Source organism: Strix uralensis, chromosome 28, assembly GCF_047716275.1.
Source record: "Strix uralensis isolate ZFMK-TIS-50842 chromosome 28, bStrUra1, whole genome shotgun sequence".
NCBI lineage: Eukaryota > Metazoa > Chordata > Aves > Strigiformes > Strigidae > Strix > Strix uralensis.
In genome coordinates this window covers 2,400,051-2,469,186 of record NC_133999.1, presented here as the reverse complement: position 1 = coordinate 2,469,186, position 69,136 = coordinate 2,400,051, and the positions used below count along the sequence as shown (strand labels likewise).

The window sequence follows — 69,136 nt, the reverse complement described above, 5'->3', positions numbered from 1 at the left end:
AGGCGAGGTGGGAGCCTCCAGCCTCCTCCCTGGCTTAGCCCCGCTAATCTCTGCTTGTCAGCGCCGCCGAGGCTCTGTCAGCTGCCGGCGAGCGGGGCTGAAATCTGCCTGCTAAATCCGACAGGATAATTAAAATCAGGTAAGGAGATGGCTATCAGCTCATTTTTGTGATGCCCTTCCCTCTCCCCACCTCCCAGTTCATTTGCTGTCCCTCCCTGGCAGTCCCTGTCTCCTCCTCCTCCTCTGAGGAAGCAGACGGGCTCACCGAGGATGCTACAGGTCTTGGGGGTCTCCCTGTGCCCCCCATCCCCTCCTCGTGCAGCGCAGGGACCCTTCTGGCCATCTCCGAGGCTCCTCTCCAGCCCTGCCAGGCTGTAGGAGCAAATCCTCCAGGGGAAGAGCAACATTGCAATCAATTAGAGCCATAAAAAAAGATAATTTTATCAATGGTGAGATCCGAGGCAGGGAGGTGGGATTTTTCTGTTCTGGGTAATGGGAGCATCATGTCTCCAATTAAAGTTTGGAGGATTCATCTCGGAGCCGGGGCCCGTCAGAAGCCGACATTTATTAGGCTGTCAAAGTCAATCTCTTTCACGAGCTGCTTCCCCAAGCACATCGGATTATGTATCATTTATGCCTTTTCTATTGGGACACCCAGTTTTGGGCGGGTTTTTTGGTTTAACGTCTTGTCTTTTTTCCCCTAACAGGAAAGAAACCCAGTGGCACAAACCGATCCCATTTCATGAAAGCTCTTTCTGATTAATTCTCGTTATTGCCAAGCGCGGGAACCTGGAGCAAAGATTTGGGTTTCCTCACACTTGGTGCAGACACAAGCAGCAAAGACACCAGGGTCTTTCCCGGGTAACTGGAGAGCCAGCTGGGAGGCTCTGGGCTGTGCTGGGAATGGGGGACAGCCCTGAAAACGGGGCTCCGGAGGGATGCTGCCGTGCACCGCACCTTGCTGGAGAGGGATTTTGGCGTTGCCGGCTCGGGATGCAGGCAGAGGTGTGGGCTCCCTCCTGGGCGACCTGCCAGCCTCTCGCTCGCCTTCCGGATGCTCCAGAGATACAAAGAAGTGGGGACCGGCGGGTGCTGTCAGTTTAATTGATCATGGCAAGAGCTGGCACCGGCTCAGTGCCTCGTTACCCGCCGTGTGTGCAGCGGGCGGGTGACAGGAGACTTTGTTGTACGCACGGCTCCAGCCACGACTATTTTTACTCCCCTCCCGATTCCAGCGGTAGAGGGGCATTTTTTCTTGATCTCCTTCAACGCAGGAAAGATGGGGGAGAAAAAAGTCTCTTTTGTGCCTGCCTGCCAGTCGTGCATCCCGGGGAGGGCAGCTCTGCTCCCCAGTCAGCGCCAGCAGTGTCGGCCTCCCCGGGGAGAGGCAGCCGGATTGACAGCTCCGTCTTCTTTCATTGCTCGACACTGGGAGAAGAACTATTTTTATCATCTCCTTTCACTGCTCCCAGCTTCCCTACCTGTGCGAAGGGATGGGAGGGGTTTTAAACAGAGCTTTTATCCCGATCCTGGGGTGTCTTTTGAATCCTTTCGCCCCATTTTTCCCCACAGCCTGGCTGCGTTCCCCAGCGCGTGTGCCCGGGGGGGCTGCGGCCGTTGTGCCTGGGGATGTCTCGGGGCTTTGCAGCTCTCGGCGTGCGCCATCCCGTATCGATCCCTCCTGCCCCTGTCTGAGTCTCTCTGTCCTGGTGATTTATCAGGCTGGTTTGGAGATGGGAACGTGGTGTCTCTCGCTGAGCCTGACCCTTTTTAGCATCCCTGGGGAGGCTGCGTAGAGGGAGAGTGGCATGTGGGTCCACGGTGGCTGCATGCACGGGGGGGCATATCCTCTCCCAGCAGCAAAATCACCTGCACCCCAAAGCATCTCCCAGAGCTGGGTGGAGGCTCCCCCCTTGCCTGGGTGCCGGGGAGGAGGGGGGTCCAGGGCTGAGCCCCCCAGGGAACCAGGAGCACCCAGCCCTCGCCTGCTGCTGCAGCTGAGCCTGGTCAGACACCCTGTTACTGGAATTCAGCCTCCTCGGAGCTGCCTGGACAGGGTTATTACAGGATATTATACAGACCATTTGCATGGCCACCTTCAGGTCATTTCGATCACTTTAAGCTACTTATCAGCCCATTTTCCTCCCCATAATATTTGCCTAATTCGATTACTCTGCAGCCTCAGCATGCTGCAGTGAAATAATCAGGAGATATTACCCAGAGCAAGTCAACTGGATCCACGTTTCCAGCTGCTTCTCTCCCCAGCCAGCTTGCCCACAGGACTCTGCGCCTGCCCTTGCGTGGGGACACTGGGGACAGCCCCGGGATTTGTCCCCACCGCCGCTGTGCTCAGTGAGAAGGGCAAGGAGTCTCTCTGGGCAAACACTAGACCCTGCCTGTCCCCCGTCTGTCTGTCCCATCACAGCCCTCTGTCCTTCACCCATCTCACTGCAAACTGAGCCGTTCCCAGAACGCTGCGACGCTGCATGAAGTGGAGGCTGGGTTGGCATTTGGTGTGTCCTGGATGCTGGCAGGGGCTGGCAGGGCAGCACCAGCCTGGCCCTGGCTCTGCACAGGGGAAAAAGAGCTTTTTGGCTGCCAGCCTTGGCTCTTCGTGGCTACGCGGGTGCTCGTCTCTGTCTTTGCAGCTCTCCAGAAACAGAGCCCGGAAACGCAGCAGCCTGGGAAGAGAACCTCGCTGCTCCCAGCCCATCAGCGCAGCCTTTCCCGGAGCACATTACCTACCCGCTAAGCACCAGAGCTCCTTTGTGGAACGACCTGTTTGCAGAGGATCAGCAGGATTTGCCCAGGCACCCACCTCCTCCGAGCTGCAGAGCCACCCTCCAAAAAGGTGCCAGCCTGTGCCCGAGGTGCAGGCACCCACAGCTCGCTCCAGAGGATGCTGGGACTTCAATTTCAGGCCAAACAGGAGGGTTTGGGCACCAAAGTCCTGGAGCTGAGCAGGAGCTGGGCTGCAGGGAGGGGAGGTGACGCTGCTGCAAAGAGGGTTGCTCCCAACCAGCCTGTTGCAATGGTTTTTGGGGTAGGCAGGAGGGTCAGACACCCATGTGAGGAGGACCAAGGGCGAGCCAAGGGGACAGCAGAAGAGGCTGAAGCATGGAGAGGATGGGAGAGGGGAGCTGCTGGTCCTCCCCAACTGAAGCCCCTTGGCACCGCTTGGAGCCAGAGGAGACGAATCTGCTTCAGGCTTGTTTCAGCCACGGCAGCTCCGGTGGGAGCCCTGGCAGGCCAGTCAATGCCAGGCTGCTAACGAGAGGCCCTGAGTTAATTGGCAGGAGCGGCTGCCTAAATGAAGATTCAGTATGCGCAGGAGGAGCTGGGGAACGGCCTGGTTTTGGAGCTGGGCACATCCAATTTGTGCCTGCAGCAGCCTTGGGAAGCTCAATTAAGCCGTCCCTGGCTTTTCTAATCAAACCCACCCTGGTGTCCCCACGGGGCTGGGGAGGGGGGTGCAGGCAGCGAGGGCAGCGGTGGTCCGGCAGCGGGATGGAGATGCCATTGCGGGAGGGCATCCCTGTGCCTCCCCGAGGAGCAGGGGCAGATCAGCGCTTGGATGAGCTGGTTTGATCCCGGCAAACTCCATGTCTGGCTCCTGAAATACCCAGCGCTGTGGCTCTGGAGACTCTCAGCCTCTCTCCCTGCTTTCAGCCCTCCTGCACGCTGCTTCTGCCCCTTCCCAAGGCAGAAAAGGATGCGGGAGCCTCTCCGAGGAGCCAGAGCCCAAAGCTTTCCTCCAGCACATGCATGGGGACACGTTTCTGCAGCCCTCCAGGGAGAGGTCGGGATGCGGAGCTGAGCCTGGGGATGCTCAGTCAGCTCCTGAGCCCATGCTGCCGGGTCTGCAAGTCCCAAGGAGCTGCTGTCGGGACCAAAGCTCTCTGCACCCAGAGATAAAGGCGTTTTGGGGGGCTCTGGGTGTGCAGCACCGTGCTCCCTCCCCACCGTGGGTTTAATGGGACTGACCCTCCCGCTGACTTGGTCGTTGGGTGATGGAGGCGGGTTTGCTGCTCGGTGCCAGGTTCAGGCATGGGGCAGGAGGATTTGGTCCACTCGGAAACGTGGGTTGGTGCCTGGGGACCAGCCCAGCAAGGTGCTAAGCGTTGCTAAGCTGATTTGCCCCCACTAAAATCTTATACCCCCCCCCTCCCCGGGGTGGGCTTGCTGGTTTGTGTGAGCCCATGAAACACAAACCCTGTTCACCAGGTCCTGGGAGCCGCAGCGGTTTGCTGCTGGGTGGCGGGTGGCCAACTCCCCTCGCTCTGCATCCCTGTGCAGCTGGGGCTCATGGCAGCCCGCGGGATTCCTCCTGTTTACCTCAGGAGCGGGGTGAGCCCCCCCCGAGCCGGGTGTGCTGGAGGGCTTCCACTGAAGCAACCCAAAAAAAAACCCAAACCCCAGGCTAATCCTGTCCACTCAGCAGAGGTGGCCAAGCCCTCTGCACACAGGTGCTGGCGCTGCTGGACGTGCTTTTAATAAGCTCTGCTTTCACAGAATCCCAGAATCATCTCGGTTGGAAAAGCCCTTGAAGCTCCTCCAGTCCAACCATGAACCTCACCCTGACCGTTCCCAACTCCACCAGATCCCTCAGCGCTGGGTCAACCCGACTCTTCAACCCCTCCAGGGATGGGGACTCCCCCCCTGCCCTGGGCAGCCCATTCCAACGCCCAACAGCCCCTTCTGCAAAGAAATCCTTCCTAAGAGCCAGTCTGACCCTGCCCTGGCGCAGCTTGAGGCCATTCCCTCTTGTCTTTTCAACGTCAAGTTTGCCTCTGCCGCCCCTCCCCAGCGCTCCCCATGCCGAGCGCGAAGGCTCCGCTCTCCTCAGCACATCTGCCGGGGCAGACAGCGATGCTCAGCCGGAGGTGGCTGCGTTTCCCTGCCTTCACATCTTATTACTATTTTGTTATTATTATTTGGCTTATAAATAAAAAATGCATGCTTTCCTTTTGCAGAGAGGTAGGGGGGTTCCTGGAAAAGAGAGGTTTGTTGTTTTTTTTTATGGTGCTTGAAAAGGCTTTCCCAAGGGAAGGCTCGCTTTGAGCTTGCAGGATCTACTTCTCAGAGAGGGTTTGGATTATTTGGAGTATTATCATTGTTCTTTGCACCCTCTTATCCTCCTTGACGTTCCTCAGAGGAACCAAGGAGTAAATGACAGTGAAACGTGTACTTGGTCTGGTTTGCAAACGCTGCCTGCGTGGGTGCCTGCGCACAGGAGCTCTGGGGCGCAGAGGCATTGCTCTGCTTAAATAGGAAACATTTCTCCAGGGCCTTCTCCAAAAGGAATCCCCTTCCCAGTGCCTCTGTGACGGGATCTCGGATGGAGATGGGGGTGGGTGCCTCGGGCTATTCCCCAGGGGAGGATCCTGCAGCCAGAGCAACTCTGCGCTTGGGCCAAGCTCTCCCTTGCTGCGCTGGGTCTCCGCAGGGATTGCACGGGGATTATTTTCCCCTGCCACCATCCTTTAGAGGAACCCTGAGGGGCAGGAGAAGCAGCTCCCAGCAGCTGAGCGGCAGCACCAGGGATTTGTCCCACAGAGGAAGGACCAGCAATAGCCTCCGGTGCTCCCTGGGGCCAGCACACATCTCTCCTGCCAGCGTTTAGGAAGGGATCTCCTTCTTTAAATGCCACTCACACCCCCAAGATCTGGAGAGCCACAACCCAAGGTGTGGTGGCCCGGGCAGCATCCAGCACTAAGAGTATTTCAAGAAAAGAGAGCTCTGCTGCCTTGCCCCGGCAGCCCCCCAGCTCCCACCCGGAGCAGAGGTCCTCATTTCCCTCATCCCACTTTCCTGGCTTGCAGCGCTGCAAATGTTATTAATGCACATAAAAATATCCATAATTAAGCTCAGCTCCCAATGCCGAGGAAAATGAAAGCAGTAAATCCCAGGCAGGGAGAGGGGGAGGCAGCTGGCTGGACCCATGCTGAGGGTCACTGCCCTGGGGAGCACGGACACTCACCCCTACCCCTGCCTCAGCCCCCCAGGGCATGGACAACCCCTTGGCAATGTCCCCTGGGGCTGCCTGTCACCCCAGAGCTGCCCGAAGACATGGGGAAGGTGTTTGCATATCAAACATCGTGCCCACAAGGAGCAAAAGCTAGCTGAGGAGAAAAGTGGCTGCAAGTGCCTTGGCCAGCGTGAAAAAGCCTGGAGTGACAGGTAGTGATCAGCCCGGGCAAGGATGCTCCTGACACCAGTCTGGGAGGAGAGCGGTGCTATAAATACGCCTGCTGACACAGCAGGCAGGGCTCGGAGGGGAAGGGAGAGACAATAAAAATAATCAGGGGACTTGGGGGCATTGCCGGGGACCCGAGGGGCAAGTCATGACAGCGGAGCAGGGAATGGCTTTGGACATCTCCTGTGATGTTTCCCCAGGGTCTGTCCCGACGTCTAACACCGGGGTTGCACCCTCTGCCGCAGCCTTTCCCGCAGCAGACGCCCATCCGAGCTCTCTCGTCTCTCCCCCGGCCTGTTTTACAAAACGTGTGGGGTTTCTTCACTACCTTCCCAGCCTGACAGCTGAGGCAGCTTTTGCCACCCGGTGCCAGGCTGCCGGGGAGGTGGGAGGGCTGCCAGACGCTGGCAGACACGGCGTGGGAGGGGGACCCTCGCCTGGCACCCAGGGACCACTCTCTGGAGGATGCCGACCCATCCCTCCCCGTCCCCCCGCACCGGCAGCAAAGGACCCTGTGTCCCACCCTAACTGCTTCGTGTGACGAGGGGAACACCTCGGGGCAGAGAGGAGGTAAAGCTTCTCCTGAAGAAAACCCCAACACCCCCCGCCTCCCCTCACCACCGCCACGACGTTCCTAATGGAGCAATTTCTCCTTTCCTGCCGCAGGAATCGCAGCAGAGTTGCGTTGTGCCGGCAGTTAGAAATATCCGGTGACGGCAGTGGGCTTGCTGAGATTTCATTGCCCTTTCCACCCGCTGCTTTGATTTTTCCCTCTGTTACCTCTTCCCCCCACCTTGATCAAACCATTTCGGCTCCCCTGCCCTCCCTCGTACCGCAGACAAAGGAAGACATCCCGTGTGCCGCGTCTCTCGTTTCCTCCTTGCCATCCCTTCAGTTGCTTTTATCCCCATCTCTGCTTCTTTCCCAAGATTTAAATTATCCTAACAGTTAATAAAGCCACACAGCTGCTATTTCAAGCTCCCAGTACCCAGCTGAACCTTGCAGAGGTTCATTTTGGGCGGAGGGAGGAGTAGACGAAGCTGCTTTAGAAAAGGGCGTGTTTGGGAGTGAAGATTGAAGAATACCTTGTTAAATGACACCAGCTTCTGGGATTATGCTGGCAGAGATGCCCTGAGCATCACTTGTGCTGTTCTGTCCCCAGAAATGAGGAGAGGGGACAGGGAAGAGCTGGCATTCCTAAAAATTCAGCTGGCTCTTGGCCCAGAGCACCCTGCCCCAGCCACCCTGCTCCCCTGCCCTCGCCGCTGTTGTGGTTATCGGCAGCTTCACGGGGGGGGTTTCAGTGGCCAAACCTGGGCTCAGGGCTCCTTCGCCAGCCCAGCCGCTGTGCGCTGGACCCTCCTCTGGCAGAAGCCAGCAGCACTCCCCACTCCTCCTTCTCTCCCGCTTCTTGCCTCGAAGCTTTGGCGTTGTTGGAGGAGGATGCACAGAGAGGGTCCCTCGGGGGGCACAGGGGCTGTGGGGGGGATGTGACACCTCCCAGCACCCTGCGCCGTGCACTGAGGCCGAGCCCAGCCCGACAGCAGCTCCCCACATCCCCCACGGACACACGGATCCCTGCCTGCAGCCGGGACCCCCTCCGGAGCCCACTGCTGCTGCCCGCGCTGCCTGCACGGCGAGTGCGCCGATCTACAGGAATTTAATTCTGTTTCCTGACGTGGGCCCCAGTCCTGCTAATCCGCCCGAGCAGCGAAGGCACGGGAAGCAGCAGCCAAGGCCGCCGTATCCACGCCAGCGCTCCCTGCCCCAGCACAGACCACGGCAATTACTCACTTAACGTCCCGGGAGTGGATGGAAATCTCATTCCCCCAGACCGGGGAGCGCGGGGGCGGGAGGGGGCCGCCCAGCCCGGGCTCCTGAGCTTTTAGTGAAACTCGATTTGCTTCATTGCCTGATTAGGGCTGAGTGCGTGACACTGGAACCAGCCCTCATTACCCTGCTTTTCCCCACGTCATTCCCAGAGCATCTGAAAAGCCCCTTTTCTCCTGCCTTTGCCTCCATCCCTGCGCCCTTCGTCTGATGGGCACCAGGAGCTGCTCGCACACGGAGGGGTCTGTCGCTCCATCCCATGAAGGTCCCCGGCTAAAATCCGGGGTGCCCCGGGGCTGATGTGCCCGGCAAATCCACCCTGTGGGTCTCCAGGGCTGGGAGACACTAAGGAGAGAGCGGAGTAAAACAAATATGTTCCTTCGCAAGAAAATCCCCAACCGCTTCCCTTTCAGCTCGGCGTCTTGCTCAGGTGCCGTGGGGTTTTATTTAAATGTCAGCTGTAATTTGGGGCTGCGGAGGCTGACGAGTGTGTGAGCATGAGACCTGACAGCTCGGCTCCGCGCATCCGGAACGGAGCTGGCTGAGCTGATGGTCCCCTCCGAGAGCCACCAGCTGAATCGCCTGGCCCCAGTTAGGTTGCTGCAAACTCTGAAAAAACTCATTGAGAGGAGAGGAACGGCCGCAGCATCCCCTGAGCAGACCATGGGGTGTGATAACGCAGCCCCGCTGGCGGCACCTTCCAGTCCCTGACCCTGGGACACCCTCAAGCACTGATGGGACTTGTCCCCTGTCCCAAAACACGCTGCCACCCCTCCCTCCTCAATGCCGAGGTTGGATTTTAGGGATAATGCCACGGCTTGGAAATCCCTGGCAGAGCAGGACCTGCGTGCCCGGCGTGGGGTGCACAGGCAGATCCGCTGCCTGCACGGCAGCTCACGGCATCGATTGGCGCCGTCGGCGTGCCGGATGGGGCCCTGTGCCAGAGCATTCAATTAGCAGGGAGAATCATGTCCTCCCTGAACTATCGCTTTCTCTCTGGCAGGACAGAGCTGGGGAACGGGATCGATAGGGCTGACGGCTGTCACCGAGGCGCTCTCGTTAGCGAGAGCTGCAAAACGACTCGAGGACGGGGTAGAGGAGGAGTTGCTGGCTCAGCAGGCCGGTGCTGCTCTGTGGGCTGGCAGGTTTGGGACCTGACAACCAGCTCTGTGTTTGTTCAGAGGGGTCAAAGTGAGATTGGGTGTTGGCTGGACTCCTTTTTGTTCAGTGCCTCTGCAGGGTACCACTTCCTCCGCCCCTGGGCCCCAGGACATCAGTGGGTGGGGAAGGAGGGAGGGGAAGGGGCTGGTTTCCCCAGCAGAGGTTAAAGAGCGAGAATCAGTTCAGAAAACAGCAGCGAGGGAAAAAATAGCCTCTCTTTTGCATGTAGCTGTCGGGGTCCATCAGTGTCGGGGTGTTGTAACGACTCCTGTAGCCGGTGGCTATGAGCTGGCTGCTGTCAGCAGCCCTGCAAATGTGATCCCCAAGAAGACACCTGGAGGGAGCAAAAATGTGACTCTCTGTGCCAGGGGGAGCCCTGACGGCATCAGTGGGATTCAGGCCCTGGAGATCGGCTCTTGGAGGGCACCCTGAAGAGGAAAATCCTGGTCAGACGCAGCGTTTGAAGGAGGATGGGGCTGCAGGGCTTCCCCCACAGCAGCAAGCATGCAGCCAGCTGCAGCTTTGCGCAGCGAGGAGCAATGCAGCCTTTCCCTGCCGGCGCCCTGTGCTATGCCCGGGGTTTTTGCACGAGCAAATTATCCGTGCACGCAGCAAACGCACCCGCAGTGACCCAGCCAGGGCTCGGGCAGCCCCTCGTGGGAGTTTCTTCTCCTCTGGTTAAAAAATATAAAATAGAGACCCAACTGCAAGGCAGCAGGGAAACAAATGGGCAAAATCCCGGGGCCATGGAGCTAAAAGGCACTAAACAAACGGAGCACGCCTGCGAATCCCGGAAAGTTATGTGCCAGCGGTACCTGCGCGGCCGCCCTGCCGTAACTTAGTGCCTCTCGCAGCACGGCTGAGTTACGGGGCACTTCAGCCCAGGGCCTGGCTCCCATCACTCACAGCCCCGGTGTCAAACCCTCTAGCGAGTGCTACGGGAGCTGCCAAGCGTGGGCTGGGGGTTGTGGGCACCCCGCGGGGCGAGCACTGCAGGGAATTTAGTTGCCACACTGCTTGGGAAGGTAAAGCCCCGACCTGGGAACTTGCAGCCCCAAACTGGGCTCTGCAAAGGGAGCTGCAGCTTGGGGAGATGATGTGCTGGGCCCACCCTGCCCCTGGGCTGCAGGACCCCCCAGGACAGGGAGCAGAGGGGAGGTGCTGCCTTCCAGCCATTCCTGGGACCCCCGGGGGACCCTGTGGGCCCCCAGAGGTGGGGGGACCTGGATTGCTGCTAATCCCTGAAATACAGCATCTCTTGGAGAGCAGAGCTGGGGTACCAGCGCGGTGTGGGGGGGGAACAGCAGCCCTGCAAGCCCCAGACACCCAGGCAGGGCTGTGTCCTCGTGCCCTCGGCTAGCGACCCCCTCCCTGCCTCCTGCCCTGCCTGCGCACCCACCGAGGGCAGAAAACCAGCACAAAACCACAGACCTTGGGTCGCCCTCTCGCTGCCTGGGGAGGTGCAAACGCTCTTCTCGTAGCTGTCAGGACTAGGAGAAGACAACCCGTGTTGGGGAGAGCTCTGAGGCTGGTCCTGCCCCCCATGGATTACACTGTTAATGCATAATCCGTCACTTTAACAACCTTGACTCCCATTAATGTGATAACACTTTGCAGAATTAAAGTCTAAAGTCAGGAGGGTAAGCAAATCCAACTCATATTAATGGGACTTAAATGGAAGGAGGGGACAAATCCTCCGGTCGCATTTATCAATTTCTGTGCAGAAACAAAGCTGGAGGAGAGTTGTCCCGGCCCCACGGAGTCGTCTCCTCCTCACCGCTGCCGAGGGGATGCTGGAGCTGCCGGGAGTGGGATCCTCTGGAAGTGGAGGACAATTTGGGGAGAGGAGCAGCAACCCACGTCTGCCACCCGCCGCCCCCCACCCCAAACGTGCCCGGCCCCGCTGAAGGCAGCAGGAAGCAACTGGCAGCAGCGCAGGCAGCCGGCGCCCGCCCGGCCGCTGGGTGTCTGTAATCGGCTTTGGCGATTAGCGTTGTCATTTCACAAAGGGTCTGAATTTGCCCAGCGCGGTGGCATAATAAAGTTGTTGGGTTTGTTGTGGGTTTTTTTATTTTTTATTTTTCTCCCCCAGGCATAAATATTCGCAGGGTTGTATTGATGCTCCCTCCTCTTCCCTGGCACGATGGTCCCTTGCAGGTGTCCTTTGGTCCCACAGACCTCTTCCTCCCACCCTCCTCCCTCCCTTCTCCCTCCAACCAAGACCAGCAGCTCATCAGCGGCCGCACAGCTTTGCTCCGGACAGAGCCCTCTTTGTGCTGCCGGGGCTGCAGAAGGGAAAACCTCACACGTGCCCCCACAAAGCTGCCGGTGGAAGAGCCGCCTCCGCCATCCCACCCATCTCCTCTTCTCCTAAAAAACCCCAAACCGCGGGCTGAGCGCGGAGGCTGGTCAGCGTGATGCTTCCCGTGCCGAGCCCCTGATTTAAGGAGCTCCCAGTGACACAGGCGATAAATTCCCCTGGAATAAATTCTAAATGAGAGGCCGGGTAGCTGGCTGCTCCTGATAACGCCGGAGCGGGGAGGTGCCACAGTCGATGTCTGCAGCGGGAGCACTGCTGGGATTAATCCCATGGGATGGGATGCTCGTGGCCCCTGCCCGGGGCCTCTGTCAGGTGGCTGCTGTGGCCGTGCTAATAAATGTGCTGCGTTAGCTCAGTTAATTAGAGGCGGGTGCTTCCCCGTTAGATCCCACGGTCCCTGGCACTGGCCGGGTGCTCGCCCAGAGGATGAGGGACAAGGAAGGGATGGGACATGCAGAGTCCTGGAGGATTTGGGATGGGGCTGACTGGACATCATGGGTGGGAGCAGGCGGGGAGACCCCCATCCTGGGGCCAAAGTGGGCTGGGAGCCCAAAGCTGCCTCTGCTAAACGCAGCAGCAGCCCCTGGGGCAGGGAGGGGGGCCCTGAGGGTCTCCCATGGCCTCTGTGCACGTTAAGGAAACAAAATGCGGGGAAAATCGAGGTTTGAAGCTGTGCCTCCCCCTCCTGGGAGCAGCTGTGGGGACAAAAGTCCTCAGATGTCCCTTCGGTGGGGGCTGAGCAATCCTTCCCCTCTGACACAGCTCAGCCTTGAGCCTGGGAAGGCAGGAGAGGGAGACAGCGGTGAGGATGAAGAGCGGAGAGAAGAGAGGAGAGCAGTTCCCTCTTCTGGCCGAGGAAATCCTTTCCCTCCGCTCAGCTCCGAGATGGCATTAAAGTGGGTATTAAAGCCGGGATTTGCCTTCCTGAGGAAAAGGCCGAGGTGCCTGGCAATGGGCTGAAGCAGCTCTTGTTGCTCCCGCCGCTGGGATCGCGTCTCGGGGATCAGCACAGGCACAAAGGGGAGAGAGAACGGCGGCTTCTCTGCGTCAGGACTGGCACTTTTGGGTAATCTTCCTGCAGGAAGACAAGTGTAACACCCAGCGCAACAAGCCACTGCGAGCCCTGACAGAATTAAAGCGATGCCGGGCAGCTAAGGACACTACTTTTCCCCGCTGTCTCCGCCGAGGCTCTGTGAAAGCACAGGAACATCCTGCTAAGTCAGAGTCTATGTGTTGTGGGTTTTTTTTTTTAAAAAAAAAAGAGAAGGCAAGCCGGGGAGAGCAAAGAGCAGGAAAAGAATAGGACGGGGAAGGATGGCGTTAAACGGGAAGCCTCACTAATGCGCATTGCTCTGATCTGTTGTTTGTTGTGCCCCCCCTTTCCTTCTGTCTGAATCTTTACTCAGCAGCCTGATCCTGCCGTTTGCCAAGGCGATGTGCCAGCTGGTTTCTTGAAGCCCCTTGCTCCGGCTTGGTGAACCGGGGCCCCCCCCGACCCCGCAGTGCAGAGCACACGGGGCTGAACAAAGAGGGGCTGCCCCCCCCCCCCCCCCCCAAATCCCCTCCTGCTCCCGAGGGCCTTCATCACATCGAGGCGAACACAGCGGAGCATCACCCCCCCTTCCCTTGCTGCTCACGACCTTCGCAGGTCCGGGGCCAGGACCCCCCCACTCTGGCACTTGTAGGGTCCTGACCCCAAATCAGGGACAGGGAGAGGGGTGAGAGGGCTGGGGGGAGGAGGAGGAGGGGGTCGGGAGAGCTGCACCGTGCCTCTGCAACGAGGCCCCTGCCCGCTCGCTAGGGTTGGGGAGCAGCGGGGGGGTCGGGGTGGTGGTGACCCCCAGCCCCGATGGGGGGGGTGGGTGCTGGGAACGGCTGAGCAAGGTGCTGCTGCCAGGGCTGGGCCGTCTGCGGAGCCTGAGATGGGAATAAATAATTCCTCCCCCCCACCCCCGCTGGATGCGTGTGTGTACAGATGTGCGTGTGTGTGTCTGTGCACATCTGCGGGGGGTGTGGTGCAATTCCTCCCCCACTCCTCGGCAGCGGGAAGGCAGGTCCCCGTTTGGGTGGGGTCCCCTGTCTCTGTGTGTCCGTCCCCCCCCGCAGCTGGTGGCATTTCACCGATCCGGGGACGAGGCACCCACGTCCCTGTGACCCCTGCGACGGATCCCCCTCTCCCACCCCCACGCTCGGGGTGGCCCGGGGCTGATTCCAGGCAGCCGGGGGGGGGTGTGGGGGGGAGCAGGGGGGGTCTCGCTTTTGTCTCTGCAGCAGCGCGGCGCCCCGGGGGTCGCAGGCAGGTGCCTCCGCGGAGGGTCGGCGGGAGGGATGGGGAGCCGGGGGTCTGCACACAGACACCCCCACCCTGTCCCGCCTTGTGTCTCCCCCCCCGCGCCATGTGCCCCCTGCCCCGTGCGGAAGGGCGGTGAAGGGCATCCGCGGCTGCGCTGCCCTCCGCGCTGCGCGGCTCCCGGACCCGGCGGAGGGGCGGAGAGGGAGGGGAGGGCCGGGGAGGGGACGGGCTCTGCCCCTCCGCCACCGCCCTCGCCGCGCCCCCCCTCCCCCCCCCTCCCCTCCCCGGTAGCCACAGAGCTCGCCACAAGCCGCCGGGAGCCCGGCGGAGCGCGGAGCCCCGGGGATGCGGGAGGCGACGAGCCGCGCTGCCCGGCGCAGCGGCTGAGGGCCCCGGCTCCGCGCCGGGCGGAGCGCACCCCCCTTCCCGCTGGCTTTCGCAGCCCACCGCCCATCCTCGCCCGGATTTGGGATCTACCTGGCCTCCTTGGGAATTATTATTATTATTATTTTTAAATTTTTTTAATATTTTGTTCCCCTCTTTTTTTTTTTTTTTTTTAAAAAATTTTTTTGCACACGTGGAGGAACGCGGGGATTTACTAACATGATCTTGGCAAACGCTTTCTGCATCGTCCTCTTCGTAGGTGAGTGGCCCCGGCGGGGTTGCCCGCGGGCCGGTGGTCGCCTGGCCGGGCAGGATGGCAGAGGTGGGGGGGCCGGGGGGGGGCCGGGGGGGGCGACCGCCGCTCCTCCGCGGTGGGCTGCAGCAACAGAGGGACGAGGCGAGACACGGCAGTTAACTAGGGGCAACTTTATTTTCCTATTTTCTATCAAAGTTCAAAGAAGGGGGGGGACGACAAACACAGCCCCAACCGCCCCGGCGGGGCAGCCCCCGCCCCTGGCACCCCCCCACCCGCGATCGCGGTCCGCGGGAGCGGGCAGGATCGGCGGCAGCGAAGCCCTCATCGTCTTTGAACCTTTCTCTGCGTGGATTTGCGTTTCGGAGGATACCGACCCCTCTCTCCCTCCCCACCCGTGTCTCCCAACACCCCGCAGCCGCTGCTGCCGTGGGTGCCGGCCCCCCCCATCTCCCCCCCCCCCCCCCCCCGCATCCCCGCGAGTGCGTGGCGTGGAGAATCGCTTGAGAAAGTTGAGCTGATGGCGTGTGTGTGCGTGGGGAATCGCTGTCCTCTCCGCTGCAATTCGTGCGTGTTGCGGGAGATCGGGTGCGAGTTATTCCGGAGCTCTGGCTCTGCCGGGGGTGGGGGGGGAAGCTCAACCTTCCCAGGGCAGCCCCCTCCGGAGACGGGGAAGGTGCAGCCGAAAAGGGGGAGAAGTCAGAGCTCTCGGTGGGTCTGGGTGGAAAGAGAAGCAAATAAAGGTCCTTTTTATTTATTTATTTATTTTTTCCTCCGGCGAGGCTGGGTGCCCGCAGGACCGTGACACGGGGGTGTGCCGCGTCGTTCCGGCAGCACCCGCACCCCGCTGCCTCTCGGATGGGGGGTGTGGGGGGGATCCCCAGCACACTGCAGCAGCGAGCACCCAAAAAAAATCCTCTGGTGAGCTGGCCTGGGCTGGAGGAGCGTCACCCCGCCTGCGAGGACAGGGAGAAGGGACAGGGAGCGGCTGAGGGAGACTTGAAGGTTGGCAGAACAAACCTCCCTCCAGAGCATCCCGCCGGGCGGGGCTGGGGGTGCGGGCAGAGGGACCACCCTGCGTGGGGTGCTCGGCACACCCGAGGAGGGCTCTGCTCCCTGGGTGGAAGCGGGGTGACGGGCTCAGCCTCTCCCCAGCTCCCCAACACAATCCCCGGCTGGCGAGGGGAAGGGGGTGCTGTGCCCACGGGGGGTGGGACACAGGGCTGAGCCCCTTCCCCGTGACCTGCCAGCGGCAGAGCATGCGGGGGGGGGTGTTGGGGCAGGGGGGCATGAGCGCTGCCTTCTGAGGCAGAGAGGGCAAGGAGGGGGGCTCTGGGGGCAAGGGGGGGGGACACAAGTGGGAAGGCAGCTGGGCAGGAGGGAGGAAGGGCTCTCCAGAGGTGGCTGGGGGGGGCACGGGCCGTTTGTACTCGTGTCTGACTCGCTGCTGGACGTCTCACCAGAGAGATTCAGGAGGACAGGGACCTCCAGGCTGCCCCACCAAAGGCATCCAGACCACGGGCCACTCGCCCTCACAGGGGAGGTTGCGTGAAAACAAGACCCTCTGTCCCCTTCTCTGGGTGCCCCAAAGGTTTCATGTATGTGGGGCGGGGGGGGGGAGGCTGGGCGGGGAGGCTGTGTGTCCATCCCCCCCCCCAGCCAGAGGAGCTGCAACACCCCGAGCAGTGACTGCAGGGAAGGCGTACGCTGAGCAGTAGGGATGGGGTGAGCAGGGGGCCTCATCCTGCTGCTTTCCGAAGCAGCCCCCCATGGCATGGAGGAGCCTGGGCGAGCGGGGCCCGGCACGGAGGAAGCCCAACTCTTCACATCTGGGCTCTTCTTTCTGATGAGCCAAAAAAGCCCTTTGGTTGGGAGAAAGTGATCGCTGCCACAGCGGCCGGGCTGGGAGGCTGCACGTTCCTCAGCAATTATTTTTTTTTTTTTTTTTTTTGTGAGTCAAGTCGTGAGGATAAATATTTACCTCTAAAGCTGCCTGTGTCCAAAGGTCTCTGGCAGGACCAGTAAAAGGAAACATGTCTTACAGCTAGAAAAGAAGCAACACAGCCTGATGCTGCTGGGGGAAGCCGTGGGAGCGAGAGGAAAGCGGGCCATCGCGTTGTTTGCTGGCTGGCTGTCGGAGGCTTGTGCATCTGCCTGCAAATCCTTGCTGTGCTCCGGCACCCCAGAGACGGCTGAGGATTAGGTTTAAATTCTCTGCAGATGTTTTATTGATATGAGTTTAGCGAACACGTATCTGTGAGGCGATTTCTTTTGGGTAGAAAAAACCCCCCGCAGCTTGCCCCTCCGTCCAAACTCCCCACTTGATACCTCTGCGAGGGTCTGCGGAGCTTCACCCGGCTTGGCAGCGCTGCGAGTGGGGAGGAGAGGAGGGCCCCAGGAAAAAATACCAACCCAGCAGCCAGGGCTGAGCATGCTGCTGGATTTTGGGGGGTCCGAGCTGCCCTGTGCGGGCTGTGAACCATGGGGAAGGGCTGTGTCTGCCCTTCCTCCCCCAGCGGGATGGCTCCGTGCCGCGCTCTGGGCTCTGCTGGCGCTCCCAGCTTGGACGCGGTGCGGGGTGCTGCAGGCACCCTCCCGGGGCTGCTGAGGGGACACGCAGCACCCTGCTCTCTGCGAGGCCAAGGAAGCGAGGTGACAAAAGCCGGGAGACCGAGGCCAGCTCACCGCCACACATCCCTGCCAGCTCCCCGGCACGTGGATTTACTGTTGGGCTTCACACCCTGGCACGAGCGAGCGCCCGCCCCGGCACTGGGGTGTGCAGCCGAGGGTGCTGGGGCCCCTCGCAAGGATGGTCCGTGTGGTTCAGTGCCTTTTGCCTCAGGGCAAGGCCGTCTCCCTTCCCTGCCTGCCTGCCCGCACCGATCCCTGCCTGGGAGGCCCATGGAGCCAGCGAGGAGGCAGGAGCACGGCGGGAGGAGAAGCTTTGGATGGCGTTTTGGGAAGAGGCTTCCTTGCATCGGCTGGAGAAGACCGAATTGGAGCTGAGACCTGGACTTGCTCCAGCGGGATCTGCGGCAGAGGAGGAATGGCACCGCTGTGGGATGGCTCTCCATGCCTGGGGGCTGGTTGCCCTGGGGCCAACGGCTGCAGGAGGAGCAGGTTGTCCCAGCTGCTGCGCTGGGGGACTCTGGGCTGGGGTTTCCCGGCGTGTAAAGGTGCAGAGCTGACCCCTTTCTACTCAAAGCACCAAAGCATCATCCATCTCATGGCCAAGAGCTGGCATTTCTGCCCTGAGGAGCATTTGGGGATGCCTGTTTCTCCTCCACCAGGCCAGGCTGTGTGTCAGGAGTGTGCCTCCACCGCTCGTGGATCCTGCCTGCCTCCCATGTGGAATATAATCCTGAAAGGCCAAGGAGGGCCTTCCCAAGGGGCATCTGCCACCCAAAATTGGATCTAACATGGGGTGTAGGGGCTCTGCGCCAGCTTCTGGTTACCTGGACACCCTCCAGACCTCTCTGAACCCAGCAGTGTTTGTTCGGGGGCATCGGCTGAAGACCAGGAGGACGGGATCTGTTCCTTGGCCTGACCGCAGGCAGCAGAGGTGTTTCCACCCGGGGCTGCTGCCCGTTGTCCCCCGGCATTGCCCCATCCCTCCTGCAGAGCCATCTGAGCCCCGAGCATCCCCTCTCCTCTCCCCGTGGCCCGAGGAGCGTGTCCCGACCTGGCGAGGTGGGCAGAGGTGTGCGTGGCCACTTGTTCCTGTGGCCACTTGCTCCCGTGGCACGCAGGAGGCAGGGGACGAGTGTCCACCCCAGGGTGGTGGCAGGGGACAAGCCCTGCCTGCGTGGGGGGAGCTGCTTGCTGGGGCTGAGCACTCCCTCCCCGAGCGTGGGAGCTGCGTGTCCTGGTGAGTGGGGGGGGGACACGGGTGGCCCTTGTCACATGCCTGTAGGTGTCACTGTCCCCCTGCCATACCCGGCCGAGCGGCCACGGGTTGGAAAGGGGCTGGGAGCTGGAGGTTGGGGTTTGCTGTGCCCATGTGCCTTGTGTGTGGCATCAAGGGGAAGGGGGGGGCTGCTCCCCAGTGGGGATAGGCACTGCACGAAGTGGGGGTCTCCCTCTGCATCACCCTCCGGGGTGGCCGAGGTTGCCCTCCAGGTCCCCGTCGTGCCCATCTTTGCCCATTCCAGGGCTTTTCTTGCCTGTGGTTGCAAGCTGGTAGATGGGGGAGGGGGGTCAGGAGTGGCAGCGGGTCCTGCCCACCCTGTCCCCATCGCTTGGCTGGTGCAGGATTGGGGTTAGGGGGTGTCCAGCTGTGCCAATGTACCTGTTCCCCTTCCCCGTGCACCCGTGATGGGATGGGCCTGGGATTGCCTGGGATTGGCTTGGCAAGAATCGATTTGAAAAAGCAAAAGAAAATGAGAAAATGATAGAAACAGGATGAGAGCTGAGGGAGTGCTGGGGGGGGGGGGGGGGGGGATGCACAGTGCTGCTTGCCAAGGCAGGGTCCAAGGAGCAGGCAGGAGCCAGGCAAGCTGGATGGTTGCCACCCCGAGGGGCGGCTAGCACGGAGGCACGCAGGAGGCCGTCCCCGGGAGGAAGAGTTTGTACCAAGCTGCAGCCGATCTGCGGCCCTGCCAAGCCCGAGTGCTCAAAAACCCATGAGTCAGATGCCCTAAAAATCCTGTGGCAGGCCTGAAAACGATGAGCTGCAGAATAAAACCCAAGCCGCGATGGGCACCGAGGGTTTGGATGGGCTTTCTGCTTCCCTTGATTCTTGAGAGGTCATGCGTGGAGGCTCGTGTCCCCGAGCACCGGGGCTGGGAAAACGCCGTGTTTGTTTATTTGCCTGTTTGGTTTTAATAAGAAACAGAGAGTCCCGTGGCATCACGTGGCTCCGGCAGCCCAGGCGTTGGGTTAACCCTCCACCTTCCCCACCCCACGTCTTGGGGCGCGTCACCGCTGCCGGGGTGACATCCCGCTTTGCGTTTTCAGGCCACCGGCTGGATTTAGTCATATTTAACAGCCTGTGGTGGGGTTGTGGCTGGGGACACGTCCCGGCTGGGTGTAGGTATGATGGAAGGAGCCCAAAGGCAGCTCTAACGCTGGGGAGCAGCAGGGGCTGATGTGTGGGGGTCCCGGGGAGGGGATACAAGGGATTCGCCCCACCCGGTTGCCCTCCCTCACCTCTCTGTGCCCTCATCTCTCCTTCCCGCCCTGCCCCCTCGCCCAGATGAGATCCTCCGCTCGCTGGCCGGCCCCCCGTCCCCGCCGGGGCAGGACCCCCATGGCTGGCGGGTGCCCGTGGACTGCGTGCGAGCCAACGAGCTGTGCGCGGCGGAGCCCAGCTGCAGCTCCCGCTACCGCACGCTGCGGCAGTGCCTGGCCGGCCGCGACAGGAACACCATGCTGGCCAACAAGGAATGCCAGGCGGCCCTGGAAGTGCTGCAGGAGAGCCCCCTCTACGACTGCCGCTGCAAGCGAGGGATGAAAAAGGAGCTTCAGTGCCTTCAGATCTACTGGAGTATACACCTCGGGCTGACCGAAGGTACGGGGCAGGGCTCCACGGGGTTGCGATGGGGTGGAGGGTCCTCACCCACTTTGGTGTTGGGAAGCTCTGAGGGCACCTCGTTGCTCTAATAAAAATGGGGTGAGCAGTGCCCTGGGCTGCACGGGCACCCCAGGCAAGGCAGGTGGTCCCCCCTTTTCTCAGAGGATGCTGGTGGGGGCTGGGCTGGGAGCTGGTCTGCTCAATGCGGGTGCAGGGCAAGGGAGAAACGGGCTGGGGGCTGCGTTGGCAGCAAGAGCTGATCACTGTCGTGGCAGAGATGTTGTGCCCGAGCCTCTGGGCACCTGCGAGCCAGGACAGGGCTCCCTTCCAGCTGGGCTCCCTCCCTCCTGCCAGTCCTGGAGGAGGAGATGTGCCCATGGGGTGCAGAGGTTGGGGCAGGGCTTTGCACCTCAGTACCAGCTGTAGGGATCTCTTAGGGTGCAGAGGTTGTTGTGGCCCCCCCAGCCCCCTGTTAGCCCTGGCTCTGGGGGTGTTTGTGGGCTGGGGAGCAGCAGCGAGGATTCGCTGGGGTCTCACCTTGCGATGCACTGGAGCCGGCCAGAATTGCAGCCGGGTGAAGGAGTAAATCAGAGGCTGGAGCAGTGCGGGTAATTGGAACTGGATTTTGCTGGCCCAGGGCTGGTTTGTTCACTGAAGGCAGGGGGAGGCAGCGGGCTTCACCCACTGCCCCTCGCCCCTCTGCCGGGGCATCACTGGGGCTGCCCCGGACGCTTGTGCTGCTGGTCCAGGGCTGCAGAGGGGCACTTTGCTGGGCTCAGAGGAAGGACCTGGCTGTCGGGAGCTCTGCTGGGGCTGGGGCTGGGGCTGGTGGGGTTTGCTTTGCTGTCCTGTCACCCCTGCACAGCTCTGGCAGCGCTTGCCTGGCCCCAGACTGGAGAGGAGCAGAGCCAGCATCAGTTTAACAGTATAGATCCCTTTAATGGGCTTAGGACTGGCTCTGCATGTGGAAGCTCTTAAATCCGGGCTCAGCTTGTGCAAAACCGCCTGTACCAGAGCCCCAGGGTTGTGGCACAGACCTCGCAAGGGCACATGCCCGCCTGGCCGGTGGCAGCCTGCGAGCAGACGGACCCTTGGCCGCCCGTGGCACCAATATTGGCAGCTTGGCCCCTGCTTCCACCAATGATTTGGGTCTGTAAAACCGCCTGTTCCTCTGCTGTTTCGTTTCCCCAGCTGGAAGCCACCTCCTTTAGCAGCTTGAGCTGAAGGGATTCATTTGATGGAGCCGGCGGAGGAGCCTCCGTCCCTGGCAGCCTCGTTCCTGCAGTGGGTGCAGGTCTCTGAGCTCCCCCCCTGAGCTGGGATCGAAGCCAGAGGAGGTGGTGGTGGTGCTGGGAGGGCTTTGGGCAGGGATGCAGGGAGCTGTACCTGAGCATGCACCCCCCGGGTGACATTACCTTCAAATCTGGGTCAGCAACAGGGACTAGAGCCTGAAAACCAGCCCAGAGCAGGAATTACTGCTTAATTGTTTTCTACCCCTCATTAGCAGCCTTCATTCAGCAATTTCAGAGGGCTTTGCAGACATGAATGAAGGATGCTTTACTGCTTGATGGGTACTCCAGGACCTGTACCAGGAGAAGGAGGAGGAGGAGGTGGGAAGAGAAGTGATTATACCAAGTCTTAAGGAGAGGTAGAAGCTTTGGGGAGATCCAGCAGCTCGCAGCTTTAACGTGCATGAACCTGTGAGTGTAGAAGCGATGAGGAGCCCAAGGTAGACCCTGATCTTCTGCCTTTTAGCAAAGATGCTGTGCCCGGTGGTCCCCCAACCAGCCTCTTGGCTGCGGGAGCTAACCTGTCCCTGCCATTAAGGAGGACTGTTTTCACTCCAGCCTCATTCCTGGAGGTTAATTGCATCTCAGTGAGCTCAAGAAAAGTCCACTGCCCTTTTAATGCTCAGTAATTTTCCTAGCAAGCAGCAGGATTCAGCTAGTATTTAATTATTTATTGCATTGGCAAAGCAATACACCGGGAGGTTACAGTGTTTCCTAAATGCACTTTAATAAAGGTGCTATTTGTCATCGGAGCATTAGGAAGCCCATCGAGGCGAAGGGGCTTGACCCGAAGTGGGAGGATGTCGCAGGCTGCCCGGAGTGTGTTTCCTTCCCCGCGATGAGCAGCCGCGGCAGGAGCTGCCCTTGGCCCCGGCGTCGGCTCTTGCTCCCGTGTAGCATCACCCTGAGGGTGGTGGCAAGGCCAGACGCGGGGTGATGGGCTGAAACCCCACAGCCCAGCCTGGCATCCCAGCGGGGTCTCCCTGGCCCAGCCACCCAGCTCTGCCCTCCCAAATTTCCAAGGAATGGCGCTGAGGAGCTGCTGGGCTCAGAGCGAGCCCTCCCGCACTGCTCCCCGCCTCTTAATGAGCTTGTTTTCCAGCACAAGGATTCAAGTGGCTCCTTAATTACACGGGATAAATGCTGCTGCCTTGGGCTAATAATAACTCGGCGGAGCAGGCGTGGGCTGAGCGGTCCGGGCTGCCGGGTCCGTCCTCGGGACACCCAGCGAGGGCACCCGCTGCGGGCGGGGATCCTGCCGGGCGCAGCGGAGATCGATGCTCCGGGCTGCTGGTCAGCCTCTGACTGGGGTTTTCAAAGTCCAGCCATTGATTATTTTTATTTTATTTTATTTTATTTTATTTTCCTGTGGCTGCTGGGGTTTGAGGGGAACATTTCCTCTCCCGAGAGCCGTGGCCGGCTCTCCTGAAATCAGCCTTTTCTGCAGTTCCACGAAGCAAAAACACGTGGTTTTGCCCTGAAATCAGAGATGGGAGAGAGGAGGTTTGCTCCCAGCCTGGGGACCGTGCTCAGGTTCCCTCTGGAAAGTGCAGATTGTGATGGATGAGCCCCTGGGGTGCAGCGTGGGTGGATCAGGGGTGGGGAAGCTCCTCAGGGCTCTCCGGTTGGGTCTGTATCCTCCCAATGAAATATTTCCCTTTTCCCAAAGTACATCAGAGGCAGAGCAGGGTGGAAAACAATCTTTACAGAATTTTTTTTTCAGGCAAATGCGTTTTTTTTTTTTTTTTTGCAACAACAATAAAACAATCCAGACTTGAGTCTAGACCCTAAAACCTTCAGCTTGCAGCTGGCCCAGACTCTGCGGACGTCGTCACGAAACATTGACCTTTCAAATGGAAATTCCCCCAACTCTTGAGGTCAGTTTGAACGCAGCCGCTGCCAAACCTGACTCGCACAAGGAGCTGAGCTTGCGGCAGGCACCTGCCTGCCCGGCCACAAACTCCCAGCCAGCAAGAATTAAGCTGAGTTGGTCCAAAATGGGTTTTTTTTGTTGCAGGGTAGTGCTTTAAACGCTTTTTGGTTTTCCCTTCCCAAATCGCAGATTGCCACTCCAGGGGGGTGCCCGCGCCTGGCCGTAGCCTCGGTGGTGGCTGAGGTTATTCACTGTGGTTTTTAATTTGCTTTTTCTCCCCCTTCTCTTTCTTCCCTCCCACTCTAGGAGAAGAATTTTATGAAGCTTCCCCCTACGAGCCGGTCACCTCTCGTCTCTCTGATATATTCAGACTTGCTTCAATTTTCTCAGGTAATAAAAGCAACATGCTTCCGCTGTTTTATCTTCTCTTGCCCGTGAACGTAGACCTGCTACCGAGCTCCCTGGCAAGGAAAACACGCAACTCCTTCCGCTGTGGTTTGATCCTTTGCTCCTCTAGCTCCTGTGGCCGCTCTCCTGCCCGTCTCCTCTCCCATCGCCCCGGAGCCGGTGCCTTGAGCATCAGTTGGGGGTGACACGTGGCCCCTGCAGCCAGCCGGGGTGCTGGAGCCTGATTGAGGGGAGCGATGTAGGGGCTGGTTCACTGCCAGGGTTTGATGCACTTTGGGACAAATTCTCTCTGTTTCAGACCTTCCCAGCGGGATCAGCCCCGGCTGAGGCGAGGGCTCGCTTTGAGCCCCTGCCCAGCAGTGACAGCAGAGCCACGGGCCACAGCCTCCTTCTTGGGTGTCCTATTCCCCTCCCAAGCTGTGATTTAGGTTTTTACCTTTTGGATTCAGCTGCTTCCAACCGTGGGCTTCTACCGAATAGCTGAGGTGGGCTGGAGAGCCTGTAATCCCCTCGTTTGTCTTGTCAACGCGTCCCCTCAAGCAGCCAAGTGTCACGGCATTAGGCAGGGCAGGAGGGGGAGGCTCCCGGGGTCCAGACCCTCCCGCTGCCCATCCATTGCTCTGTGTAAAGTGGTTTGTTTTCTGGAAGATTTGGGACTGGCAGGACACCCCGTATGTGGGGAAGCTGAGGGGGGGGTCCCTGTTTGCTGTCCCTCCCCAGAGTAGTCGGCCTCGAGCAGAGCTACAGGCTGCAACTGGGGGAAGGATGCTGAGCCCTTCGGAGCATCTCTCAGCCTCCACATCCTCCTCTCGGGAACCCAAACTCCACCACCATCCTCAGGAACTCTTTTTTGCCATCTATTTCCATGACAACCCTCCGTGCTGCCACCCCCACTCCCCCCCCCGTTTTCAAATTAGGTCAGCAATGCCTTGGCTTCTCCTTGCTCTTTCTCCTCTTAACCCTTTCCTCAAAAGCCACCCACCGCTGCAGGGTTTTGGGGGTCTCTGCATCCCCAGATCTCATGGTGACACCTCGGGGATCCCGCAGTGAGGCCGTGCCCCCCCGGGCTGTGCAGCTCTGCCCGAAGCCACCCCAGCTCCCCTGGGGACACCTCAGAGGGGGACTGTGACACCGCGTCCCCTCGCTGCTGTCACCCGCCAGGTTTTAGCTCCCGAAACGAATTTGCCAGGCTCCCTCCGGGGAGCTTAGCACCAGTTCAGGATGACGATGCCACCCCCTCCTGTCTCCCGCATGCCTTTTTGGATTACATTAGCGTCAAGGAAATATTTTAGCTTCTGGAAAGTATGAAAAGCAAAGTGTCTGGAGTGGGGGATTATACGCTCATGGGTTGATTTATTCATAAAAGCAAAGCGAGAGGAGAAGGAAGTCTGTCTGGCAATTTTGGGGCTGGGGGAAGAGGGGAATTGACAGGTTTTATGCTCTGGAGTTGTGCTGGGACCATCGGGGTGGCCTCGATGCTTCTTCCACCCCTTCTCCATCCCCCTCGCGCAGGGCTGGAGCGGTGGGAGCGGTGAGCAGCTGCCCCCCGGGACCCCCAGCCCTGACCCGCGATTGAAGCAAACGAGCTGTTAGTGTTGTTTCTAGATAACAAGGCTGAGGCAGAGTGCTGCTAATTGCCTGTGGGGATAACAGAGGGATTACTTTACCTTTCTCGAAGGAAGGGGCTGTGTAAGCGAGGAGCGCGGCGATGCACGCTGTTCTGATTTCTCGCGCCCTCGGTGGGCAGCCAGCTGGGATCGGGGCGGGGGGGCTGGTGGCACCGTAAGCGAGCATCGCAAGCGAGCACCCCGAGCAAGCACAGCAGCCCTCCCCGCACGTGGGGTTTTGCCCTCCCAGACCCCTCCGTGGAGCAGAACATCCCAGACTGGGCTCTGCAGTGCCAAGGGGTGCCGGGGATGGCCCCATGGAAACCACAGCCTGTGGGGAGGAAGGAGGAGGCTCCAGGTGGGAAACCAGCCCCATGCCGTGTCTCTGCCCACGCGGGCACCAACCCACAGCAGCAGCACTGCAGAGGCCGGTGGGTGTCAGACCCCCGGCCTCAGCCCACGCCGCACAGCACGGAGTGAGCTGGCAGCAGCGCTGCCTTCCCCATCACCCTCCTCCTCCCCCTCTGCCCTGACCCCATCCTGCACTGAGAGGCCTGAGGGTACGGCTGGTGGCACCAGGCCTCCCAGCGCGGTTCCCTCCCCAGCTCCTTGGCCCCCATTTCCTTCTCACCTCATGAAATTTTCATGCTTGTGCTTTATTAATGAGCTCCCCAGAAACCCTGCACTTTCAAGCATCGGCTCTATTAAAATGCATCCAGGTCCCTGCAGGTCTCGGGCAGGGCAAGAGCGATGCTCTGGAGGATGAGGCAATCAGGCGGCGCTTTGCACAGATCCCACGCTTGTGCCGGAGAGCTGCCGCGCTGGCTGGCAACCTTGCTCGTGGGGCTCGGAGCCGGGGCGGCCGCCAGCACCCCTGGGTGCAGAGGGTGCTCGGTGCATCCCCCTCAAATTCCAGAGCTCGTCTGGGCAAGGAGAAAAGAACGCCATGTGTCCCCCAACCTCTGTAAGTGTCTTTTGCCCTTTCTGCTTCTCTGACATCGGTGTCATGAGCTCTTTCCATCCTCAGCCCTCAGCTGGAGGGACCCGGGCTGCAAAGTGACAATCCCAGCCTCATCCTGTCTTTGGGGCTCGGCTGCACAGGGAGGGTGTGAAGCCTCGAAGGACTTGCCTTCCCCTCCTTTCCCCCCTCTCACCACTTTATTCCTGACAGGGCTTCTGGCCCGTTTGCAGGAGGAGCAGGGAGGAGGCTTCTCCCCCAGCGCAGTGCCCGTTCGTGCTCCGACCATCCGTCAGCTCCAACATCTCTCCGCTCAGGCGACCTTCTTGCCTCTTGCACTATTTTTCAAGGCAGATTTACTTCTAAATCACACATCAGAAGAAGTGTTCACTTTACATATGTCTCATCAAACTCCCCTGGCCCCGGTAGATCTCCACGGGGGGTGTTCATCACTGGGACGACACGTTGGGAATTTTGAGGGCTCTCTCAAACAGCTTTACCCCCCCAGCCCTGGGGACTCACCGCAGCCTGCCCAGGGAGTGCTGGCCCTGGTGAAGGGGACCCCGGGGACTCCACAGTTGTCACAACATGGGTCAGGACTGGTGCCACCAAACCCCCAGCAGCTGAACATCCCCCAAGGGCAGCAGGGTGGGGATTGGCACTGGGGGGGACTTCCAGCTTCACCTTTTAATCAGGACCCCTTAATGTAGGCAGCGCTGTGCTGGCAGCTCCCAGGATCACGCGGAGTTGGATAAGACCATGGGAAAATGAGACAAAAATCGGGTCCTGTGCTGCAAATGACACCCCAAAATGCTGCTCACCTGCAGGGCAGCCCCCAGGGGCAGCTGGGGGAGGCAAGGGGAGGTGGGGATATGCTCGCCCAGGCAGCTGCTTGCCATTTGCTAATTAGCAGGTCCCTACAAATGTGTCTGTTAGGGACCTCTCCTCGGTGCTGTCGTTTGTCTTTGCCTGCGGAAGCTGGGAGACAATGGAGGAATCCACAGGCTTGGCTTGGCTACGAAGGGGAGGAAATTAGGGACGAGATGGCTAGTGCAGTCAGGGAGCTTCTAAAATAGCACCTGGGTTGCTGCTGAGGACAATCCATCATTTTGACAAAAAAATAAAAAAAGAAAATTCAGCATCCGTTCGCGCACGGTGGGTTGGCTTCGTCCATCCTCTGCCTGTTTATTTGCTGACAGCTGGGATTCCTGGGATGGACACGGGATCTGGCCGGTGCCCGGCTCCGGTGGCAGCCTTGTCCCCATTTGTCCCTGCCCTGGGGGGGACTGGCTGGGGGTGACCCACTTTTGGGGAGCCCTAGGAGAGGCCAGGGGGGCCCTGTGCAGCTCGGCAAATTATTCTGCTTTGGAGCAGGCTGAATAATTAATAATTATTCTTTGAATAATTGATAAGGAAAAAAAAATATTGCAAATTCATGGCATGAATTATGCACCGAAGACTGTTTGACCAGGTCCCCCTGCTGCAGTTGGTGCGCGTTAACCCTTCCTGTGCTGGAGAAGGACCTCCAAATTGTGCAGGGGGATGGGGGTGAAGCAGGGGGCACAGCAGCGGTGCGTCCAGCCCCCTCCCCACTGCCTGCAGGGCAGGGCAGGCTGTGCTGGAGATACCCGGGGTCACACCGATGCCGCGGCATCTCCCCATCCCTCGGTGCCACGCTCACCCCTTCTCCCTCTTGCTCTCCGGGCAGGAATGGACCCCGCCACCAACTCCAAAAGCAACCACTGCCTCGACGCGGCCAAAGCCTGCAACCTGAACGACAACTGCAAGCGCCTGCGCTCGGGCTACATCTCCACCTGCAGCAAGGAGATCTCGGCCACTGAGCACTGCAGCCGGAGGAAATGCCACAAGGCGCTGCGCCAATTCTTCGACCGCGTCCCCAGCGAGTACACCTACCGCCTCCTCTTCTGCTCCTGCAAGGACCAGGCTTGCGCCGAGCGCCGGCGACAAACCATCGTCCCCTCTTGCTCCTACGAGGACAAGGAGAAGCCCAACTGCCTGGATCTGCGCAACACGTGCCGGACGGATCACCTCTGCCGGTAAGGGCTGCGCCGGGCTCTGCGCCGGCTGCCCCAGCCCTTCCCGGTGCCGGAGGGGACCCACAGGCTGGAGAGGGGAGGGCCAGGCTGGGGGGCCATGGCTGGGTTTGCAGTGCTTTCTTGTTGCATGACCCTCCTCCAAGTTTATCGGTTGCCTCTCCCCAACGCCGCGTGGCACTTGCCGGCTGGGCCTCCTCCAGGAACAGCTGGAATCTGTGTGCAAAATGGGGCAGATTTAATGGGTTTTGGCTGCTCGTGGAGAGGCTGAGGTGCAGCCTGGAGTTTGGTCTCTCCTCGCTGTGGGGTGAACCTGTGGGTTTGTGCAGGGCTCCGTGTGCTTTGCCAGCATGGGGGCTGCCAACTGAGCCCCCCGCACCTCACCCTGAGCTCTGATCTGAAACCCCCCCGTGCAAAACCCCAGCTCTGCCCTTCCCCGTGCTTGGCCCGGGAGGCTGCAGTGGGGCAGTGGCCTCTGGCAGCGCTCGGCGTGGGGCAGAGCCGTGGGGCAGAAGCAGAGCAGTGGGGATGGAGCTGCCTTTCTGCTGTGAGCGGTGGAGCTGAGCCCCTGGGGACTGCGCTGGCTCTGTTCCCCACCCGGCACCGCTCCGTCTCCCCAAGCTGTGGAGGGGGTGAACGTGCAAAAAGCACCGTGGCAGCGTGGGCACCCACGCCCTGCAAGCAGCAAAATCCCTCGGCGTGCTTCCAGCATCCCCAGCGAAACTTCATCGCTGGTAAAATCCGCTGTCTTCCCCGTGGCAGAGCAAAGTTGGGAGATCAGGCTTTTGTTCCATTATGAAACTCATTATTCATACGGCAAAAAACCTCCTGTCACCCTCTGGGGGCTGGATCAGCCTCATAAAGAATATGTTTCCTATGAGGAGGAGGGCCTTTTTGCCATCAAGGTGATGGAGTTTCCCAGAGCCTGGTGGCGAAATAAATAAATAACAGAGCTTCAGGTCTTCCTCTGGCTGCAAGCGAATGTGTTTGAAATGTGGGAATGTGGCTTTTTATCAAAAAGTAATACAATAAGCCAATGTCTATGAATAAAAGATACCAGGGCTGTGCCGAGTCGTGGCCAAATTAATGGGAGCACCTTTCTGACAGCAGGCCTGATGCTTGCTCAGACATTAAATGCTGCGGATGCAACCGCTCACGGGGGGGAATAACCCGCATTAGCAGCGCGTTGAGGGGGACCGGAGAGGCCGCAGAGCTGCCGAGCATTAATTATAAGCCCGTTCCTGCATGAAATGAAATTCTGCCAGAAAGAGGTGAAACAGCAAAGGGGGAGGTGTGTGGCAGCTGCTTTGGCTGTTTGCTCCAAGTTGGAAATGCATTTTTTCTGGGGAGGGGTGGGCCTGGCCGGGGGCTCTCGTTCTGCAAAGCACCCGAATCCGGTGTTTATTTGTGCCTCCAGCTTTGGGCATTGGTTTGCAGAGTTTTGCCTTTACCTCGGCTGTTTTCTCCCCGTGCTGGGGGGTTGCAGGGCTGGGCATGGATGCACCCCTCGGATCTGGGCTGGCAAGATCCCATCCCATCCACTCCCCTCCTGCCGTGCTGCCCCGGGGGGGCTCTGGCAGCGTTCCCCAAGGCTCAGGCAGGCAGGTTGGCTCCGAGCCCCCCATCAAAAGATGTTGCATTAACCAGGCTGGGGCACTGGGGTGCAAGACGGGGTTAAGAGCCTGCGGCGGGGAGCATGCGCCCGGGGACGCTCGGAGATGCTGCCACGCTCCAGCAGCTCACTTGTCCTCCTTGTGTTTGCAGCTGCAGAAGTGTTTCGAAGTGGTGACCTACCTAGGGTGAGCCGTGCCTGGCACCTGAGCTGAGAGGGGGAGGAAAAAAATAAGAATTTTTCTCCAGTCATGTTGCGTTGCAAGCGAGAGAGGGTCTGGCTTTTTTCTCCCTGGCTTTTGGGATGGCGAGGGCTCTGGCAGAGCCTTCTAGCAGGGGCTGTGCGTGCGCTGTGCGTTCCCTGGCAGCGGGCACACGCGCAGGCTGTGGTTTATGGTCCCTGCTGCTGTTTTCCCCCCGCCTCCATCTCCATCTGGAGGTCTCCTGCCAGCACATCTTCCCTGGGGGTGGAGGAATGGCCCTGCATGCTGCACCTGGTGCACACATGGGCATCACGTCCCCTCGCCTGTGGGGCAAGGATGAGGAGGAGAATTGGTCAAGGAAAACCATCCTCAGAGCCTGCTGCCCTGGCTGCTTGCTGTGAGCTGCCTGATATCCGGCGGCCGTGAGTCCGTCCGCCCCAACACTGCCCCAGACACGGGCAGGGAGTCGCAGCACCCGTTGCTGTGGGTCCAGTTTCCCAGCTTAGAGCTGGGCATGGATTTACCTGCTGGCTGAACCCCTTCTCCCTCAGCTCCTCCTCCATGCACATTCCTGGCATTTCCCAGCTGCTCCAGGCTGAGAGAGCACCTAGTGACCGTGGAAAGCCCAGGCTCAGGAGCCGAAGGAAATCTGGGCTGTCTAACCACCCTGTGGGTAGCACAAACTCCTCCAGCAGCTTCTGTTTGCACCTCGTCAGAGGGTTTTGGCTGATGTGGACGTGCCTTGTATTTCAGGTGGCTTTGGCTTGGTGTAAGGGGGTGATGCAGAGGGTCCTAGAGACAGCGCTGCACCGCACACAGGGATCTACAAACTCTGGTGCACGGTTCCAGGATCCCTTGTGATGCTGCTAGTCCAGCTCTGGGCTTCTGCAAAAGCCCGGGGAGGGGGGGGGGGTTTGCATCCCTGTGCCAGCTGGGTGAGTTTGGTTTTTTGGTGTCCCCTTGGCCGAGCAGCTCTGGGCTTGTTCTGCAGGGCTGCCTGGTACTGGGGAGGGCCTCTCCTCTCTCTCCTGCCTCCCCAAGGCCCTCTGCTTTTATAAATAACAAAGCATTGGCAGGCAGCCCCTGCCAAGATCATCACCAGGTGCTGGGAATGTGTATAAATAGAGTGCACAGGCTTTGTCCTCCTTCCCACGGCATCTGCACCCACCAGCCTCCACCCAGGAGCAAGCGGGTGTGAAACCCCCTCCACATTCCATCATCCCGAGCCCCTGCTGGGGTCTGCCGTGGGCTTTCCCTTCGCTGCCTGTGCTTATCGGCCCGGCATCACAGACTGATGCTTGTCCTCCTTATCAGCACACGGGACTGGCAAGGGCATTGAACTCAGAAGCAGATTGGCAAGCTGCTCCGAAAGCCAGCGGTGACAGGAGATGAGATAATGCTCCTGCACGAGCTGTGAACGTAATTAAGCCTCCTGGCTGAACGCCTAATGAATGGCAAAGCCCTCTCTACCGGGATAGGACTTTGCCAGGAGGTTTTTGCTGCCATCTCGCCGTGGTCGGTGCTGAGATGGGTGCAGGGGGTTGTCCCTCATAGGGGCTGCTGCTCCTGCAGGACACAACCCACGCTGAGGTGACGTTGCTTCCTTCTTTCCCACGAGAAGCAGAGGAGTCGGGGGAGAGGGCAAATGAATGGTCCAGCATGGAAAAGAGTCATTCTGGAGGTTTTCATGGCTTTCTGCTGCTGCTTTCCAGCTCCACAGGGCTGGTGGTTAAATGGTTGTTGAACACCAACTCCTGTCCCATCAGTGGCCACAAAGCTGGGGAGATAAAAGCTACCAGCACTTCCATCAGGACCAAGAGTGGTTCTGTAAGTGGCTGTTTTCTGAATTCTTTGGACCGGGGTATTTTAACCAGTGCTCAGCGTGGAGCAGGGTCTGGATCACCCGGGGGTCCCCATGGCGAGGAGGAGGGTGCTGTGCAGCCCCTCCATTCTGCATTGCCCTTCTGAGCTCGGGTCCTGGTCCTCTAGCTGAAGCAATTCAAATGGCCTTGACCTGTGAGGCTGCTAAAAATCCCCTCTGAGATGCCCCAAGCCCCTTCGCCCGGCTCCTGGCCGTGAGCGCAGGAGCAATCAGGCTCAGATCGCTGCAATTTGTGAAGCTTTTTGCGCCGGGAAGCTTTTCCCGGCACAACAGAGGAGCCCGACGAACTCCCTGAGCTTTGTGCCTGATTGCAATGGACAGGTTTTAGCTCCTAGAATATAAAAACCTTTTGCAAAACACTAACCTCAGCTAAGGGGAAAGGGAAGGAAAGGGGAGAAAAGAGCTGATTTCAGCAGCTGCAGTTTGCTGTATTTTTCATCTTGCATCAGCAAGTCAGGAACACAAATAATCTGGTCTTATATGCTTCAGTGATGCTGGTGCTGAAGAATTTCCCAGCCTCCACTGGCTGTAGCTCCTCAGCATCCAAAAGCAGGGTGATGTTTCATTTGCTTGAGTTTTCTCCCCATTTTCAGTGGATTTTTGCCTGGGGGTGGGGACGGATCCTGCCCAGCTCCTTGCAGGACGCCTGTGGCTGTGTCCATTGGCCAGGTGCATTTCTGCACAGCAGAAACCATCTCTCCTTGGCTGGAGTTGGGCAGCTAATTTGGGAGCGATACCCCGGGGAGGGCAAGCCTCGCTTCATCACCCGAGGACCCACGAGGGAGGCTTGGCCCGCGGCGTGCGCAGGAGAAGGAACGGATCCAGGCTGGCTTGGTATTGATTAAACACCAAACATGGGAACAAAACGCTTTGTTTTTAAACCCACGTCCTCGTCTTCACGCCCTTTGTTTAGCACAGACAAAATGCCATCTATAATGGATGTTTCCTTGATAAACAGCGGAGCGGCAGCTCAACTTTCTCATTACGGCGTGTAATGAGAGCGGCTCAGAAGTACGGCTCAGCTGTCCACAGAGCTGTCTGGGAAGAGGAAGAAGAAGGAGGGAAAAATGCTGCTGGATTTATCAGCGGTTCAGGGAGCTGGTAGAGAGGAGCAGTGCTCGGGCCTGGAGGGGGGACAGGACATGATGGGTCCCCAGGGGTGGGTGGCTGCACTGGAGCTGGGCAACCTGCAGTAACCTGCCAGGAGAAGCCTCCAAATCCGACCTTAAATTAGCGAATCTGCAAAGGTTGGTGGCTTTGGCTTCCCAATATGGGGGGGGACACAGGGAGGGGGCCAGTGGCGCAGCACCCCCAGGTACCTCTCCCCTGGGACCTTGTGGGCACCCAGGTGCAAAGGCAGCTGGAAGGGATCTCTCAGCTCCGTGGCCACCTTGCTCAAGGCTAACGGTGCTCTTAACACAATAATAAGTCAATTCGCACTGAATAATTAAATAGAGAGCCTTCATAAGTATTGACTTAATGTGACAGCAAGTCTATACTGACTCAGGGTTTGCTTATGTAAACACAATCTCCTGTTCGGCTTAGTTAGCAGTTCAATGAAATAGAACAGTCCTTCAATTAAAATCAAATGATGCGTGTGTTTAATTCTTCCCTTCTCTTGCTGGGTAATGATAGGGTTTGAGCATAGGCAAGAGGATAAAAAAAAAAGTCTTTCAACTGCTCTTATCTATGATGAATCTAAATGCAATGTCCTAAAAATACATATGGATAACTAAACTTCGTAATTAACGGCTCCTAACTTAGCAGTTGGTCTGTTGGCTGTTTGTCCTCATTTTTTTCCCTCTCGCTGGCTTAGCTCTGCTTACTCTAATTTGGGGGTTTCTCCTTTACTGAGCTCTGGTTCATTCTGGTTTTGCCTCTTTCCTGCTGCCCCCATCGCCCTGGGCGGGGGGCGGCGGTGGGATGGGGGACCAGCGCCCATCCTGCGGAGCGCTGCTCCGCTACAGCAGAGAGATGGTTTTCACTAAAAGTAGCAATAAAACCCTCCTGGCTTATACCAGAACAGGTGACTCCAGTCTCCACCAGAGGTGGCAGATCACTTTTCCTGGATAAAACAAATATTTCCATTGATCTTTTTTTTTTTTTTTTTCCCCCCTGTGAACTATTTACTAGCTTTGGTAGAGGGTCATCCAGAAAGTGGAGTTTTGCTCCAGCTTCCTTCTCATTTCTTTAGCTGATCCCCATCCCCAGGGCTCTTTGAATTACCTGGCCACTGTTCTTGGTGTTTGAGGCTAATTTTTTTTATCTCAGCATCTCCTGGCTTTGAAAGCATTCATCTCCAGCAGGACGAGCAGGCAGAGCGAGCGTTGGGAGGAGGATGCCCAGCGGGCCCACGGGTTTTTCATGTCTTGCTGAGTTTTTGCATGTTGTCGCAGCTTCTTGAACATCCACTGCTCTGCAGGGGGGGGAGAGGCGCGTTTCCAAGCCGCCTCTCCATGCTCATGTCTATTAAAGCCATTTTTCCTTGGTCCCTGTAAATTGCCTGTGAAAAACACGTCTTGAGTAATCTCCGCATCTCGGATATTTTCTGCATGAAATATTCAAGAGCCTGATACTGTTCGCTTTGATGGGTGGTGAGTTATTACCAGCGCTGGGCTTGGACTTCTCATAGGCATGCGGTGATGGGAACAATTAGCACCCAATTAGGCACCTTGCATCTGTTCTGGGGATTTTTCTGCTTAAAAAATTGCAATGCACCAACAAGCGGAAAAAACCAATCAAAAATCCTCTGCTGTGTAGGTAACTTTTAATGTCAGAGCGAGGGTGTCTTGCTGGCACTGGCAAGCTGCTGCTGAATTCTTGCACGCTAACAAGGGTAGGAGAGGAGTTAGCAGCCGGGAGCTGGCGGGATGGGCCCTCCAGCAATGCACAGAGTCCCCTAAACGGGAGCTATATGTGCCAGGGGTATACGTGCACCACATGGACCCAGGTCCCTGGGAGGTGTCTGGAGTTGGACAGGGAGAAGGAGAGGTATTAAAAGCCCCTGGATCCCTGGGGCTGCCTCCCCTTGGCATCGTTCTGGTCTTTTCACTCAAAAATCAGATATATTTTCTAGATGCATCAAAGAGAAACAGCTTGTAACCCCCTAACTTTGAAATCTAGCGCTTGGACTGGGTTTAGGATATGATATATGTGTGTATATATAATTAATTCTTGTTAATCCCTTTTTCACTCCTTTTTTTTTTTTTTTTTTGACTTGGAGACCTTTCAGGAAAATAACGTGCTGGCTGAGGCTGTGCTCTGCAGCTCCCCGCGCCGTTGTCCTCCTTCCCCATCCCTGCCCCAGCTGCCAGCCCAGCTCTTCCCAGCCCAGGTCTGGCCTTTGCAGGCGGAGACTGGCCAGACCCACCTGCTGCCTCGAGCTGCCAGCCAGCAATTTGGCACCAATTCCTCCCGTTTCTGCTAAGATGGACTTGGCTCCCTCTCCTTTTTTTGCCCAGGCACTTAAAAGCAGAAATCTGAGAAGCCATGGGCCGACTCCAGTAAGGTTTATTCCTGGCAGTTAGAGTCTCATCCAACGACTGCAAACTCATTGTATACAACGGAAAGAGTGACATCTGGCTTGGATATTCTGGAAAGATTACCAGCTGGCTTGTCATGTATTATGAAAAGAATAACATTTGCCTTAGAGGATGCTACAAGCCAGGAGCAGGGCCCCGGGGAGCAGCGTGACAAATTTTCATGGCGCTCGGTGATGAACTTGCCACAGTTCTTTAAGAGAATTGACGTGCTTTCGCCTCTAATTTGGGGAGAGGGGAAATGCTGTCGGAAACTTTATTTATCTCCTGTGGAGGGGAGGAGGAGGGCATCCAAATACCTTCATGCGATGGGGATTGTGTGAAAGGAGTGGAGTTGGAGCTTTTCTGCTCTGCAACACCCACCCTGGGCTCTTCCTTCTGCTCCCACTTTGCAAGTGGGGAGCAACACCCCTTCACCCAAGGCTGGTTTTGGCTGCAGGGAGGGCTGAGCACTGCAGATGCCCCCTGGTAAAGCTTTTCATGCACAGCTCCAGCAAGGGAGACTCTGTGCTGAGAGCTGAGCATCAGCCCCAGGAATGGGTGCAGGGTGGGAGACCCCAGCCTCACTCTCTGCACCGCTGTCGTAGGGAGTTTTTCTTTCCCCGTGTGCTAAATCGCTAGAGAAGAAAATAAACGTGAGTCTGGTGAAAACAACCTGCTCCTGGGATGGGTGAGTTTTGTTTCCAGGAAGAAGGAGAGGGAGAAAGTTGGCTCCTTGTCTCACACATGCCACAGGAGAGCTACAGAATCCCCTTTTTTCCTGAAATCGGGGCTTTAGCCCAAGCCCATCCTCCTTCCTTGTGTCGTGGAGCAGTCACCCCACACACCCCCCAGCTGCATCTCTCCCAGTTGTGTTATTGCTATTTATTAACATCCAACATGCAGAAGAGCACAGCAGTGCCCAGGAGTCCTGTCTTCTCCTTGGGAGTGCTTGAATAACCCAGATGAAGAGGCTGACCTTGCCCTGGAAATTTGCAGCCTGTTGGGAGGCTGTAAGTGGGTCAGGCAGCTGGTGTAAGTGGGAAAATAATCCAGTTTATGCCGCTGGCAGCCTGTCGGCAGGTGAGAACTGAGCATGACCTGCATGCCCAGCCGTGGGAAGCAGCAAAAAGAAGGTACCAAATGCACGGGTGGCTCTCACCAAACCCCCGCCTCGGCCAGGGAGCTCACTGTGGGGTGATGCTGGGGTCCCCAAAGGACCAGGGAGCCCCCAGAAGAGGCTCAGCTGCTCCACAGAGCATCAGTAGCTGTGAAACCCCTGGAAAAAGCCCCAGCCACGGGTGGCTGGAAACAACAAAAGTCTCCAGGAAACCGCTGCATTCCCACGTGGAGCATCCAGTGCTGCGGTCCAGCCCCGAGCAGCTGTGCTTTATTCCCTCTTACGTCCTTTTCCCAGTACGTAGCCCAGGAAAACACAGTGGCCTCCTGGCTGCAGGCTCAGCAGCAGCATCTCTGCTCCCCTCCCCCGGCGCTGGCTGCATTTCAGTGGTACCTGCCCCCCGCTCCCTTAACGCACTCGAGATTCCGGCGTGATGAAAAGTGCTGGATGGATGTAAGGTATCTCTGCAGATCCCTTCTGCTTCATTCAATCACTGCTTCATTTGTTCCTCCATTTAATTTGATAAAAACCTTCTGAAAACAAATCATTCCTATTTTTTTTAAAAAAATAACACAGTTTCTACCCTTTATTTCCATCAGTTCTTATGGCTTTAGGCAGGTACTGTTGGATGATTCAATCACTGGTTGGACAAAGATGACATTTAATTAAGAAGGAAGGAAAAGGAAGCTAAAGAAAATAATGTATGCCTTCTTTCTATATGAAGAGTGGAAAAAAAGAGCTGAGGAGGTTTTCTGTTGTGAAATGCAAGGTCTCATCTACAGTGTCAGCAACTTGGCTGCTTCGCAGCGATTCCTCCCTGTGATTGAGATCCAGCCTGGGCCACAATTCAGCCTCGTGTCTGTTCGTTTAATGACTGAGTCAATTTGGAAAACTGCAGCCCATCCGTCTGTCCACCTGGTCCATCTGTCCATCTTCTCCTACATCCTTCCCATTTCTTTAGCCTTCTACCTCAGTGATTCGATTCATCCCAAGAAAAAAATCCCCAGAGCATCGCGTGGAAAGTGTGGGTTTGGCTCGGCAGAGCCAGATTACTGATACACCGGGAAAGAATTGTTCTTCCATCGCTCCTTACACTTTTTCTGTGCATTACACTGAGCAGTGAGAGGAGATGAGAAGGGGTAACCAAGCCAGCAATCGGCGTGGAAATCAGCTCCTCTGCTCCTCTTGTCCCTTCCTATTCCTCCTGGTCCTGCTGGTTATCCCTATCTCTGCTCTTTCTGCCTTCGCTCTGCCCCAGAGCCGAGTCTGGCAGGAGGGCAGGCAGGGATGGAGGAGGAGGGCAGGCAGGACACGAGCATCTCAGCCCCTGGGGTCTCTGTGAGGCTTCCTCTTGTTTTTTCCCTTCTCAGCTGCAAAAGAAGAAAGGAGAATGTAAACCCCAACCTCAGGCATTTTAATTGCAGTCTAAGCTTTAACATTTCAGGGGGAAGATAAAAACAAGCCGTGAAATTTTACAGTCGTGTAATGACACCGGGAGCAGCGCGGCCAAATGAGGTTGTGAAGTTTATGGTGTGCTCTGCCAGTTCAGCAGCGCTTGGAAAGGGCTGGGGAGGTGGGGAGAGGTAAAGGATGGGGAAACGAGGGTCCCACGCTCGGGGGCTCACCCCCAGTGGGGTACCCCCCCGCGGGCAGGCACCCCTCCCTTGCTCGTGACCCTCCGGCAGGCTGCGGCGATGGGAGGTGAGACAAGAAGTTGCACCTCCTGCGTTTAGATCTCATGTAGATCTCCTCTCTCTATCTCATTTACCCTCTTTTCTTGCCTTTATATTTTTAAAATGTTGCTCCTTGCTGCCGAGTTGCTCTGTGCCGGGAGCGGCAGTGAAATCCCATCCCTCTCCCTCTTGCTCTTTGCATCCAGGTCCCGGCTGGCCGATTTCCACACCAACTGCCAAGCCTCCTTCCAGTTCCTGACGAGCTGCCCCGGGGACAACTACCAGGCGTGCCTGGGCTCCTACGCGGGGCTCATCGGTGAGTGCCGGGGGTCGGGGTGGTGAAGGGTCTCTCCCACCGTGGCCCCTCATCCCTCTTCCTTCTCCTTGCCCGGGAGCAGGCTTCGACATGACGCCCAACTATGTCGACGCCAGCACCACCAGCATCACCATCTCGCCCTGGTGCTCCTGCAAAGGCAGCGGCAACATGGAGGAGGAGTGTGAGAAGTTCCTCCAAGACTTCACGGAAAACCCCTGTCTCCGTAAGGCGCTTCCCTCTCTCCCTCCTCACCCTGCCCCATCACTGCCGGGGTGCAGCCCCCCCCATAAACATCTCCTGTCCCCAGGAAATGCCATCCAAGCCTTCGGCAACGGCACCGACGTGAACCTCTCCCCCAAGAACCCTTCACCCCCCGTCACCCTCCCGCCGAAGACGGAGAAGAGCCCTGCCTTGCCAGATGACATCAACGACAGCAACACCATGTACGACACGAGCATCATCACCACCTGCACCTCTGTCCAGGTACAGAATCCCAGAATCACCTCAGTTGGAAAAGACCTTGAAGATCGTCCAGTCCAACCATTAACATCACACTGACCGTTCTCGACTCCACCAGATCCCTCAGCGCTGGGTCAGCCCGACTCTTCAACCCCTCCAGGGATGGGGACTCCCCCCCTGCCCTGGGCAGCCCATTCCAACGCCCAACAGCCCCTTCTGCAAAGAAATCCTTCCTAAGAGCCAGTCTGACCCTGCCCTGGCGCAGCTTGAGGCCATTCCCTCTTGTCCTGGCACTGGTTCCTTGGCTCAAGAAACTCATCCCCCCTCTCTGCACCCTCCTTTCAGGGAGTTGCAGAGGGCCAGGAGGTCTCCCCTCAGCCTCCTCTTCTCCAGACTAAACCCCCCCAGTTCCCTCAGCTGCTCCCCATCAGACCTGTGCTCCAGACCCTGCACCAGCTCCGTTGCCGTTCTCTGGCCACGCTCGAGTCATTCAATGGCCTTTTTGGAGTGAGGGGCCCAAAACCGAACCCACTCATCGAGGGGCGGCCTCACCAGTGCCGAGCACAGGGGTCAGATCCCTTCCCTGTCCCTGCTAGTGCTGATACAAGCCAGGATGCTATTGGCCTTCTTGGCCACCTGGGCACACTGCTGGCTCCTGTTCAGCCGGCTGGCAATCAACACCCCCGTGTCGCTCTCTGACTGTACAACCTGAGCCCAGTCGCTACTGCAAACTGGGGTGACTGGTCTGGACGCTCGGGGGGTCAGTCAGCCAGGAGATCGCCTGCAGCCCGTGGGCAGCAAAAAGTCCTTCTCGGTGCACGCATCTCGCTCTGGGTGCAGGGTAGGGACCCAGGTGCCTGGCAGGATTCGGCCATCCCGAGTAACTGGGGTTCTGGGCACTGCCCAGAGGTCTGGCATGGGGAACAGAGGGATCTGTGCCCTGTCCATCCCCTTCCCTCTCTCGGGGCATCGTCTCTGCCTGGCCCAGCGCTGTGCCCAGGGCAAGGTGAGCTGTCCTGAGCCCAACTTCTCCTGCCCCTGGCTTGTTTGGGGTGAAAACAGCTTAAATTCCACATGGTTTTGGGAAACCTGAAAAACACATATTTTCTTGCACTGTGCTGGGCTTGTGGCTTCACACTTCACTCTGTAGGTGATAAGGTGCTGCCAGGAGAGGAGCGGGACAGGGGAACTGTGGCCAGTGGGTGTCACAGGAGTGGAGGCAGGGTCCTCAGCAGGAGTATTTGCGGCAGGGAGCATGGGGGGAGTGAACCTGGGGCCGGGATGAGTCTGGGTGAGTGCTTGCAGCCTCACGTGAGGGGCCCAGCAAAGACCCAGAGCTGCCTGGGGAGAAGGGATGAGCCCCTTTTCTTGCCTTTTGCAAAGCTTCAGGCTTCAACACCAGCTGCATGCTCTGAGCCCCCATTTCCAATCACCCCGCACCCTTTCAGGGCATCTCAGTAGCTGCCAGGGGAATCTGGGGACCCCAAAGCTCAGGGTGTGACCCTGGGCAGGACCAGCCAGATACCTGCCCTAAACTTTTCTCTTTTCTCATCTTCAGGAGCACGGCCCGAAGCTAAACAAGTCCAAAGAGCAGAGCCTGTGCTACTCAGAGGTATGTTTGGGGCAGGGGAGAGTGTGGGGTGGGGGGTCTTGGGGCTGGGGAACCACTGGCTTCACGGACCGGAGGGCAAAAATAGGCATTTTTCAAGGTTGGCTGGCTTTCCCCTAAAAAGGGCCTTGTTGAAACCCTTCTCTCCCCTCACCTGCAGACCCAGCTGACCACGGACATCATGCCAGACCAGAAGACATTCGTGGACCAAAAGGCGGGCGGCAGCCGACACCGGGCGGGCCGGATCCTGCCCGTTGTGCCCATCCTCCTGCTGCTGGCGTTATAGAGGGGCGAGCAAGGCAGCGGCCGGCGGCACGGGGACGCTTGCACAAGCGCGCACAAGCGCGCACCCGCCGACACGCTCGCTCTCGCCTCGGTTCCTGCTGTGGCGACGAGGAAGGACCGGCTTGTGCTGGAGACTGAAACACTGGCGATGCCGAGCCCCAGCACACTGGGTGGCAGGAGGACCCTCACCATGCTGGGAAACTTTGGTGGTTTTCTTCCTATTTTCATTTTCCCCCTTTTTTTTTTTTTTTGGTCTTTGATGGTGCGTTGGGTTTCTTTTCTAAAGCAGGAGGCCACGGCTTGTGGCGAAACCCCCCCATGTGCCCTGCAACAGGAGATTCAGAGCTGCGAGCGGCACTGGGGAGGGAAAATAAGCGTCGAGCAGAGCTTTGGCAAAGGTTATTTGCAGGAATCAGCCCGGGTGCGCTGGGGTGGCTGCGGGGACGGCGAGGTTTCCGCATCGGAGCATCCCGGAGGATGGACGTGCCGTCGGGAGGCTCTTCTGCATCCTCTGAGGGGGACTCACTCGAGCTCTTGACATTGTTATTGGGGTGGATTTTTATTCTTTCCCGTGGTCGGCGAGAGTTTTAAAATGGAAGAGAAAAGAAACTACTATTCAAACGTTGTGAGGTTGTCCTGATGTTTTTTATCTGTCACTTCGAGGGGGAGACTTTTTTTTTTTTTTTTTTAATCTTTGTCTGGTCAAATTTGGGTTGGGATGGGATCTGACCCATCAGTGGTCAGAAACCTCTATATGTTCCTCTCCGTTTTCTTTCTTTTATATATACATATATAGTGTATGTATATACCATTCACCTATACCTACATATATGTATGTATATACATAACCATATACATCTACAGTGTGGCTTTTTTAATTTCCTTTTGTCCTTTATTTTTAAAAAAAAATGCTCAAATGGCAACAACAACTTAAAAATGTATTATTGTAAAGTTTATTTTTTTTAATAATGTCTATAATGGAAAAAAAAAATAAACCAAGAACAACCAACCAAGGAACGAAGCACCACCGAAAGCCGAGCTCCGCCGAGCATCCGCCTGTGCCCGGGTTTGTGTCCGGCCAAGCATCCTGAGCCCGGGGGGGGGAACGGGGGCCCTTCAGCTGCAGAAACACTGGGATTTGGGTCAGTCTAAATATTTTCAATGCTGCGAACAATTCCCTGACTGTTTCGCTCCAGGAGACAAGCAAACAAGCAAACATTTCAAAGGAGTTGACACGTTCCCGTGTGGCAGGGGTTGTTTTTGAAAATACCATCCCCTTCCCTTAATGTCTTTTTTTTCCGCCCCCCCCCCCCAAGCAACCTGACAGTGTTTAAAACCAAAGTGAAACATTGAGATTTGGGTCATACAAAACATCACATTTCTCAAATTTATGTTGTTTTTGTTTGTTTTTTTTTTCCTACTTTACTGCTCATGCCAGGGAGCAGAAACATCGACCCCCATCCAGCTCTGCCCATGGAAAACGGGATGTCAGGGGCATCTCAGGGACCTGGGGATGCCAAAACCTGAGCTGAAGGACTGGCTGGGCTGTTTGCAGGGAGCTGGGCGCTGGTGGATAGGGGAGGGATGGATGAATATTCCCTTTTGCAGCACAGAAAAAGAAAACACGTTTGATGTGGAAGTTGGCACGGGGAAAATAAACATGTCACGTCTCTCGCAGGAGTCGCGCTGCAAACCCAGGCTGCTCTTTACCATATTCTCTCCTCTAACAGCCAGGAAAATGACAGCTCTGAGCTGGAGAGCCAGATGTGCTGAGCAGTTTGGCACCAAAAAAAGCATCTAGGGATGGAGGGTGGTGTTCAAGAGGCTCTCCAGCCAATTTTGGGGCCCCTCATGTGTGGGGTGAGCTGAAATCCCAGCTGCCCCCACCCGGGTGCTCCCAGCCATCCCTCTGCTTCAGCCGATAGTCCAAAGTTTCAGCAGAGGCGCCTGGACCCCTCTGAGCACCAGCACTGTGTTTTTTTAGGAAAGGGGCTGTAAAATACAGTGCAGATCGTTCTTCTTGGTGGTGGTTTGGTTTCCTACTTCCCTGCAAGGGCTAGAAACACCCGTGGCTTTTCCAAAGGGAGTATGAACTCCTTTGTTAGGAAAGGTCAGGGAGAAACATCTCCATCCAGTAGCTGATGCCACGTCTGCTGCCCGCCAGGGACCTGCACCCCCCATCTGCAAGAGATCCCTGGAGCTCCTCAGGTTTTCCAGCTAAGGAGGCATCAGCAGGAAGCAAAGAGCTTGGAATGAGCCCGAGTTGAGTTGTCCCTTCGCTCTTGTGGGTGTTTCGGCAGTGCTGTGCCCTCCCCGAGCAGCCGTGGCCATGCCAGCGGGGTGAGAGGCAGGGCAGTGCCTAGAGCTGCCATCCCTGGAGCACCCCAGATCCCAGCTGTGCCCCCTGCTCCCAGCTGGGTCCTGGGCACAGAGTTTGTGTTGGAGCTGCTGAATATTCCTACGTTTGGGATGAAGGCGTTAGCCGTGCTGGTAAGCCTGCAGTCTTCATCCAGATGCCTCATACCTCGAGCTGCTGAAAGCAAAGCTCTTCAAGGTGGAAGTGCTGATCCTGGGGCTGGGGACGCCAAGCTTGAGATGCAAAATCCTGGTGAGTCATCCTCCCAAAGCCTTGCTAAGCCTTTCTCTCCAGACACAAAGCCTTTCCTGGAAGGAGGGCAAGGGGACGAGATGCTATCTGCTCGTGAAGCCATGGAAGGAGGCTGTGGGAAATTGTTCTGGAGGATGCGGTGGAGTTAACGCAGCGTGCTAAATCTCTGCCTTTCCTGCTGGCAGAAGCTACGTGATGAATACGTGGATTTCATTTGCAGGGCGTTGTTTTGGGAATGGTCCTTTTCAAGGAGCAGCACAAATGGAGTTGTGTGGGTTTGGGGGTCTCCAGCACCTCTCAGCCGGAGCCAAGCCTCATCTCGTCTGGATTCAGAGACCCCACGCACCAGCGGGATGTTTGGAGACCTTGCACAGGCTCTCCTGGGGCTGCACTGCAAACACCAGCACGGACAATCCAGCTCCAAACCACTGAAACCCTCGTCCATGCAAACTGTCGCCGGAGGGATGGGTCCTGCGTGTCGGTCACAGGCGTGCAGGCAGCAGAGACACTCTGGTGGGTTTTGGCTAGTTGCAGCTTCAGCGTGACCAGAGGAACAGAAACCAGCCTGCAAAATTCAGCTGTGGGCATGACCCTGAGAAGCTCCATGGACCTGGTGGCTTCCAACATCCCACTGAGCGTGGGGTCCCGTGGATCCAGGACTTGCCCCTGCCTGAGAGCTGCAAAGCGCGTGGGACCAGGACTGCCTGCAAATAGGGGATTTCCCGTCTCTTTTTCCTCTGCTTGCCCATACTCATCTTCTCTCCATGGCTCTCCCTTCACTCCGACCTGCTTCCAGAGCCAGAAAAAAAAAAAAAAAAGGATTAAAGGCAGTTCATTTCTCCAAGAGCAAGTTTTCTGAGGTGCTGGTTTGGGGTTTGGTCACCCGTGGCACAACCCATTGGATTTTGGCCCATCTCTCACAACAAGGGCAGCTGCAGCAGCATGGAAAGACTTTACGAACATGAGAGGTGATTAAAAATAGATGGGATGGCACCTTTGCCCTGTATAATTAATTTGATGTTCTCCTTTAGGCTCTAATAAGCACTCAGGCCAGCATGGTTGGGCAGGTGTCATCTTCCTCCTCCCTCTTCTTAATCCTCCATTAAATGAGTTATCACCTTGGGGCGCTCCTGACACCTCCAGGCTTCCTGCAAGCAGATACTTTTGCCTCATTAACTTTCCCAAGCTGCTTCGCAAGAAATACCTTTTTTTCCCCCCCCATTGTGCTGTGTTTAATTTTAAAGGCATAAAAATAACCTCTTGCCGACCGCGTGGAGGTGAGCGGAGCTGTGGGTTGGGGTGGGGATGTGCATGGAGCCGGGATGCTCGAGTTCAGAAACCTCTTGATCCTTGAGCCCAGAAATTCGCTTGATGCTGTTCCAGCAGGGAGAGAAAAAGAAAGAGGAGGACGTAAGAAACTGGTCCCTTTTGTTAAATACGAACAATTCCAGTGAGGCACCAAACATCTCCTCAAACCACCCATCATTGTTATCTGGGATAATCTCACCAGAGGAAGCTGGCAGGAGGCTTGGGGAGGTCTCTGACAAGGAGAGGAAACCATAATTGATTTATTTTCTTATCTTTAATATCGTAAGTGAAGCTCTGGAGTCTGTCACAGGTCCTGGGGCCTTGGATGACCCCAGATTTAAAGGATTTGGGCAGGAAAACCAGGGCCCTCAGCTTCAGCCTGGGGGAGCGGCTGAGGAGGTGCTTTGGGGGGTGGCACAGGGGGGCTCTGCCCCATGAGCTGTGTCCCAACACTGCCAGGACTGGGGACACTGGGAAGACAAAAGGGAGTTTGGACTCATCCAGCTGCTGTCATTGTCCCCAGGAGAAGGGCTCGGGGGGTGACCAAGAAGACCCCAGTCCTGCTTTACATATGACAATGGGATTTTTCTCATCAGCACGAGTGAGGTCTCCCACCTCCCCTATGGAAAATAAAGAAGTTTATTTCAGTGATACCCCCTGATCTTGCCAGGCAATTAAGGAGGTGTCTGACGAGCCCCAGGATGAGCCGTGGCCTGGGGCTTTGCCCTGAGTGGTCTCAGCTGCAGCGTTCCCCGTGGGGAGCTGGGCTGTAGGATCGGCCACGCTTCCCTCAATTACCGCCCGCGTGGCCTCATTCCAGCAACAATTAGCAGCCTCTGAGGGACTCCTGTGTCCTGCGTTACACTTTCCTGATATAATTACTGCAGTAAATGAACAATGAATTAAATCAAGGAGAAAGGCAGGGGGAGGCTCTAGTTGTCTGTTGCTGCCAGGGGTCACCGGTCTGTCTCCCTGGAGGTAGGCAATCTTCCCGGCTCGCTCAAGGCTTTTCTTCTCTTTCAAATCTTCTTCCCTGGGAAAAGGATGTCAGCAGGGATGGCGAGGAAGCTCCCGGCTCCATGAAGCAGCGCAGGAAACACCCAGGTAGGTCCCTGCAGCATCGCCCCGTTGTCATGCAGGTGTGGCACAAGATCCTCCGGAGACGGCAGAGCTGCTCAAGGGATACAGCAGCCTCTGGGCACAGAGGTGATGCCTAAACGTGAATTATGATCAGAAACAAAACCCACAGCTGGATCAAGGCCCCAGCATGGGGGCAGCCGCTCAGGCTGTCACAGGGCAGAGAGCAGGAGCAGAGCTGGTGGCTCCGAGCTGGTGGTGGATGACGGGACATGTCGCACCTCTGCTGTGAGACCTTATGGAAGTAGAAGGTGATTTTTATTTTAAAACAGGTTTCGCTTGCTCATAGCCACGTGCTCCCGCGGCAAGGCACCATCCCAGCCCCTTTGGCACGCTGGTACCCAGACAGCCCCACCGGAGCCAAAAAGAGGGGAGCGTGCCCTTTGCTTGGGCTGCTGGCTGCAGCTTTGCAAGAGCAAAAGGGCTTTGGATGAGCAATGTGGAGCCCCTTCCCCCTCAAAACTCATTAACATCCTTGCTCATGTTTGCTCTCCTGCTTTCAACAGATGCACTCTGCATTTGGGGAGGGTCTCCCTGCCTGGCACGGAGTGTAGGATGTTGCAAGGTTCTGCCGTGGGGATGCTGTTCTGCTTTTGCTGTCAAGGGGTGGGCAAAGCTGGAGAAAGGGGACTTTAATGTCTGTTCTGCTCCGCACCAAAGCAGCAGAGGTTTGGGGTCCCTCCTGTGGCGCCGGGGCTCTGCTCAGCATCTCCTGCATGGGGACGGGGCTGAAAGGGTCCCTTCATCAGCACCGGGAAAATCATCTCTGTGGAAACTGGCCACGGGGAGGGAAGGCGTCGAGGAGGCTGCTCGTGACTTGGGGAGATGCTTGGAAGCTCTGGACTGATGTCAGCGGCCACTTCTGCTTGCTGGAAGCACAAACCAGGCACACACAGGCTGCCAACAAGAAAACCGCCGCATCAGGCTGGCAAGAGCTCTGGGTTTCCTTTTTCTGGCCCCTCGCACAGACTCACTCTTGCTGACAGGCAGCTCCCAAACTAAGCCCAGGTTTGGGGAGATCTCATCCCTCTGCCCTGGGTGCAGGAGTTGTCCAAGCCAGGCTTGAAAACAGCCCAGCTGGGCTCACTCCTGGTGTTGCTGTCCCCTCTCTGCTTGGGCGATAATAACTCACCTCCAACACATGCTCCTCCAACCCAAAACTAACCTCTGATACTTTCTCCAACATATTCCGAGTACATTAATTACAGAAAAGAAAAATGCCTGTGCTTCCAGTTACTGCGTAGTAGTGAAAAATGACTGAGTGTAAAACATGTCTGCTAGATAATTAACTTCACAGATAATTTCTTCTTCATTTTGACTCAATTACTTCCTTGATATGAGAAAGTGCTGAAAACACTATTTTTTTTGATGTTGCATAAAACAATAACTGAAGAAAACCGCTAAAGCTTTCCCAGAGAGAGCCTCCCCTTCCTTAGATAAAGGAGCCAGAAAAGAAATTGTATTTAGTTCTTGCTCTAGAGTTACAGGGTACAGCTTGGCACTTACACTCCTGTGCATTGCATCTTGGTAGGAGGAGGAAAAAATAGTGCTCTGTGTTTCTTAGCAAGCCAGGCAGAGCCAGGGTGCAAACGTCATGGCTATTGCCCGGAGGCAACGCTGCCCTGGCAAGGCAGGGTTTGCTCTGAATAGCAGCACAAGGAACACTGCGCTGTGAAATGCGGTGTTTGTGCTGGCTCGTTTGCAAGTTCAGGGGAGCAGGGTGAGTTTAAATGAAGAGTTTGCATCTGGGAGCATTGGTGGGTGAGGGCTGCTCCCGCATTTCACCCAGGGCTGGCACCCAGCACCCGAGGCATCGCCCTTTGCAGGGGCTCCTCCGCCTCTCCCACCCAGCGCTCCTGCGAGAGCCGTGTCAAAGTTGCCGCAAATCGTCTAATTATAACAGATTAATCCATTAGGATTTCCTCCTCTGTTTACTGGATGGAAGTCTCCATTTCGCAGCTGTGCCTCGCATCCAACCAGCTAGCAGGCAATTTAAATATAGAAAGCAATTTAACCTAGTTGGAGACCAAAGCATCTTACTTAATGTTGTGCATAAATTTCCAAGCTCTTTGCTCCTGGCCATCAAAGGAGCAGCCAACTGCACCGTGCCCCCAGCCACGCGGGGAGCAGCGAGGGACACTCGGGGACAGGGCAGGGGCAGAGGGGACGAGAAGCTTGTGCCCGCTAATGATTTCACCTTCAGCATCCTGGCTTGCTGGTTTTTTACCTTTTTCTCCCCGGGGCACTCACCTATGCTCCCTCGCTCGCTGCCGTAAATCGAGCTCAGCGCTGGCATGAGGTCTGTTCGAGGCGGTTTTCTGCAGACAGGCTTTTTAAGCAGTGAAAAACTCTCTGTGCTCCTTGCAGGAAATGCCAACCGGTGGGAGCGCTAAGAAAAAAAAAAAAAATAGAAGAAAAAGCGTTTTCAGAGACGTTTTTAAAAATAGCTTCCGTTTGTACCAAAAATACGGATGTACAAAACTAAGGTACCATCAAACCTGGGGGGAGGGGGGAAAGCACTTTCTAGAAAACTGGTTTTAATAATTTTCGATGAATTCACTGGAATGGTTTCTGGGAGGAGCAGCAAGGTCTTGGTGTCCCAGGGGTCCCTTCTGGGAGGGCAGAAGGTGTCGGCTCCTGGGCAGCTCTGAGACATACAAAAGCAGGTAATGGGGATAAAAAAGGGTGGAGGAGGGATGTGAGGCTTTCCAGCCACTTGAGATTTAAGAGGAAACATCTCCAATGCTTCATCTCTTTCCCTCCCAAGATCAGTAACGTTGAGGGACCTCCATGGGAGAAAAAGAGATTTAAACCCCAGGAAAACTGTCTTTCTGGTGACTGTACTGAAAGAACAACCCCTCATCTTCTACCAGGAAGAATTGCAACCACCAAAGCTTTTTTGTTTAAACTTTGGCCTTGGGAAGAAACGCACAGACATGAGAAGAAGCTCCTGGGCTTTACATAGGGTTATATAAAGCAAATTATGAAATACGCTTGTAATAATTCTCTGACAGCTGTGATATGCAGCGTGTTACCCTGGGGTGTTGGGTGGGACAGTTGGCAGGCTCGTTCAGCAAAGGACTTCATTGGGTTTAACCGGGGTATTTTAAAGGGCTCTACAATCTGGAAAAACTGTTTAAAGCCTCTGCAGTAAGGGGCTGCAAGGTTTTGCTGTTGTGGCCAAAGCCAGGGCAAGGCACGTATGGGAGCGATGCTGCTCAGCGCCCGCCGGGCTCCCTCCTGCCTGGCCGCGGCCTCGTGAATTATTCCTCGATGCCTGCTTGAGTGCCGCATCTTTGCATACGTTAATTAGACTCAGTGGGTAAAATAAAACCAAGCACAGGCTCTTCTAATTCCCTGTCTGTATATTCATTATAGAAGCAGCAGCAACTGGGATGTCAAGGAGGATTAAGTAGAGAGCTGGGAAGTTACAGGTGGTTGCAGTGCGAATTGCAAACCCTCTTTGCATGCACGGCGGAGCTGCTGATGGACCTTGCTGGAGCAAAAACCAGCTGCCCCTAAAAGCATCATCCATGCTCCCCATCTCCTCTCCTTGGAGGAGCCCTGGTAAGCGGAGCAGCCGGTGCTCCTGAGAAGGGAAAACCCCCAGGCTGGCAGTGAACTGGTTAAGGTGTCTCGGTTGCAGCCCTGTTTTGCTCGGGTGCTGATAAATGGGTGCTCCAGCCCCAGAAACCCCCGTTCCCAGACCTCACCGCATAAAGGCAGCATTTTGCAGAGCATCTGCCCCCACCGGCTTGTTGTGCAGACGAGGGGGCTGATCCCCCGAGGGGGCGCGGGAGGAACAAGGCCTTCACTGTTTCCATCGGGGTCCTTTCAGTGACCTTGCATGGTCATTTTTGGAGAAAATCAAGTGTGTGGGGAAGGGGGAGGCATGGGGGTGGTGAGCCTTGGCATTTCCCACCCAGATCTGCTGTGGCTCCCAAACCCTCCCCGTGCCCAGACGATGCTGGGGGGCACTGCGGGGGTACCCTGCGGGTCCCCAGGGTGATGTTGGTGCATGCATGTTGCTCACCCTCCCTAACCCAACACCGGCTGAGCTTTTTAGGAAGCAAACCCGCAGCCCACCCCGGCAGGATGGGTGTCTGGAAGCCATCACGCACGCCCGGGGTGAGCCGGAGCCCAGCTGCACCGCGCTGGCCCCGGCAGCGCGGAGGTGGCCCGGCGAGCTGGCTGCGCCGCGAGGCAGCGGGCTTGGCCAGCGGTATTTAATTAGCTGCTGAACATGACGCCTGTTTTAATTCTGTGCGTTGGGAGACGTGTGTTGCTGCCCACACACACCAGTTGCCATAACAACTTTAATTTGTTTTGTAGCCTCCGCTCTGATGGATTTGGGGATTTTTGTTTGTTTGTTAATCTCCCTTCCTTCCCTCCTTTCTCCCCCATTCCCTCTTTCGTTCCTTCTTTCTAATTGCACTCGCTCCCCCTCCGTTTCCCTGCATTAATAAGAGACAAAAAGTCATTGCGTGGGTCCTCGACCCCCGGCCGGGCATTGGCAGCTCGCTGCCTCCGAGCTGTCAGGATGCAGCGGCCGTGATTTATCCCAGTGCAATGGCAGGGGCGAAGCCATTGCCTTCCCAAATTCCTGTCCTGCTACTGAAACGCGACGAGATGCGCTGCTTCCCCTTCGCCCACCGCCCTGTCCTGCAGACACTGGGTTGAAAACCATCAATAAACCTCTTGGAAGGCAAAGCTGTGGTGTCGGCACCTCCGAGGGGTTGCTTGGATTGTTCTAAAGGGATTGACCATCTACTGGGCTATTTAGAGAAGTAAATGCAAAGTGCGGGAGGGAGAGCTCTGCCTCTGTGTGAGTGGGTGGGAAGCTTGGAAATGTCCCCCCGATTTTGGCAGGGCTTTGGGATCCCCCCAGCACCCTGAGGGGTCTGTGCGCCGTGGGGGGCTGGAAGACAGAGACCGCTGCCACCAGCCTCTGCCCTGGAATGCACGGCAGCTCTGGGGGTGGGGGAAGCTCCAGGAGGATGCTGAGATGGATCAGTTGGTGCCACCAGGTCTTTCTTGGAGAGGAGAAGGCAGAGGCTCGGGAATCTGGTCCTTATCCCTTCCCTTCCTTAAGTTCCCTCCCCTGCTCCTGCCTCCTCCAGCATCGCATCCAAATGACCAGAGAACGTAACACGAAGTGGCTTCTGCTCAGCCCGGGGTCTTGGTTTTGTTTCCGTTGTGCTCTGGGGTTTCTCGGGAGGGATGGAAGGGCTGCGACTTATTATGCTTGCGTCAGAGCAAAAGGATGGAAAAAAACACAGTGCTGGCCAAACGGGGCAAAAAGCAGCAGAAAAAGGAAAACCAGAGTTATCTGCAGCTCCTCTAGCTTCGGCAGCAGCAGATGTGCTGGGGGCGTGCGGAGGCTGGTCGGGCGGCTGGGAAAGGGGTGACCTGGAGGAAGAAGAGTTCAGTGGTGAGGAAGGTCAAGCTCTCGGCCGGCACAACCCGAGGCCAGAGCTGTCACGCTGACTTACAGCAGCTGCCAGCCGGCTCTGTGGCCCCCGGCTCCCCCTCCTTGACTGTGCAGGCTCTGCCTCGCTGTGCTGGTGGGTGCAGCCTGGACCCCCCCTGCCCAAGGTGCTCAGCCCCTCCCTGGTCCTGTTGGGGTGACTTTCTGCAAAGGGCCTGGGCTGGGAGTGCAAACTGGGGAGCGCTCGCAATGGCTGGGGTGCAGGGAGTGTGTCTTGTGCACAGACATCCACGGCCCGGGAGGTTTCTGCTCCCTGAAGGATTAATTTGCACAGGAATAGGTTTGCAGCGGAACTGACATTAATAACAGGCTGAGTTAGAGCCCTGCTGCGGAGCGGGATGTTAATGACTCTGTGCAGAGATGGAACGGGGCTGTTATTGAAAATGATCTCTGGGCTGTTGGTTTTTGCTGAACCCTGGAATTAGAAGGACTGTGTGAGGAGGTGAACCTGTCCCCAGCTGCTGCGGCACGGGCTGCTGCCGCCCCAGCCCCCCTGTGCTGCCAGGGCAGGACCCAGACCTGTGGCCCTTCGGTGGGATCAGCCCTGCGCTTCGATCTCTGGATGCTCCGGCGTCGCTTGGGAAATCAGAGCGGTGGTCCCAAGCGATTTGTTGGCTCATCTCACCAAGCTTTGCGTGTGGGACGGGGAAGGGTGACCGTGGGCAGATAATACCTGGGGGTTTGAAATGCGGGTATATGTGAGCCTTTTGTCAGCCCTGTGCGTGAGGGGGGTGCAACAGCCTGGGATGCAGTGGAGGGGGATGCAACAGCCTGGAATGTAATGGAAAGGGATGCAGTGGAGTGGGATGTGGTGGAGGGGGTTGCAGTGGAATTGGGATGCGTGGAAGTGGGATGCAGTGGAAGTGGGATGCAGTGGAAGTGGGATGCAGTGGAAGTGGGATGCAGTGGAAGTGGGATGCGTGGAAGTGGGATGCAGTGGAAGTGGGATGCAGTGGAATTCGGATGCAGTGGAATTGGGATGCAGTGGAATTGGGATGCGTGGAAGTGGGATGCAGTGGAAGTGGGATGCAGAGGAAGTGGGTTGCAACAGCCCACGATGCAGCGGAGGGGGAGGCAGTGGTAATACTCTTGGTAGCTGCGGTTTTACGGCTTCCCATAAACAGTCCCCTGTATCTCTCTCTCCATTTTTAATTACCTAGAAAATAACCTCCATTCAATTTACAGCTCATTTGAAGCTATGAGCAAGGGCCCATAAATATTTAATGTGTTTAGAAGTGGCACCAACTGTCCAGGGCTTTTCTTCTTTTTCAGGAGTTGCCTTTGTTTTAGTGTATTTATTCCCCCACATCTTTACTATTTTCCTCTCCCTCCACCTGTAAAATCTGGCGGTAAAAGACAGATAACTGCTGGCAAAGGGTTCAACCCCCCAATTTTCTTAGGAGTGATGGGCTGAAACAGGCATTTAGGGATTTAGGGCAGCTTCTCTAACTAGGACAATTAAGAGGAGCAGCTTCCCGAGCGTCCCCAAGCCCTCTTGCCCTCCAGGCCGATGCCTCTTCCCAGGAGAAGCCGGGTTATGACCCGCTCCCCAGCACGAGCCCCCAGCCCGGGTTACAGGAGGTTTTGCCAGAAGAAGGTGATTGTACTCCAGGATTTCTGCTTCCTACCTGTGGCTGTGGCTGAGCACAGGAGGGGGTGGTTAGAGCAGAATTCAGCCTGAAAGTCTGCCCTGCCCTACTTACAAAGTTAAAAAAAAATATTAACAGTTATTACAGTTAAGAGGAATAACCAGGAATTTCTGTCGATGCTGTAATTTCAGCTGCGAAGTTCTCAGCGGAAGCTGTGCACTGCTTTGCCTCTCGAAGGAAAACTTCTCCCATTTTCTGAAGTCCTGACAGTTGCCCCGAATCCCAGATATTATGGAAACAAACAACTTCTACTACCAGATTTTTGTGGGTTTACCCAGAACATATTCTGGTTGTGTGTATTAATCACTACAACACATATTTTATTGTAACATAATAGATATATTTACTGTACGAGGAGTGACAGCGTTTATTAATTATGCACAAGCGGGCCTAGAGAAAGGATTTGTTTGCTTTCATGTCTAATGTGGCAGACTTTTTTTTTTGCTTGTTCAACTTAATCAAAAGCAATCAAAATACGCTCCCATAAATTATAGCAAATTAATTTCAAACAAAAGGGAAAAATATTAGGTAGCACAAATGGAAATAAAATTTAAAAAGAGTAAATGAGATAGGAGTCAGGCTAATTTAAATACTGTATTTGGTTACAGTTTTTTCTTCCCTCTGGATGGACAGATCAGGAATAGAAAAGGTGGAGAAATGAAGTCTGAGGGGCTCAGGGCTTCGGTTTCGTCCTGAGGAGCTGTGTTAGCACAGCCAAAAAGTAACAGGGACCATGATGCTCGACACGGGCTGGATGTTTTATTGCAGCTGGGTGCTGGGGTGAGTGGGTGCGTGCAGGATCAGGGCGGTGACACCATCCCTGCAGCCCTCAGGAGCTGAAGCATCCTCGTATCCGCATCCCGGATCCGCATCCAAAGTGCCCCGTGCTCCCTCGTTTACCCTCTCCACCCAGCTACGAACCAAGCTGCCTCTCTCTTCTCTCCTTTCCCTCCTGCCGAGTGCTTTGAATGTTTAGTACATCCTTAATTAAAAGGCGAGCAGCTAATCTATTCCTGTCAACTGGCGGCTGGTGCTAAAGGACGTTCCCTGGTGTATGGGCACCTTCTCCCACGCGGGCACTGCCAGCACACGCCGTCAGCACGAGCACGCCGGGCTCTATTTACATAATGCTATTGACATTTTGAGGGTGAAATTATGTATGCCGCTTTAATTCACTGTTAAATTAAATTATGAATGTTTGGAACGTAGTAATTTCTTTTGTTCTAGGAACAGATTGTTTTATATATCTGCCTATATTACCGAGTTATTAATTTAATGATTTCATAATAGCGGTTCATTCCTTTGGGTAATATAAAGCGAAAAGTCTGCTCGGTGCACAGCTTAGGCTGACTCGCTTGTCCCTACACAGATTGCAGGGGGTTAGGAATAAAGACGTTGCTTTTGGCAGAGTGTTTCGGAGGTTGCAGAGCAGGACGTGGGGCTCGGCTTGTGTCTCCCGCTCCTCGGCCCGTGCTGCCGGGGATGCAGGGTGCCGGCAGCCTCCGCACTCTCAGGGTGTCCCCTCTGGGGATGGGGCACGAGTGCAGGGGGGCTGCTCAGCAGATGGAGCGTCGTGTCCCTCCTCTGCACCCTCAGGGTCAGGTTTTCCCACGTGCTCAGCTCGGAGCCAGGCTCTGGTTTCCAGCTGCCTGGAAAATGGCACACCCGGATGGATACGCACAGAACAGCCCCTTCCCTGAGGACTTCAGCTCATCCAGATGCCGAGCTGCTTTCCTTAACGGCACCCTCGAGGTGGGCGCAGGGCTCACCGGGATGCTGCATGGGGAGAGGAGGGAGGGGCACACCTCATCCTCATCCCTGTCCCCATCCCTGTCCCCATCCCTGTCCCCCTTTCCACCTCCTGAGCCCCACGGCACCAGCACCAGCCGCCCGCAGACCCGCAATACCAGAATCACCCCACGTCTGGCTGCATTTCTGCTTTCCCAAAACTTTAACGACTCAGCTGAGCTGCTTCTCTTCGTTGCTAGAAAGTCTAAGCAGCTCTGCAAACGTCAGAGCTGACACCAGGTCTGTCAGAGCATCTCTGCCAGCTCTCCGGGTCTGGCACCAAACCTGGTGACGTTTCAGTATGGTGCATTTAAGGCCTGAGCTCCCGGAGCCAAATGACTTCATAGGTTCTTGTATATATATTTATATATATTTATCCTTTTATCCTCCCTGGCACCACTCGCTGTGGTGCGGGGAAAATCTGGGAAAATTTGTCCACCTACATACTCAGAAATCAAGGAACAACAGCAGAAGCAGTGCCTGCGATTTGTTCTTTAAAAATGGGACTTTGATAAGAGATGTGACGCGGGGCTGGGGAGCGAGGAGTGGGCTGCCTGGTGACGCGCGTGGATTTTAACATCTCCGGAGAGACAGAGCAGAGGCACCATTTAAAACCTCTCCTGTCTTGCTGTGGCTGAGCAACACCTGGGCAAGAGGGAACACAGCAGGGTCAGGCTCTTTCCACCCCGCATCCCCAGCTCCATTTCCCACCTCTAACATTAATTTGCTTTTCCAAACACGCAGGACCTTTCCTGTCCCCCTAATTTCCCAGGGGCCAGTGCCTCTCCCTGCCATGCACCATATAAACGGCAAAGCAGCGAGTAAATCAGTGACCCTGGTGATGAAGCGGAGAGAATTGCTGAGCCCTGAACAATCCCTGCCTGGCCCCGCCAAGATTTCCAAGTAATTTCCATTCTAATCCGTGCTGCTTGACTTCTGAGAAGGTAATGGCTCCTACGGCACTTCCTTGTCCTTTAGCTGAACAATTTATGGCTTCTGCTTTAGCTGCTTTGCACTCAGAAAAGCCTGAGTGGGGGGAAGCCGTCACATTATTGCGTTTTCAGAATTGCAGCTGTCTGGAAGAAAAGGATCAGGGGGTTCTCATTGACAGGCAGCTGACCATGAGCCAGCAGTGTGCCCAGGTGGCCAAGAAAGCCAACGGCATCCTGGCTTGGATTAGAAATAGCGTGACCAGCAGAAGCAGGGAGGTGATAGTCCCCCTGTGCTCGGCACTGGTGAGGCCACACCTGGAGTGTTGTGTCCAGTTTTGGGCACCTCAATCCGAGAGAGATCTCGAGGGGCTGGAGCGAGGGCAGAGGAGGGCAACGAGGCTGGGGAAGGGCCTGGAGAATAAATCCTGTGAGGAGCGACTGAAGGAGCTGGGACTGTTCAGTGTGAGGAGGAGAAGGTGAGGGGAGACCTCATCACTCTCTGCAGCTCCCTGAAAGGATGTTGTGGAGAGGTTGGTGCTGGTCTCTGCTCCCAGGGAATTAGTGACAGAACAAGAGGGAACGGCTTTAAACTGCAACAGGGGAGGTTCAGACTGGACAGGAGGAAAAAATGTTTCCCCGCCAGAGTGGTCAGAGAGTGGAATAGGCTGCCCAGGGAGGGGGTGGAGTCCCCACCCCTGGGTGTGTTTAAGGGCCGTTTGGATGAGCTGTGGGGGGATGTGGGGTAGGGGAGAACTGTGTAGAGTCGGGCTGAGGGTTGGACTCGATGATCCCGAGGGGCTTTTCCAACCTGAATGATTCTGGGATTCGGTGACCTGCTCCCTTTCTGAACCATCTTGTTTGCTTGGATTTGTTTTTTGTGCTTTTTAACAGTTCTGAGTGGTAAACCTATGCTGTAAGAAGGGGAAATCCAGTTTCAGCTTCACCGATGTCTCACTGCGTGTGTTACACGCAAACCCATTGGCACGGCAGATGAAACCACAGCGCTGGGGATCCCAGAGACCAAACCAGCCCCAAGAGGTGTCATGAGTCGCCCACCAGCATCCCACTGCAGATGAGGGACCGCTGCCAGTGCTGCGACCTGTCCCTGAGCACGGCGAGATGGGTGCATTAAACGTTTAGAGGTGGATTTGTGTGTGAGACTTCAGCGAGTCCCAGTGACTCCGTGTGGGTTGTATCTGTCTGTCCTGGAGATCACACGAACCGACTCTGCCATGATGCTCCAGGCTGGCAGGACATCAGCAGACCTGCACAGCCCAGATGAAGAGGGGTGAATCCTTCACCTCTGCCATCCACGGTGCAAAATAAAGCTGTTTTTTCGGACTCTTGTGTGAGCCTTGGAGAGGCAGTTTGTGTTGTGCATTGTGTTGGAGTTCAGGCCTCAGAAGGGACCATGAAATAATCTGGGAATAATCTTTGGCTGCTTTATGTGTCCTACACCTTCCTGTTTCACCTGGTTACCCTTGCACAGCAAGCAGAGGTGGGTGCTGGGCTGACCCCTACCAGGAGAGGGACCTGGCCTGGATTTGAAGCCATTAAAAACTGCAGAATTCATCATTTCTGCTGGTGTTTGCTCCAATGGTTAATCAGCCTTGCTGTTAAAACATGTGCCTTATTTTTCCAGTGGGAAGCTGAAGCCAGACACGATAAACTCCTGCCTCTTGTTATGTCTTTCTTCACTAGATTAAAGATACTTTAGTAGCCTCTATTTTCTCCCAGGAAGGTACTTACTCATGGCAATCAAGTCACCTCCCTTGTCCTTTTGATAAACTAAGCAGCCTGAGCTCTTTAAGCTCTCTCCTCTGCAGAATTTTTGCCAGCACTTGTGACCTGGCTGTGCATCTTCCCCGCACCCCTTCAGGCTTCCCTGCTCTGCCCGAGGGTCTCCGTTTCCCGGTGGTTTTGCCCAGAAATATCCACCCACGGGCCAGCCCAGGCTGCTGGCGTGATGCTAAGCAAATTGGGGAGCAGAGGGGGTTGGTGTAACACCAGCCTGTCCCCAGCACCGCTGTCCCCTCCGGCTCCTCTGAACACCCACGCGATTGCCTTGAACAATTTTAGAAAAAACAGTGAGCAGAAAAGAAGCGACGTCAGTGAGTGATAGTGAAATGAATTGATGTCACTTGCAATGTAAAGATGGTTTTTTTGTCGGTGTCTCTTCTGCTGCCGCCTTGCACGGTCTGTCTCGTATCGTCTCTCCTGGCTCCGTGACATTTTTCTAACCTCCAAGTGCGATAGCCAAGGGACGGGGGAAGCTTTTCTGTCTCCCTTCCAGCCGTGGGGGAGAAAATGCTGATTTCCCCCTAAGCTGGAGGCGTTTCCTTGGTGATCCAAGCTGGGATAGCTGCCTGGCCTCAGGGAAAAAAACAGTATGGGCACTGGAAAATGGAGAAAAGAGGCTGGGGGTGGGAAGAGAAGCCTCCAAATGGGGGGGACAGCATTGGGAAGCAGAGGAGGGGGCAGCCCCACATGCATCCAGCTCTTGTAGGGTTTCACGTTTGGTTGATGTGTTGCAATATGGGCTGTTGGACGTACATCAGCAGTGCTGGTAACTGCCCACTCTGAGACCGAGCTCCGAGTGACTGCGGTTAAGGCGAGAAATACTGCAAAATTGCTTAAAAATGGGAACAACCTGTTAATCGGCGTCTGGCCCTGACTGCAGCGGCTGCCTTACAAATACGCAGCAAGGAAGCACCCGAAATCAAAGCTCTCATGTTCTAATTCCCCTTACCGTGGCTTACGCCATGCAAAATACCCTGGATACAGAGCTGGATAAATGAGGCAGTTCAAACATTAGAATATTTGCAAAGTGGTGCTCTCCAGCAACAGACACTTGAAATAATCTGTTTAGGCATTGGGTGAATTTGCTCCTACCAAAGGGCCGTCATCGGTGTCAAAGGCACTTAGTGTCAGGCCGGCGGAGTACCTACTTCTCGTTAGCTACCCAACGCCCAACAGTAAACACATTTTGCTGCTTTGCCATCTTAAGGAGAGGAAAAAAAACCCTTTCTGACAGCTTGGTTAACCTTTCCCCCATCCCTTTCTCACTTGTAAGCACTGAAGTTCTCAGCTAAGGGCAGCTGTGAAGAGCAGAAAGGGAGGAAGAAGGAGGGAAAAAAAAAAAAGTGTTGGGTATCTATTTTTTTCGTGCTGTCTAAAAATACAGAGTGTCTCACACTTTCTGCCTTCTCCCTTGTAATTAAAAAGCTGGTTGCATGCTGCTGCAAAGGGTAACCCTAATTAGGAGGTGTCAAAGGAGGGAGATGCTGGGATGAACAGATTTTTCAGGTGGTATCACTGCTGTTGCATGGACTCAGGCGAGCGAGTTTCCCTCTTCCCACCACTGCTTCAGAGCTCCCTTTTGGGGAACTTTAGCACCAAACCATGCTCCAAAGAGGCCTTTTTGTGTCTTTGCCAGGGAGCAGCCCTCCTGCCTGCACCGACAAGCTGGGGTCCTGCTGCTGGCACAGGGGCCGGGCGCTGGCGTGTCCCCTCTCTGCCAGGGACTCGGTGCCAGTGACACACTCGCTTCCTTACGCAGCACCAGTGAGGAGGAAAAGACCCAAAACAAAGCCGAGGCTCATCAGCTAATTGTGTTTTAAAAGCAAATAATTGCATGAGTCAAAGTGATTTACTAAATTAAGTCGTTCTGCAGGGGCTGGGGATTTTTATTTTGGTTTTTTTTTTTTTTTTTTCCTCTTAAATACAAAGCTTTAATGATGCCCCTGGCTGGTGGTGTGCTGGGGAGGCTGGCCCTGTGCCGCAGCGAGCGGGTGCCTGCACCGGCTCCTGCTGGGACCGACTGCCTTGAAATTTGGGCAAGATTTAGCGTTTTGCAGCTCCCACCAGCCTGATGCCTCGAGCGGGGTGGGGGGCTGTGGGTTGCTGCTCTGGGCAGGGAAACACAACGCTCCAGCATCCCCTGTGCTCCTGGCCCTGTGCAGGGGGCTTGTCCCACGCACCCAACCCCCCCCCCTTTCCTGCAGCTGAAGGGGTCCCAGACCTCCTGCTCAGGGTCCCCAGCTGGGCTGGCCCGTGACCCCCCTTATCCTGGCTCTCTGCTCCAGCAGGTGGGAGCTCAGACCCTTCTGGAAGTGAATATTTTACCCTTTTTTTTTCCTCTCTCTGACTTCAGTGAGTCATACAGCTCCTTTAGAGAGAGCTTTTACTTGTGGGAGCTGTAAAATCCCCAGCAATTGAGAAATGCAAGCCTTAAAACAAGGCTCTTTTGGCAAACGCCGGGCTGCAAATCTGGACCTGGATTTTTTTCAATTAAGCTTTTTTTTTTTTTTTTTAAGGCGAATTAATTGATATTTACTTAGTGTGTCAAAATAGCTCCAGTGCGTTGGAGTGCCGCTCACCATGTGGTTGGAACAGGGTGCTGGGGAAGGGAGGCATGAGTCAGTGGTAAGTGAATTAAAAGCAGCAGCTCCTGCTCAAGGCCAATTACATTTTGCTTGAAGAAATGGGAGGGAAGCACATGGACTGCAGAGAAACCATTCCCAGGACCCCTGCCCTGGTCTCTTTTTGGAGGAATTCACCTTGTTTTCCCTGTTCAGGAGCGCAGCGTTATTTGGGATCTGATTGCATGGCAAAAGTAGCAGCACTCAGTTGGTAATTAGGCAAAAATAATGGTGTAAAGGATGATTATCTTTCGTGGAAAGTGGAGAGAGGATGGGCTGCGTGCGTTGGGAGATGCTGGTGGTGTGCTTTGGGCTGTGGGTCCCCTCTCAGGTGGTTGGATAAATGTGTCCCATATAAGTAGATATAAAAAAAATAATATAGAGCTGAGAAAATGTATGGGTGAGGGGTTTGGGTGTGGGAAGGAAGGCAGCAAATTGCTTACAACAACCCGTCAACTGGAGCCTTGCAGGGACATGGGGTCTCCTCTCCACTGGAGGCACTGGAAGTGGGGTGCTCAGAGCGGGGGTCTGCCAGAGCTCCCAGTTGGCCCAGCAGCAGGTGGATACTGGGGCAGTGTGGGGCTCCCCATCCTTGTGACGCAGAAGCGCTGAGCGTTACAAAGAGATCCTTGTGGCCAAATATCAGCGTTGCTGTCCTGTGGCACAAGATTTTTCTTTTTTTTTCTCTTGTCTTGCAAGTGGAGGGTCCCCAGTGATGCCCTCCTGGGGCTGGGCCCCTGCGCTTGACATGGGCCGGGATGTCTGAGCACCCAGGGGGGCCCAGAGAGGGCTGGTCCGTGGCGATGTGTGGAGGGATGATGCCCATCCCCAACAGCCATTCCTGGGGGCTTCAGCCTCCATCCAGTTCTCCTAGTGACTCACGAGCTGGTCAGGCAATTAAAGAAAAAAAATTCACCAAGGGTTCCCCCGTGGCTTTTCCTTGGGCTTTCCCTGGCTCGTAGCACATGTGATTTGCACAGCAAAAATGTGTGCAGGGCCAGGGATAATCACTTTTGGATAGAGAGCAGCTCTGGGGGTGCTCTGCAGAGAAACAGAGCCCCTTGCAAACGCACGGGGGGCGCAACAAACCCACCAGCAGGCAGGAGGACCTCGTCCACAAGCTCTGGGCAGCCCTGGACCCGTGTGGCTGCAGAGGAAGCCAGGGCTGTGTTTAATATCAGCTTTACCCGTCTCCAATTGCCCAGCAGTATATGAAAGCCATATTTCTCAAGTTACTGGGGTTATGGCTTTCACAATTAAAGCCCTTTTTTTGGTGCCCTGCTGCCCTCCGTCCTCCTCCTCGGCTCCCGTTTATCTCCTCTCATTTGTCATCTTTATTAGTTCTTAATCTCCCATTGGTGCCACGGAGTTAAGAGTGGGATTAGGGGGAAGTTTAATTGGATGGCACTCCATGGCCCTCCCAACATCAGATTCAATAAAAGTTTATGAAAAGATAAAAATCGCACTGGGTTTTATAACTCTGGACAGAACAAAAGGGACCAGAGAGGAGAACAAGGTAACTTTTTCCACCTCCTATTTTTTTTTTTTTTATTTTAAATTCCCTCCCAAGCCCATACGAGCCGTGTTTCAGCTTGATTAAACAAGGAAGGAAGGAAGGATTTGTGTGAGCAGCAGCGTTATCCCTTTTGCTGCATGTAGGCAGTAAGTGGCCTGCTGCTGCTCACCCTCTCCCTGTGATTTCCCCTGACAGGAAGATGAATTGGGCTTCGGCATGTGAGAAAATAACATTTATTTCACATTGAAAATATGCTGAACTACTAGAGAAGCTGGCCAGGGAGGTCAGGACTGGGGGAGCGGGGACAGGAGAGGAAGGGTGCGCACGGATGGGGTGGGAAGCCAAGGACAAGAGCTTGTTGCACGCAGCCACTCGCAGTTATTCCAGTTTAGCACATGCTGAGGCTCTCATTTAACATCCCCGATGATCCTCAGGGGCAAGAAATTTGTTGTCAGCCCAGGCATTTCGATGGGAAGGAGCAATTTGGTTGTTTTGGGGGGCTATAGACCCTCCAGCCTCATCCATCCTGCATCTCCATCCTGGCTGTGCTCATCCCGTCTCCCGTTCCCAGCACTCTCCCAGCCCATGGAGGGGACCCCGCTGTCCTTATCCACCGCCTTTTCTTCCAGAAGATAAGAGAAATGATTAAGGGCTTTCAGAGGAAGCCCAGGGCATGGGGAGAGGATGAATGGGAGCTGATTGAGGCTGCCTAGTTCAGGGGAGGGGTGTGTGTGAGTCTAACCCCCTTGTCGTCCACCCCTGAGCCCCAAATCTTCCTCTGCCGGGTGCTGTCCTTGCACCCAGCCCAAAGCAAAGCTGGGTGTTTTCCTTGCACCCCATCCCACAGCAAACACGGGTGCCCATGGCAGAGCCTCCGGCTGTGCTGCTGCTTTGGAGGAGCGTGCAACAGCCACTGGAGCTGGCTGAGCCTTGCAGGAAAATCGCTGCAAATTAAAGTTATGGGAAAATCTGCCCTTTTCTTGTTGGTTTTGCTTCTCTCCCTCATGATGGAAGCTGTTACTGGTAGAAAAAAACCCAAGCTAATCTTCATTATAGCTTTCCATTAGGGTCGTAATTGTTTCCATTCCTGTTAAAAATAATCCTGGTTGTTTTTTTCCCCTGAAACACTCTGCTCTACTTGTATTTTTTCTCTTTTGGGTTCTCATCCCAACTTTTTCTTCTTCTAAAGTAACATATGGGGGAAAAAAAGTGGGGGAAAGTGTTAAGAAAGAAGGCGGAACAAAAGAAGGGCACGAAAATAGAGAAATGGGGGCTGACTGGCAAGGATAGGATGAGATGAGAGCCTGTGGCTCTCGCACAGGGGTGCAGAGTGCGGCCCGTGTCCTGCCGCATGGGATGTACAGCACCCGAATCCAGGGAAAACTTCAACCGGGCTGCGGGTCTGGTCCTTGACCCGTGCAAAGAGCATCCCCCGGGGCTGGAGGGGGGGGAATGTGCTTTCCTGTGTCTGAACATTTCCCCCTGAATTTTCATGCTTGTCCCAGCCCGCTCTGGGAATCCTCTTCCTTGCAAACTCTGCTGCTGCATTTGGGAAGCATCGACCAGCAAACTGCAGGCAATTACAGGCAGAGAGAAAAATCCTCTCCCTGAATCAAAGAGGACATCAATTCAGTGCCAGCCTCTCTGGGGACAGTGGGGGAAATAAAGGGACATTGTCAAGTCCTTTCAGGCCCCAAATTCCAGTTTTGTAAGAAGAGTTTTACAAACCCTAGCAGGCTGGTTGTAGCAGCCTGGCTCTTCCACAGGACGAATATCCCACTGGTGTGGAAGAGGGGCTGTGTCTGAGCGGGCTGGCCTGGCAGGAAGATCAATCCTTAATGGAGTTGGGCTTTTAAAATGAATATTTCTATAGAGAATTACTCTGTGCCTTGGTTTCCCCCTCTGCTGACTGGGGCTGACTGCTCTTCCCCTTTGCCTGCCTCTTCCCCTGCTCCAAAAAATCAGAATTTTGAGCACAGTTGGTGAAACCTTGGACAAGGTGCCTTGGGCTGGGGACTCTCCGGGACCCCCCTTGCCCTGGGGGAAGGTGTTGGCAGCCTGCAGCACCCCCGACTGGGGCTGCCTCCCCCCTCCCCGATGCTTTATTTAGGTGCCCTGTGAATCTTTTGCACCCCAGAGCTTATTGCAGATGCTTTCTGAGCTGGAGAGGCTGCTCTAAGGGGAAGGTGGGACTGGGGGTGGTAAAGGAGTCGAGGAGTATCTGTTTTTTGTGCTGCGCTGCCCTCTGCTCCCGCAGCTTAGCGGCACCATAATGGACTATTTCCAGGGAGAATGAAATGGTTTTCCCGTTCAGTGACCCTGACCGCTCCTTGTAAGCAGGCTAAGTACTGATTCAAAAGGAAAATCCTGATTTCCCTTGCCTTGTGGTACTTGATACAAATATCAGCGGAGCGGAAGCATTGTCAGGCTGGATCAAACCAGAAGCCTGTCTAGCATCGTTTCCCCGCCTTGGAAAGTCACCAGGCTCAGCTCTTTTAAAGAAAGATGAAGAAAATCAGAGAGAGGGCAAAGGCTGGTTGAACGCAGGGCTCTTTTTTCTTGCTGCTCTGCACGGAGGAGCTGGTTTCTGGCAGGAGGAGAGGGTGCTGGGACAGCTGCTCGCAAAGCAACCTGGTCCCGCTGAAATCAGCAGAGCTGCACTAATGCAAAGCCAGCGTGAGAGAGATGAAAATCAGACTCTCCATGTACAAAAGTGACCGAACATCATCAAGAGATGAATTAATTGCTGGCGAATCGCTAATGAAGCATTATGAGTCAGCAGCACTGGCTCTGTACTGGCAGTTTGATCTCCAGGAGATGGGTAGGGAGTTGTTTGAAATGTCTTCAGTGGGTTTGTTTTGAAGCTGTTCCAGTCCCCGTCATCCCACGCTGCTGGGGCTGGGGGACGTTTGCAAATGAGGCTCCTGGGGACACCCCCACCCTTCGGTCCCTGGTGCTGGCTGGGTGCTGGGTGCTCTGACCCCATGCGATGCTCCAGCTGGTGCGTTCTCCTCAGTGATCCAGGGCTGCCCCAAAATGCTCTTGGCCACCACTCAGGCACCGCGTGGCACCGTGCCCACGGGCGGTGGGGGATGCAGCACACCCCACGCTGCTCTGCCAGCTTCTGTGCGTTATAAAACCTGCAGTGAAACCCCACCCCTGGTCCTGCGTGACCGTGTGTGGTCCCGTGTATGTTTAGTCCCATGCTAAAGGTTACTGCCCTGCCAGCTTCCGAAAATCGTCCGGTAAAACCCTCCCCAGCAGTGACATCGTCTCAAAGCCGTGCTTGTTCAGCCATGCCTCAGCCTCACCCGCAGCTTGGGAGAGAATCATGGCGGGGGGGAGCGGAAAATAAAACATTAAGAAGAAAAAACAAGAGGCAGCAAAGAGGGGGGGAGGCTCTTTTCATCTGTATAATAGCCTGTTTCTGACAAGGAGCCTCTGTTCTCTTCCAGTGGAAAGCTTTTAAGAGCCCCGAGAAGGACAGGCAATTACAGGAAGGCTCGTGTACCTGATGGGGTGTTGTTACAAATCATTCATCGGCGTCCTGGGCGTTTTGGAGCGCAGCCATGGCGGGCTGATTGCCATGAGAGGGTTTGGTGAGGAGAGGCGGGGGGCTCGGTCCCCTCCAGCCCCAACTGCGGGACCCCCTCTCGCCCCGGCGCTAATGGTGCATTAGCTGCTGGCGATGGGCGAGATGGAGGGCTCTGCAATTAGTGAGTGACATTAAAGCTGTTCATCAGGTGTGCTCCCAGCCTGGCTGGAAGGGAAGTTAATGCTCATCAACAAAAATCGCTGAGAGCTCTAAAGGGCAAACCTGGGAGAGAGGGGAAGTGCGTTAATGAATTTAGGTTTTGCTAAAAGAGCAATCGACTGCTCGTCCCGCATCCTTCCTGGAGAGGCTGGGCAGCGGCGGGGGCACTGGTCCCCCTCCCCACGGGGGACAGGTGAAGGATGGGTGGGTAGTTTTATGCTATAAAGCACTTCTTAGAGCCCAGAAGAATCTCCTTCAGTCCCTGGGCTTCCAGAGGCTTCCTCTGCCACCCAGGAATGGCTGCTGCAAGGAAAGCAAATCTGTCCGGCATCTTCACATGGCATAAACTGGAGGATTAATTTAAATTGGGATGATAAAACCACTTGTTGTGTTCTCATTCAAAAGTGGGAGGAGTTGCATTTATTTCCAACTGCAGGGATTTTGAGGGTGGCAACTGCTCTTGGGAAGGGCCGCGGAATGCAGGGCAGCTCATCCGCTTCCATCAATGACTTAAAAACCCTTCCAAAGCACCCAGGAGGGCAATGGGAGTAAACTGGTGCAGCCTGGGAGGGGCAGGGGTCCGGGGCAGCCTGGCCAGAGGAGCCTTGCTCTAAATTAATTCAACTTTACTGTTAATGAAACCTATGGGCTGAACAGTGATGCAGCTCTGCAGAGAGGGGAGCAGAGAGGGGGAGAGTACCCCGTGTCTCTGCAAAGGTTATTTTTGGCTCAACTTAATGTGCCTGAAAGACACAGTAATGCTGCAAAAAGCCTCAGCCATAGGATAACTTAATTAAACTTTACTTAAGAGAGTTAAATATTCATTATTTGGCTTCAATTACTGCCTTTTCTGAATCCCCCCCCTCCTTCTGTTTTCACTGGGGCTAATTAGTCTAATGGCTGCTACTTGTTATGACCTGTTTCTGTTTGGAAAAAAAAAAAAAGAAAGAGCAATACACTATTGCTTGGTATTACGCAGGGCTGCTCCACCAAGGGACGGGGTTCTGGTGTGGATTTACGGTGTGAATTTATGGTGCGTTGGCTCCTGATGCCCATCCCAGGTCCCAGTCCTGCTGTGGGAGCATCCCGCATCCGCCCGCTCGCTCTCCCACCACCTTGGTGGGTTCAGGATGTGAATTTGATGGGTGGATTTGGGCTGATTAAGATCAGCTAGGGCAAATCATCAGCCTCACTGCTGAGGTGCCCCTTTCGCTGCCGGCTAGCTGGAGTGTGGGTTGAGAAAAGCGCTTTTGCAACGGTATTTTCGCCCCTGCTCCCTGTCCCCGCTGGCGTGGCACACGTCCCTCCTGGGGATGCCGTGCAACGTCTGCCCAGCAATCTGAGATTTCCCAAGGCAGGACGCCAGGAACAGCTACATATTTACTTGCCCATACACATGCATTTACAGCCAAGCTTCAGTGTAGAGATCCTCTGTTCCCACTTGGGAGAGGGTGGCTTGTTTTTCCAAGCCCCCCTCCCCGTTTGCCCATCGCATGAGCAGCATTTGCTCCCTCGCCCGTGCTCGGTTACGCAGACCCTTGCCCTGAAGCAGAGCAAAACCAACCCCCTCCCCTCACCCTCCGGGATCCCTTTAAAGGAAATGAGTCAAGAAATATGTCTGAGGGCAGGAGCAGCGCCACAATGAGTTGCGGAAAGTCTCTTTATCACCCCAGCACGGGCACGCTTGGGCCATGGGGACCCCCCTTGCTTTTGGCGGCTCCAGGCATCTCTTGCTGCCTGGAAGTCCCCACATTTCAGGGCTGGCAGCTGTGGTTTGGCCCATGCACCGAGGTGGGGAGTGCCGTGTGTTTGGAAGGGCTGCCGGTGCTTCCCATGGCTGCCTTTGCCCCTGGGATTTGGCCAGGGATGCCAAAGGATTCCCTGCACCCCCCATGCACTGACCTCCTCTCCTGACCCTCTGCCTCTGCTGGAGCCAAGCGGGCAGCTCCGCGGCTCCGTATCGATAACAGACAATCAGCACGGCTGTAACACAGCCAATCAATACATAATTGTACCGAGGGTGCTCTGTTACCACCAGATGCTGCTCACTGGTCATTGCTGGGCTGCTTCTGATCCCAGCAAGAGTTTTGCTCAGGCTCTGGGGACGGGTCAGAGAGATGAGCGGGGCTGGGAGGCTGCAGGATCTGTCCCCGCACTGGAGCAGGAGGGGAGCGATGCAGAGCGGCACCAGCACCCGGGGAAAAGCCAGCAGTGACTTGAAAAGCAGCTGCGAGAGGTGAGATGCATTTCTGGTGGTGCAGCTTGTATTTCCCTTTACTGCGGCGTGGGGCAGGGCAGAAGCCGCAGAGGAATACACTTCCCTGGAGGGTGCATGGGCTAAATGCTCTCCTTAGGCTGCCTTTGAAGCCTGGGCTGGGAGGACAGCAGTTTGATGGTCCCTTTCTGTGGATATCTGCTCCACTTTCTGGGGTTTTTTAGCTGCTCCACTACACTCATGGCAGTGACATTAAGGATAGGGGGAAAAACGGAAAGTTGATACAAGAGGAAGATTTGGGGATGTCTGGAAGAGCGCAGCCTTGAAAGGCTGTTGGTGGGTGGCCCATCTGCCTGGCTTTAGGGTGTCTCAGCACCTGTAAAGCAGAGAGAGGTTGGGATGGCATGAGCGAGCCGGGCTCGCAGGAGTTAAGCGAGTGGCGAGTGTGAAGTTTTCCTCCTGCAAGTGGGTCAGAGCAGCTCTGCGGAGCTGGGACCTGAGCATCAATTTTAATTTCCCACCGTGCGCCAGCGTGTGCCGTCTGCGACTTCATCTGCTTTGAGCTGCCGTGCTGATTTATTTAAGGTTTCTAAACCCGCTGCTCCGGCTCTCCCTGAAGAGCCGAGCAGACAGCGCTGCAGGCAGGGCTGTTCAGACTCCAGCCCTGCCTGGGGAGGACGTAGCAGCAGCTTCTTGACACAACCGACAGTCGCTGGATGTCCCAGGAGAGCGGTGAGAGCCCGGCAGCCTGCGGGAAAGCAGAGCTGCTTGCTCATGGAAATGTCCCCCCTCCTTGCCTGGCCATCACCCTGGCATCTGGCCTCCTGCCTGGGCACTCTGGCTTTCCTCCTGAGTTCACAGCTCCACCGTTGGGCTGGAGCCACCAGCTCAGATCGGAGAAAAAAAGTTGCGTTTGGGTTTTTTTTTTCCCCTCCTACGCAGAGGAATTCATTGTGGTTTTACGCATCACTTGGAAATGTTGCTATTTAAATGTGTTTTCACTTGAATCCTAATTCTGGAAAAAGAGACTTTCAATACTGAGTTGATTTAATTTTTTTCCTCGGCTCTGTATTCCATTAAAGCTGCCATTGCTTTCACTTGTCCAGGATGGAAACGTGTGTCAAAATTCCCCATGAGTCCCTGATATTTCCCCTTCAGAGGGGGAAAGTCTGAGCGACCAAACCTGCCTGATGCCCTGGATAAGACTTTTTTTGTGCAAAATCCCCCCATCCAACGTGCCGTGCCAAGGAAGCGAGCAACACCTCCTTTAAACTCATGTGCAAGCTGTTTTACAGTGAATTTCTTGCGTCACCAGCATCTCAGCAGGTCTCCATCCACCTCCTGCTGTTTTGCCCTTCGCTTACTCTCTGCTTGGAGGAGGTGATGGACACGGTCCCCGCTGCCAGCCCCGGGATGACCGAATCCTGTCACCTCCCCGGTGCTGCCCCGGCTCCAGGAACAGGTATCTTAGGGCCAGCAGAAAATGTGATTACTCCTTGCGTCAGC

The 69,136-nt window shown here is 56.0% G+C and overlaps 1 protein-coding gene across 2 annotated transcripts; it reads left to right on the top strand.

The window, feature by feature from the left end:
• The first annotated feature begins 14,094 nt into the window (after nt 1-14,094).
• GFRA2 (GDNF family receptor alpha 2) lies at nt 14,095-41,443 on the top strand. Of its 2 annotated transcripts, none has more exons than XM_074852085.1 (9): nt 14,095-14,443; nt 19,632-19,946; nt 23,418-23,501; nt 27,793-28,141; nt 38,352-38,461; nt 38,544-38,684; nt 38,769-38,944; nt 40,479-40,532; nt 40,690-41,443. In XM_074852085.1, the coding sequence occupies exons 1-9, from the start codon at nt 14,404-14,406 to the stop codon at nt 40,813-40,815; spliced, it is 1,395 nt and encodes a 464-aa protein (XP_074708186.1). In that variant the 5' UTR covers nt 14,095-14,403; the 3' UTR covers nt 40,816-41,443. The 2 variants fall into 2 exon arrangements, with proteins under 2 accessions (XP_074708186.1, XP_074708187.1); XM_074852086.1 differs by lacking the exon at nt 14,095-14,443 and adding an exon at nt 15,348-15,442.
• Nucleotides 41,444-69,136: the final 27,693 nt, after the last annotated feature.

Coding starts and splice junctions, on each gene's coding strand:
- GFRA2 (XM_074852085.1), top strand. CDS start 14,404: ATGATCTTGGCAAACGCTTTCTGCATCGTCCTCTTCGTAG. Junction 38,685..38,768: donor CACGGAAAACCCCTGTCTCC/GTAAGGCGCTTC, acceptor TCCTGTCCCCAG/GAAATGCCATCCAAGCCTTC. Junction 40,533..40,689: donor AGAGCCTGTGCTACTCAGAG/GTATGTTTGGGG, acceptor CCTCACCTGCAG/ACCCAGCTGACCACGGACAT.